The sequence below is a fragment of the Oenanthe melanoleuca genome, chromosome 6 (assembly GCF_029582105.1).
Source record: "Oenanthe melanoleuca isolate GR-GAL-2019-014 chromosome 6, OMel1.0, whole genome shotgun sequence".
In the NCBI taxonomy this organism is placed as follows: Eukaryota; Metazoa; Chordata; class Aves; order Passeriformes; family Muscicapidae; genus Oenanthe; species Oenanthe melanoleuca.
Window position 1 is genome coordinate 16594430 of NC_079340.1, and position 60948 is coordinate 16655377.

A 60948-nucleotide genomic window follows, 5' to 3' on the forward strand; every position below is an offset into this window, starting at 1 on the left:
GACAGGAACCGCATCAACGCAGGACTCTCTTGCATTTGCTCCACAAAAGTGAAAGTGTTTTCCAGTAAGGTCTTCCCAAGAACTTCTTGCACGAGAAGTACAACAGAGATTTCACAAAAAAAACCATAACCAAGTCTCGGCCAGTTCCATGGGCTAGCCCCAGACCTACCCACGCCAGACCCAGCGGTGCCCGGCGGCTCCCGGAGGAAGGCGGCCCGCGGGCCAGCGGGGCTGTGCCCGCTCCTGCCGCGGGCATCCGGACGTGCCGGGCCGCCGGCGCTCCGGCTGGCTTCCCCTCGCCTTCCTCCCGCCGCGGCCGGCGGCCAGGCCGAGCGGCAGCGAGCGCCGAGTGGTGCCCGCGGGTTTAGAAGCGGCGGGGGGAGCAGCAGCCGGGGCCGGGCGGCGGGGCAGCGGAAGCCCTAATTAGAAGCGGGGCCGCGGGCAGGCAGGCCTCCATTCAGAGGGCGGACAAAGGGAGGGTCTGTGGAGCAGAACCGGCCGGCGCTGAAAGGAGCGCGGCAGGGCCCCGCGGCGCCCCTTGCCCGCCGGGGCAGCAGCGCAGCGCCCCGGCCGGAGCGCCGCCTGAGCCGGGCCCGCAGCACCGCGGCCCGCACGGCCCAGGGCAGCCCGGCCTGCGGAGGAGAACGGGCAGCGCCGGCCCCCAGGTCACCTCACAGCCCCGCCGCCAGACGAGCGCCTTTCCACTCCAGCAGCGCCCCTGAATGCGCTAATTAGCCCCCCGAGCCCGGTGCTGGGAAAGGCCACAGCGCTCATATGACCGCCACGAGGGGCCTCGGGGAGCGTCCCCGTGCCCCGCTTCTCCCCGCAGGTGGGACATGGCGGAGGAGGCCGGGGCTGGCTGCAGGTGCCAGCCCGTGGCACCCCTGTGTGAGGGCTCCCCTGTGTGAGGGCTCCCCTGTGTGAGGGCACCCCTGTGTGAGGGCTCCCCTGTGTGAGGGCACATCTGTGTGAGGGAACCTCTGTGTGAGGGCTCCCCTGTGTGAGGGCACCCCTGTGTGAGGGCTCCCCTGTGTGAGGGCTCCCCTGCGTGAGGGAACCCCTGTGTGAGGGCTCCCCTGTGTGAGGGCACCCCTGTGTGAGGGCTCCCCTGTGTGAGGGCTCCCCTGCGTGAGGGAACCCCTGTGTGAGGGCACCCCTGTGTGAGGGAACCTCTGTGTGAGGGCTCCCCTGTGTGAGGGCTCCCCTGCGTGAGGGAACCCCTGTGTGAGGGCACCCCTGTGTGAGGGCTCCCCTGTGTGAGGGCACCCCTGTGTGAGGGCACCCCTGTGTGAGGGCTCCCCTGTGTGAGGGCTCCCCTGTGTGAGGGAACCTCTGTGTGAGGGCTCCCCTGGAGCAGCGCTCAGAGAAGGGACTGGCCTAGGAGGTGGAGGGGCTGTCAAGGTGATGCTCTGAAATGTTGGCAGAAATGAACAAGAGGCCCAGAACTTGTCTAAGAGCAGCAGAACATCACAATTAATTCAGGGCTCTTTCCAAAACAAAGGGTTTCTATGGATTTCAACGTGTTTGCACAATAGTGGACAGAAAGAGCAGTGAAGTGTCATCTCAAGAGCCCCCTCCCTATCTGTTGCCTCTTTGCCTTCCCTTCCCACACATTTAGCACATCTTCAGCACTGTCTCCTCTTCAGATGCTTTCTTGCTACAAATTCATTTTTTTATTTATTTTTACCATGCCACATGTGTATTATTACCATGCCACACCTGCTTTGCTTTCTACAGGCTTCACAAGGCTCCACTGTGAGGCCCCACTTGGGGATATGCAGCACAGGGAAGCTCATGGCTGTGGGAGACCAGGTACAGCAGCCACACATTAGGAAGCTGCTGCTGGCAAAGGGAAGAGTCCACCCTAGCTGTGCCCTCTTTTCCCTGGACTTGAACAACATCCAGCTCAAGCCTCAGCAGAGGCCACTCTACCACATATGCAAAAGCAATTTCTATAAAAAGAGGGAGGAAGGCCACAGCTCTATGAGACCTTAGTGACAGTGGTAGGATTATGGAAAAGGAAGGGGAGAAGGAGGTCACACATGAAGACCAAGGCAGGTGGCTGTGTCATGAATTCTTCCCCATCCCTGTCCCACTTGACTTCCCACACAAGCCCAAAGGTGGTGGCCAGCAGCTTTGTCCTCCCATGGTCTCCATCATGAACCAGCTGGGACAGAGGGCATCTCAGTGCACACCTGCACTTCTGCATGATGCTTTCTCTTTCCCTTCACTTTTGGGATCTGCACCCTAGCAGACCCCAAGATCTCTCACATCCTTACAGTGCACTGGTCTCACTCAGCCAACACATACCAGTCAAACCAGGCTGACATACAGCCTTTTGTCCTGATGGCAACACAGAACAAGCCAAATCACCTGATGTAGCTAGGTGTGCTATCAAGTTCAAGGATTCATCAGCTCCAAGACCCTCCCTCACAGTGCTCACAGCCCTCGCACAGCAGTGTGAGTGCCCCTCCCTGGATCTTCAAGCACCCCAAAAACCTGGCAGTCAAAGCCTTTCACACATGCTTCTAAGGAAAAAGCAGTATAGTATAGAGGAGCAAACAGCAAGCAGCAAACCAAGGCCATGGATTAACCAACACATCTTTGATTTTCCTTCTTCCCCTCCCCTTTTTTCTCTATCCAGCTCCCAAGGGTAAGAGCTTCCAGCTGGGGCTGCTTTCTCACCTGCACCCCCCCACATACACCTCCCAAGACCCAGAGACCTGCACTGCATCCCAGGACCCTGAGAACAACTGCAAAGAGCCAGGAGGCCTCACACAGAAACCCAACAACCCTAGCGAGAATGTAATTGCCTCCAAAGCCAGCAGTGCAGGCAGAGAAGCTGCCTTCAGTACAGCCTTTCCACAATCACACGCGTCACCCAGGTGCACAACATCTTTTGCAAGGGCCCAAGGGACTCAACAGCTCTGTAAGGCCCTAAGAGAAGGGAAATTGCTATCAGAGACTCCTGTCGACTACATAGCCCACCAAGGAGGCTGCTGGCTTCTACAGGCCATCCCCCATCTGTTGGAATAGCAGGAAGTTTAACGGTAGCAATAAAAAATAAAAAATGCTGGAGTCCAACTGGTGACTGAAGTCTGGTGCCAGGCTCTGCTGCAGAGACATCACAGCTGCTTACGGTGCCTGCTCAGAAAGAGGTGCTCATTAAACATTTGCCTTAGGTTTGTTTTCTCTGTTTGCTAAAAGCAAACATTCACAACAAATATCTATGACAGAGGGCTGCAAATCAAAAGTTTGATTTAATAAAAACAAATATTACCAGCCATCTGACTCTAGGCTCTTCTTCCTTTGGCTTCTACTCTTAGATTTTAGGAGTTGTTTTGAAAAGCTTAAGGCCACAGGAACTATCACTGATTTTTATTTTCTCATTGAGAACTCTACATTTTCAACTAAGAAATCAGGCTTTAGAGAAGGCCCCAAGTAACTAATACTGGCAAAAGGGGTTTCATATCACAGAACTTCCTCACAATGTAGAAAGGACTTTTCCAAGATGTGTATTTTTGGTGGGCTTCCTGCTTTTTTTCCCAGCTATGGAGATGCTCTCAATAGCTGCAGATAACTTCCATGCATGAGCCATGAAAACTGGCAGGTCAAAGCTGAGGAGTTGGTCAACAAACTGGACAGCTAAAACACAGAAAGCTCATCAATGCATGGCCAGCACCAAGCCAGTCTCACCCAGCACTCTGGAACCTGGGGGGAAGCTGGTCTCCTTGTGGAGCACACTGTGAGGCACTGACATGAATCGATCCGTAAGCCGCCCCTGATATTCTCCACTTCTGATTGCTACATTTTTTGTGACAAATTGATAAACTGCATCTCCACTCAGTTAAAGATTTGATCTCGCTCTCTTAATCCGCTATCAATAAGATATTAATCGTGCACCCGACCCGTTCTGTTCCCCGTCTGCCTGCAAATCCAATAATCATTTCAGAATTCACAGCCGAGTGGGGCACTCCCTTCAAACAATTAATTATAGGGGAGTCTCATTTATTTTCCCTGTAACTCTCTTCCCCCCTACCCCTCCCCTGCCCGCCTGTCTGTCTCCTTCTTTCCCCCTCCCTCCTTCCCCAGCTGAAATTCAGCTCAGCAGAGACAGGAGGTGGGAGTGCAGTTTAGACTGGGAGCTGAAGAGGTTCTGCTGAAGTCCCTTCCATTTGCTGCTCCACACAACAGATTAAACCTCATATTTCTCTGAAGATGCAGGCCGAATTCACTCCAAAGCTAAAAACCTGAATAGTCCCCACTGATGCATAGTCCCTCTAACACCTCTAGCATTTGCTCTGCCAGTGACTTGGGATTTCCACCTCTGGCCAGCCAGAACAGGATTTATTCATGCCCAGAGCTGTGTGCCTCAGGGCAGCTCAGGTAAGGGACAGTTGGATGAGAAGTCTGTGTGTGGGCCATGAGAATGGATGAACTGATGACAACTGCACTTTATCCACATACTCCACTGACATTTTTTAATAGCCTGTACTGCTATGTGAGTGCTTCTTGATTTGCACTTTAGAGATTTAGTTTCTGTCCCTGGTCCAGAGGAGAACCAAGCTTCCTGGCCAGCTGTGCTCTCAGGCAAGGTCTCACTGCACTATTCCTTCCCTGCCCAGCCTCTTCTTGCACTGCATTTCAACAGTCAGCCCATTTCAGATGATGCTGTTAGGGAAATTAGTCTGTGCAATAATTTCTAGCCATAGCATTCATATGAAAGCCAGACACACAAACTAAAGTAGTTTGTGTCCCAAATTTGCTACCACAAGTGCTGGAGACCAAGAACATAGCCCATGGGGAGGCAAAAGGATGCAAAGAGCCATAGAACATGCAAAGTCTTTCATTGTCTGTGCTACAAATACCAAGGCAAAAGCATAAATTAAAGTGTCCCTCACTGTCAGAGGACTCACTCCTGAGGTGCATCTTTTGCTTCATCCTCTTTGTCACCCTTCCCTTTTACCTCAAACCCCACAGGAGACAGGGGCACAATGACCAGAGATGGGAAGGGCTGGGAGAGAGGAGCTGTCACCAGCAATAGCTGCTGTAAGCATTGGCAGGAAGGCCAGAGGAAAGAGCGTCTCTGCTCCTGTGTGGGGACAGGAGCAGGGCTCTGACAAGCTCTTTAAGCTCCCCAGGCTCCAGAAAATGCTGTGCAAAGTGTTTTAGCAACAAAAGTCTTGAGAAGAACAAACACTCTAATCCCTTAATGAGCCGGCTGATCCCCCATCTTGGCTCTGGCTACTCTAAAGAGCCACACGCTCCCCTCCTCCCTGGCCCCCAGCCCCCTTTGGAGCAACCCGCTGTGGCCGCCTCAGAACCGATTCAAGGTGCTCTTCGGGATCCAATCCAATTACCCTGTGTCCTGCTGAGCGGCCCCACAGACAGACTGGCTCTTTCAGGGCAGAGTCTTATGGCCTGTTAATCCTTCCCTCATTAAAAGACCTTGTTCCTCCCTACTCAGAGATGAAAAAAAAAAAAAGCCACAAAAAACTCCTCAACCCCACACTGGGAAAAGTTTACGCAAGAGAGCCCCAAAGCGGGGCATGAAAGCTGGGCTGCGGCCTCTGCCCGCTCGCAGGGGTCACCTCTGCGCAGCGCAGGAGTGTCCCTGCCTCCCACTGCCCTCAGACCTGCCTCACCCATGATGAGCACCGACGGCCCTCACACTGCTCCTGCACTCTGCCTTTATGGGCTTCTCTTTAATGGCCTGTCATTAAGGCAGGAGGAAGCTGGGTGGGAGGGTTCCCATAAAACCAAGGCCTCAGCTAATGAACGCAGCACCTGAGGGGAAAGGACGCAGGAGCGGCGGTTGTTGGTCACACAGGGCTGAGCTGGCTCTCCACGGCCTTGCAAGGACAAGGTTCCCTCCTCTGTGGGAGAGGAAATGTCAGAGCAGCCCCCTCTGCCATCCACCCACATGCAGGATGAACCAAGATCTCCGTCCCAGAGGGTGGCCATTCCCACACCTGGGAGTTCTCAACACTTAGCTGGAGGGATGAGTCAGAGGTCAGTCAGCTGCAACCAGCTCCTAACAAACGCGTAATGCTGCTGTGGTTTTCCACCTCTCCTGCTTCCTTCTGTTGGAAGCTGCAGTCACAAACCCCAGCGCTTCCCCTCCACCTGTGCATGCTGTCTGACCAGCTCAGGTTCAAATCCACCAGTCATACAGCAGTCATACCACTGCTACTGGTACCTGTTGCAGTGTGTTTCTTGTTAATGGTATGTTCTGTTACTGCCCAAGCTAATGGTTTAGACCAAAATGATACCCGCCCACCCACCTTGTCAATCTGTCCTAAACTACCTGTCAATCCTGCTTTGTGCCAGCCTCCTGCTTCGAATTCCTCTTTGGAAATCCCCTAAAATTGGACATCATCTCATTAGTCTATGTGACCCAGTTTTCCCCCCTACCTCTCTCATTGGACAGTGCCTTTGTAAACCCTACCCTTTATCCCTCCTCAGAATTTTTCCAATTTGCTAAGAATTCATACCTCCCCCTTGAACCTCCTCCATATTTAAGTTTCTGCACCTTCATCATTTTTGTCTTTTGCCCTGCAGATTCCCCAAAGTAATAAATCCTTTTTATGCTATGCAAAAGACCTTGCTCTCCTCCTTGCCTCCTTGGAACGCCATCTGACAGCCAAAAGGCCATGGAGCCATAGCTCGAGCCACATCTAAGGCCTCCTGTTCCCCGAGTGTGACCCACTCTAGGCACGGGGCCGTAGTGCCAAAGTGAGTGCAGCTCTGGCTGGTGCATCTTGGCACCCACTGTTTGGGGCCCCAGTGAACAAACCCCATGGATGAACTGTGGATTTTAATCCAAAAAAGCTCTGGCCATTGCATCAAGTGGCAGTACTCATTAGCCCATCAATAGAGTATAATGAAGAGTAGGATCACTCCTCTTCTGAGGAAGATCCATGTATGTATAAGCCAGGCACTCCCTGCAGCAGGTATCTACAACTCAACCTAGTACACATGGCAAAAATGAAGTATGGTATTGCTAAGAAAATACTTCATAGTCATGTTTTCCAAAATAAATTATAGTTCTGATTGTTACTGTCTGGTAGGCTGAATTTATACAGCACACCACAGTGCAGAATTTCAGTCCCAGATCCCAGGAGTGTTAAAAACATTGCTAAAGATAGAGACAAACCTATCAAGTTTGGGTGGAAGATAATAACAAAACCAGAGTTAGGTGGCACGATAGGATAACAGCAAGGACTTCTCCCTAAAGATAAGAAAATAAAAAAGAAGCAGAATAAAATTAAGGAAGAAACTCTCTGGCAATGAATCTCACTAGGAATCTTCACTATTTAAAGTCCTGAAAACATTGCACTGAGGAAAAGGGCTACAGAGGTGCCAGAAGAGCCTGAGCAGATATTGTGGTACAACACAGAGCTTGGAGAATCACAGTTTTATTCTTAGTCCTGATACCAACCTGTAGTACAGCCTCACCACATTAAATTCGGCACATGTTCAGATAATGCTCCCATCTCTCCAACTGCCAACATACAGAAGTCACTTGCCAAATTTAGCAGAGCCAGTCAGGCTTTCAGTTGGAGGTAACCTAAGCATCATGATTTCTGGGCTCAGGAGAATGTTAATTCCACAAAAGTCTTCTCAAAATTGAGGCAGGCTCACAATTCATGTGAAAGCTGCTACAGAGGTGGTCAGCCTCCCTCCAGAGCTGCAAAAGTTCCTGGCAGTCATAACATGTATGAAAAGGAGCCACAAGAATGAAGCAATTAAGATTTGTGAATGGCTCATCCCAGCTTGGGCTAAGCCAGGAACTGGTGAGTCAGGCTCTGCTCTGGCTATGCACTCTAAGGAGCAACATATCTGTGATGGTGTGACACGATGGGGCTCAGGACTACAGTGACTGAGAAGGATTTCAGTGAAAACAAAAGGCATTATTAGGTCTTCATAAAATTTCATTGTTGCAGGAAATTGCAGCATAGACTTATTAAGCATTTTTTCAAAGTAGGTGTCTGATTTTTTTTTTTCTTATAAGACAGTAGAGAGAAGTGAACATATTAAGCAGAAAGAGACTTTTTTCAGTGAGGTTGTGACTTGAGTTAAGTTTTTAGGAGAAAGAATTAAAAATAAAATTCTAATTTCTGACAACTTTTTTCCCTTCTCAGAAAAAAAAAAAAAAAAAATCCTTACCAGTCTGTCACAGGCCCCAGGGAGGTGAACTGCATGATCTAATTGGGCATTATCTCAGTGTTCTCAAATTTCTCTCTTGTCACACAGTCTGCTTTTTGACCTATGCCAAGAGAAACAACGTTGGCATGCATCCTTTTTGGCTTTGACAGAGCCTTTTTCTGCTCAGCTCTCTTCCACAAATTCTTTCTAGTTATGCCATCTCATCTATTCACTTTGCTCTTGCACATTTAACACCGTAATTACAGCACACAAGATTAGAAATCCGACTCACCTTTTCCCACCTAGGGTTTTTTTCTTCTCGTTCTTTGTATTCCTTTCGAAGGACCAATGAAACCCACTTGTTCACTTCACATTTTTTGTTAATGGTCAGGTTCATTTTTTATTCTTTCTTATTGAACCCAGCCATCTGCAGAGAACTACTTTACTCAAGAACTTGGTCTCTGCTCACCGGTTGACTGCCATCAGGTGATAATTCCTCCCCATCTGTTGTTTGAAATTATTTTCTAAATCATTTCTGTGAATGATTCCAACTATCTTGGTCAGCTTTGACTGGATGGAGTGGTTACACACTCCATTTCTTTCCCCATGAGTCTTCAGTCCCTTTTAAGTCAGGTCTTGGGTGACAGTCCTGGAATTTTTAGAACAAAGCAATTTTCCATTAGATCCCACTAAATTTTACTTAAAAGTGCCTTGTTTCACAAATTCTCTGATTAGCAAACCTGTCTACTAGAGCACCATCAAAAACAACATACCTAAGAGAGAAATCTCAAGGAAATTTAAGTTTTTTTGTTGGATGGCACACTAACTGAAAATGCATTCTGTGTGAAGATTTACTTCATTACAGGCTGAGTTCAGCAGTGCTGCTGCAAACGCAGACTTGGTCCTCTGACACCACACAGAATGCTGAGAGCTTTGGACTCAGTCCAGCAAAATATTTAAGCACACGAGCAGCTTAAGAAATTAAGTGCATGGTTAAATATCTAGCTAGATCAGGGCCAAAACATTTGGCATCTCATAGGATTGCTCCATAAAAATGTTCTTAATTTTAAAAAAGCGCATGTTTCATCAAAAATATATTAGGAATTACCAACTTCCTTTTTAGATGCAATTTAACATGGTTATCTAACATAATATCATGCCTTTAACTCTTTTCTCTGGAGACAGTTATTTAGAGGAAGGGTTCTTCTTATGTCACTCAACTACAACACAAAGCTAATTTCTTGCCAAGGTGTTGCCTGGGAATCCCCCCTGCAGTTGTGACCAGTCTCAGCACATTCCAGCAAAGAAGGGAAGGTGGTCTGAAGGACGCAGATATGGAAAGAGTCATCATTTACTAGGGATATGTTCCAAAACAGTGTTTGGATCAGGACATCAAGGGGCTGGCCCAGATGTGGAGGTCAGATACAAGTGTATGAGCCAGACTTGCTCTCTCTTTGTCAAGCAATTACTTGCACTGTGTTTAGCACAGACTGTGAGATAGAGATCAGAGCCCTGTGTGCTACCTACCAGCATGAACGAAGAGTTACTGTCCCGTAGACCTTCTGTCCCAATAACCACAGCGAAAACTGGGAGGGGAAACTGCGCTTTGCCAACAGGCAGGGCAAAAAGCTTTCCTGTCTCTCCTTGCAGAGGCAGTTTCAGGGGCTAATACTGGAGAAGACTAAAGACATAGGCAAGATCACTTACTTCACGCTTCAAATACCACCTCACAAGTTTAATGGAGCTGATATGTGGTCCACCACATTTTCTTCTGCCCACTATCCCTGTACCTAAGCACTGGGGACACTGGAAGCCCATGGGGGCAGGAACTTGCATCAGTATCTTCCAGAAGAGACAGGTCAAGAGGAAGTCAAGTCAAGCTAGATGGCCCTTTACTGATCCTCCCTCTTAAGGCCATAAATAGCTCTATCCTCTGTGACCCTCGGCCTCCCACAGCCCTTCCCCACCTCTGCCCCCTCCCCAGCACAGGCTGCTCCTTGCCCTCTGCAGATCATTGTCTCCCTGTTAATTGCTCTGTCTAGGAGGAACAGGTCAGCAGCTTCAGGTGAGAGCCAGAGAGAGCTGTTAATAAGTAAATGATGAAAAAAAAAAGTTACAGAATGATCTTGTTTCTTTCCAGGACTTGCCTTGCAGTTTGGCAACCACAACTGTCCTGTTGCAAAAGCGCTCTTTTTATCTCTCCTTGACCCAAAACTCTGACAGTAACGTTAAGCACAAACATGTGATCCAAAATGAGTGTGTGTTTGTGTGTTTGCATGGGTCTTGCCAGTTTAGAGGCTGCCCTGATGGCCCCACTGTATCTCTCTGTGTTACTAAACAAAACAAAGCAGGAAACAATATGCCCTCAGCTCATTCCTACTGTTTAACTACAGGCTCCCTGGCTGGGGCTGATTCTGTCTCTCAGACAGTGCATGGCGACAGCCTGTGACACCAACCAGCCCCACTAAGGCAGCACAGACAAAATCTCCAGCACCATCCAGCATGCCATGAACCTCTGGACACTGTTCATTGCCACACCTCGGGCCCCATCGTGCTCTAATGCTCCTGAGATGCAGCGTGGCAGGCACTTTGCTGTGGTGCCCTCTCTCAGCATGAGCCATGCAGTGCCACACAGGAGCCGTGGTACTGCAGAACCAGCAGTCCCAGCCATTGCTGCAGTGTTTAAGTGTTACACAATACATGGAACTCATAGGAAACCTCTCAAAACCAAGTACAACATGAGAGATGAAGATGTGGAGTGCACACAAGCCACCAGCTACATCTGAGAGGAGACATTGCAGGAAGAAACTTCTGATGTTAGGAGAGCTGAGAACAGACTTGTTCCCAGCCCTAGAATCAAGCATCAACAAGGGGGCCTAAATTTCCCCTGGAAACACTACCTTGGGCTTCTGCCATCTGGCTTTTGGGCATGCTGTGGCTCCTGCCCCTGTCCATGGCACAGTCTTTCCTGTTGTTGTCCCTTCCCAGGAGGAGGTGCTGTAGGGTGGTGGCCACACTCCTCCACTCTCCACCTTTGTGAGCCTAACTCTGTGGGGTCTCATATTCCTTTGAAACCTGAGTTGTGTTGATAGATATATTTGCTGGGTGCCTCCCGTCTCTCCTGGGCTCAGGCTGCCCTGTCTGGAGGTTCTGTGAGGGAGAGGGGTCTGGAGTTTAAGAGCGTTATTGTTACCAGAGGAAGGAATTTTTGGTCCTATAAATCAGAGGCAGGCAGGAGTAGGGCCGGCATACTTGGGCTGTGTGAGCAAACTTCATTTCCTGGGAGACTGGCCTTCAATCACCCTCTGTCATACTCCACTGATCAGAGGTGGACATGAGAGGAGTTCATTAAGGTGGAAGAAAAATAATATAATAGGTCCTCCCCATGCATGCACTATTCCCGACCCCTGGGGGTGGCAAGACATCCCTTCCTTGTGCTAAGATCCAAAACACATACACACACAGAGCCACTCACCCTGAATATGCTGGTATTCCTCTGCCTAAGCAAATTTCCTTCTAAAAATGGACACCTCGAACACAGACCGAGGGGGGTTTTTTTCTGGCTACTTTTCAGATGAACTCAGTTCCACTGTCTGTTGACTCGCTTTGTAATTCTTGGCTGCACTCTGTCGGAGAAGAATCAGGTCCAGCACTTGAGGCAAAAGGAATCGACAATTTTCCGAGCAAAACAGAACACTCAAAGCTCTCCTTGTTGATTTTGTTTCCTGGCTTTCTGAATGGATTTTTTTTTTTTTTTTAAGGAGATTATCTCTTCAGTTTCTCTTTACCATCCTTCAGCACTACTGGTTTTGATTGGAATTAGGAAAAGGTGCAAGAATGTTAAGTAGGCAAAAATTAGAAAAATAAATACATTTAATGAAAAGGCAAAATATTTTGAGTTAAGGATGTGAAAAATCTCTAAGAGGAAAATTGTTTACAAAAAGTTTTGTATTTTCAAGAAAAATTTGTGACCCATCCTGCTGTATGGAAACACAGAAAAGAGCTCTAGTAAGGCCCAAGAGACTGAACTGGTATCTAACATGGACTGGTGCAGTGGTGATGGATGTAAAAGCCTTTCAGATTTCTGAGCTTGGCTGGGTTGGTGCTTGTCACAGAAAGCATAACTGAAAGAAAGACATCATTTATTGCTTTGACCACTTTTAAAACACTTCCTAGCAATCCATATGTTTATAAGATACAAATACAAACCAGAGCTTGGGCCACAGGATTCAGGAAACTGATACAAGATAAATAATACTAATTTGGAGGTGCTGTCCAAGTACAGCTTCAGGCTAGTGGACAGCTGGTGCTCTCACCTCCTGTGTGACAGAGGCACACATTGGTTTAGGGAGCTCCTTGCAAGCAGGTTTAATCGATGCCTCATTATGCTGCTGGACTCAGCTCCTGGAGAAATTTGTTGTTTTGTCTAGGCAGACAAGGGAGCCCAGGCACTGCCATCCTTGGTTCCAGTGTCTTGCCTCTTGGTTTGGAGGGGTTTGTGTGAACTGGTGCTGGGAACAGAGGACTCTGGAATATAAAGGGTGCACTGTGGAGCAGGAGCCTCTGCTCATGACCATGACTTCATATGGCAGTGCCCCACATTCCTCACTTTAAAACACTTCTGCTATTGAATTTGGGCACATCCCAGCAGAGGTGGCCAACTGCAGCAGGAGCACTCCTTCAGTCTTTGCTGGTTAGGGAAAGCCCAGAGACCTGCATTTTCTGGGGAAAAGTTGGAAGGGTGGTGAGCTTGCAGGGGCTGAGGGATATACTGATTCAGTGCATCCACTGTGAAGATCATACCAAGAAAATTCTTCTTCCTTGTGATCTCTTATGGTCTCCAGGAAGGTAGCAAGGTACATCCACAAGCAGGTGAGCAATCCTGAGCAGTAGCTGACTGCTCCTGGTTGGAGAAGTAGCTTTTACATTGGTGGGTATAAAATGAGTCATTCCTGGTTAATATCCAGAGGCTGAAGCTGGATGGTGAGGAAAAACAGGTAGCATTTAATCATCCCAGAAAATGTTGGAGGATATTCTCAGAAGATTTCTTGTAGGGACAGTTGCTGCATAGAAAACATAGAACTGTCTGGTACTAACATCTCCTCTGGAGAGAGAGATCAGACATTTCAGTGGCATTTGATGAATAGTCACTGAAGGATTTTGCAGGCCTCCCAGATGAAAAAAGGTTGCTGGAAAACAGGACTATGGGATGGCTTTTCCACCCTGGTTGTTCATCACCAGAAAAGCTGCTTGCAAACCTGCCTTTTTATTTACTGCATGAAATCTTTCTAAATGGGCTTTTTACACTAATATCTAAAAGGAAGGTTGTGCAGTTGTTAATGGATATATGCCTCTGTTGGCTTTGAAGCTGCTCAGCATATCTGCATTACAGAAAAGTTCACTGTGTTTGTTGAGAAGTGTCAGATATATTAACTCTCAGCTCTGCCAGACTGGAAAGCAAAGGGGATAGAACAACTGAGCTGAAAATCTAAGACCATCACTGTAGCAGAGAGGAGAGAACAATATGCAATATTGATAATGCACTGGCTGGAGATATGCAAGAGTACTGTTAGAACAAAGTATATGACAGAGGTGTACCCTGTACCCAAACACAGCTATATGCCCCAGCCCACTCCCACTACATCAGAGCTCTCTTTGGGTCATTAGTGCTTGTTTTAATTTATTTCGCCAATTTTATCGCTGGAAACACACAGTGATTTACAACCTTTCCTGAGTGCACAGATTAATAAGTCTTCTTCTCACTTCCCCTAGAGACAATTAGCACATAGCCATGATAGGAAATGACTGTGAGGAACAAACAGGCAATATTCTGTGAGAGCTAGACATTAGGCTGAATTCTGCTTGCACACAAGGTCACTTGAAAGCCACTGCCCATGCTTTCCTCACCTGGAGAGAAAAACCACCTCCATCACTGAGCAGAGCACACAACAAAACGGACTGAACCAGCTCTGGGACACGTCTGATCACAGGGTGCAGTCTGAATGCAATCCTCTGGAGAGCTGGCCAGGAGGAGGCAGAGACCCCAGCCTCCTGTGTGTTATGCCACTGATTTTGTGTGTGCCCTTGAATCCTCTTCTGCTGCCTTTTTGGAGTTGACTCCGCTTTAGGTGGAGGTGAGTCCAGACACCTCCAAGGGTCTCTTCCAATCTGAGCTGTTTTGTGACTGTGACACTCTGCTCTTAACACAACAGGACCCCATATTGTAACTCAGCCTGGGAAGGAGTCACAGGAGCTGCCCTTAAGGCTACAGACTTGAATTCCAGCTTCAGAAGGCTTTACTATTACATGAAACATAAGCAACAGATTGAAAAAAATACTAAAAAAAAAGTGATAATCTTCCTCTTTTCTTTCAGGTTTGTCTGTTGCTTTCTTTCCCAAGCCATCACTCTCTCACTTCCAGGCATCTCCCTCCCTGCAAGCACTCTTGCAGACTTGGATTTTAAAACAAGAACCAAGAATCCAAACTCATTCTTTCAAAATCAAAGACAGACAAATATGTCAATAAAAATATGCTGACAGTCTTCTCACAGTTTTTTTTTTTTTTTTAGTTTACCAAAACTCCTTTCCTCCAGTTCTGATAAGTCAACAATACTTTTATTCTTCAAAAGATAAAAAGGTCAAGATTCTGAGACTGAATATTCAAGAAAATTTTATCCAAAATTTTAGCAAACTTGCAGTCCTTTTTATCTCCACAGGTAATTTTTAAGTAATCCTTTCTACATATGTTCTGATGAAGATGAATATGGTAAACCCCACTTTACAAGCAGGAAAACTGAGTCAGATACAGATAAAACCAAATACGGTGCTTCTGCCTACTTGGGGAATCCTCTTTTTTAGAGACCCATAATTATCTACACAGTGTGCTCTGATCAATTTGTATAGCTGGGGCTGTAAAGGTGCTGTTAATAACCCAACACTTCCACTGCTCTGCTGACCCACACTCATTACCTCGCTAAAGGGAATCCCATAGGAAGCTGACAGATCTTTCAAGTGCCCTGGGGCACCATGTAGGTGGTGCAGAGCTGTGAACACAGGAGTCACCAGAGGTGACAGAGGAGTGTGTCCATCACTGTCCCTCAGCAAAGCCCTTGTCTGCATCTGCTTGCTCTCATGCTTTCTTCCTGAGCAGCTCAGTCGTGGTTCTCCTCCGAAACCCCATCTCTGAGCATCTCAGACTAAACCAGGAAGGTTTGGGAGAGATTCCTGTGGCATTCCAGCAACTCTTTGGAGTTTGCTGGTCTTCTCTGTCTCCTTTTCCTTTCCTATGCCCTAGTTAACATGGCCACTGCCCATTAGCACTGTGTGCTCACTGCCTCCCCAGCAGCTGCAGCTCACAGGTCTTGTGGGGCATATCCCCACAGCAGTTGTATGACCTCTTGAATAGCACTGCTGTGATTTTGGTCCCCCATTCAGGTTCCAGTGACAGCATTGTCCTGCAGATTATCCATGGCTTCCATGGAGCTCACTGCCATGACAGAGCTCATATGGAGGTCTGTAAGGACAGTTTCTAGTGCTTACAGCATCACTGAGGAGTTCATTTTGAGCCTGTCCTCTCCTGGGAGTGTCTCATCTCATCTCCTGGCTCAGGTTGCCCAGGGTTGCTCCCACCCTTGGTCTCCACAGATCCCCTTTCCCTTCCCAGAGCAGCAGTAAGGCTGAGGCAGCAGCAGGACTACAGTGTGTTTCTGCAGAAGATGATGGGTCGGAGAAGCCAAGGGGAGCGACTTTTAGGGTGTATCAGTGCTGACTGTGTTGCCTTTCCCTCCTCTCTGAACCCAGCCCTGCTGATAGACATTAGTGGGTGGGAGGCTAGCTCACTCCAAAGAGCCTTTGACATAAAGGGAGTTTTCACCCCACCTCTTCATCAATCAAAACTTAAACTTATTTGTGCTTATATGCTACTTCTTAAGTAGAGAAAATAAAAACTGGGTTTAGGAGAGTGCAAATATTTAACAATAAAAAAACCACATTAATTTACCCTTTTTCATTTCTACAGAAGGATCCTTAATGGAGTCACATGACTCTTATTCTAAGTGATAAACCACAGGTCATAAAGCACCACTTTATCACTCTGCACAAGCAGTATAAATAACAGCTATTACCCAACCTCACTCCATCTGATAAGCTCAGAGATTTTCTAATATACATTTCTGATTTTTTTAAATAATATTCATGATCATTTCCTCTTGAGCGTTATGAGTCTCTGGCTATGTGGCCCTTGAAACCAGGGCCTGCAAGCCCTTGTACCATCTCCCTGATTTATGGCCGTGTTGGTCGGGACTGACGCCCTAATGAAATCTGTGACACCGCATTAATGGGGCTGTTTGTTACCACCAGAGTTCAGCAGCTGGCTGTAGTCTCAGCGCTGTGCTCAGGATGGTACACGCCGAGTCCATAAAACCCACCCAGTGGGCAGCAAAGCTGCCCTGCCGCACGCAGCGTGGCACCAGGCGGTGAAACCTGCAGGCTGCAGGTACAGGGTCACACTCCAGCCACACGAGCACACGCAGGGTGTGACGAGCTGGGTGCTCCCCGGCCCACGGCTGCACACAGACACACGGCTCTCAAGCGTGTAATTAATACCAGCCCCGGTGCGCAGCCACTGACTTGCACCAGCCGCTGTGCCCCAGCAGATTACCCACTAACAAGGGCGTGCGAATGGAGTGTATCCACGGAGTGTATCCACACATCCCTTGTGCCTGCAGCAGCCCCGCAGCCTCAGCGCCAGTGTGGGCAAAGGAACGCTGCCCACACCTCTCCAGCATCCTGCCCAGGGCTGCCTTCCTCTGGCCGCAGAGCAGAGGCACCAAACGCCCGCCTGCAACGTGTGTGTGATTCCACAACACTTCCCAGGGTGATCTACTTCCATCGACTGAGACATCTAAGTCAAACAGCCACCCAGCTCTCATCAACTCCCATGGCAGTTTGGAGGATGATTCATGTCCTCAGCTCAGAAAAACTGAGCCAGCATGTATGCAACAAAGATCTTGTGTATCCATAATACACACAATGCACAATAAAACATACCTGCAAGACAGTTATTTTAATACCAATATGCCCTATATAGAGATACATTATCATGAACTCAATCTTGGACCTACCACGGCAAGCAGAGAGAACTCCAGTTTTTGTAAGCAGGGAGTGCTGGTACCTCTCCTTGGGCTAAGTAATTACCTTAAAGTTTTTACCATAGGTACATGCTTGAGTATCTAGATCTAATATAGACTGAGTGAAGCAGTTCCTTTTTGTTGCAATCAGCTACCATCAGCATATGCATTCTCTTGAGTTTTATTTGCTCCTGTTCATCTTTGTTTCATTTTTCCTTTTTTTAAAATACTGTAGGAAACAAATGCAAAGATTTATGTTCATGCAGTGCAGACTCCTATGCAACAGGAAATAAAAATTCCAAAAGTGAATATTTAGCCTTAATTCTGCCCTGGGGTAAAACTTTGTCAGCTGCTATAACATATATTACCCATCAAATAATTCAACACAGCACACATTTTCCTCCACCTTAGGTACATACAAGGAAGAGTCTTAGTTCCTGTGTGCTTTATTTTACAATTTTAAATGCAGGACTATTCATTGAACTGAAAGCCTTCTTCAGAAACATTTTGATGTGAAAAGTGGCAATGTTATGGAATATATTGTTCTGCCTTTAATATGCAATGTCTTTTTTCAGGATTGCTTTTGTAGTATTTTTAATAGTCAGAATGACTTAACAAGAAATCAGGGGTTTGACAAATTCACATCTTCTGGAATTATTAAATAATTATAAATAATAAAGCATTGAGCTTAAAAATGACAATTTAAAATCAGTAATATTGATATGGCTGAGTTTCATTTATCCTGGAAAGGAAACAGCTTTGACAAGATCATATTTTTTAATAAAACGAGTGTGATATTTTTCTATCAAGTCTCTTTAATTCCAGTATCATAAAAATGTGGTATATCTTTATTGATAGACTTTAGCTGTGCATTCTCTTCTCTACAGCATATATATGTTAATGATTTTCTCAGCTCTGACATACAATATGTTTAACCAGACGATTTTTCCTTTCAGTCAGAGTTACTTCTCTGAGCAGTAATTTAGTGGGCAGTTCTCAAATGACAACTCTGAGAAATACACACACCATGTCTTGTTAAAAGTGTATTTTAATGATGTCTTGCTTGACCATGTTTCTTTTTTGTAGAATTGTAAATAATTCCTACTCTTCTTGTGATCTGTACTGGAGAGAGACAAGACTGGAGGAGACCAGCAATGCAATCAGGTCCAGTGCATTTGCCATCACTTTGCAGCAGGTGTTTAGTCTGAAAGAAAACACAATTCCCTCCCAATGCCACAAACCTCAGAATAACTCGAGCCTGCTTGTGCTAAAAAGACACATACACACACACAAAAACCCAAAACCAGAACCCAGAGCCCTTGAAGAAAGTAATAACACATCACAGGAAAACAGCAGAAGGTACCTGGAGCCAGAGCATCACCCACTGCTGGGAGCCGCATGGGCAAGGGAGTGTGGTACGTGAACAGGCACAGCTGATCTCAGCACATTGCAAATGTAACTCTAGTCAGGCAGTAGATGTGCTCTCTTTAATGATATTACTGAACAGATTACATAAATGAGTGAGAATTTATGTACAGAATTTGCATGTGTTTGCAACTGAGCTGAAACTTATAAATACATTTCTGTATTTACACGCACAAGTAAATTAATATTGATTTCCAACCAGCAAGCACCACCAAAATGGCATTCAAGTGCATGTTTCCAGGTGCAGAGTATTTAGCTGGAGAGCAAAGCAAGCAAGTTTGCAACGAGAACAGGATGCAGTTCTGGAAAGAATGACTTGCACTGTTTGTGTTGCAGCGGTGCTGGAGGTTGCAGGCACCCTGGGGATCTCCTGGGCTGAGCACTCTGCAATCCTGCTGCAAAAGAGCTTTTCCCCAGCATGTGCTAGTGAGACAAGTGCCTCCATTTAGCAACAAGGGTCTAATTCCCAGGTGGGTGCTCATTCCCTGCCCAGAGAGCTTTATTGGGTGTGCAGCTCAACTCTCTGTACCATTAGAGGTTTACAAGCCATTGACACGAGCTAGCTCAGGGACATTGTGGCTATTCCATGTACCAAGTCTGCTTCTGCATTGCTTCATTTTCAAACTCCTGCATAGTCACCATCTGCACACCCCTGCTCCCCAGCTTCTCACTCCCCAAGCTCTAACACATCCATGCATTCTCCAAAGAAGGCTCTCCCTGACTGCCCACATCCTGGAGCCTGTCCCCACTCCTACCCAGCCCCCTACCTTTCCTAGAGCAGGGCCACCACCCTGGGCAGACATGCAAGGCACCATTCATCACTGTCCTCCTGCTCTGCACCCAGTCCAAAGTGAGAATTTTGGGACAGGGCTGTAGAGGGCAGGGGGAAGAGTAGCTGTTGGGGCTATGTGAGTCAAGTCTAAACCCTTCTCTTCAACAGCAAAGGCCATTACTTTACCAAAGATTGGATTTTTAGCCAAGGTATTACAATCACATCTCTCTGGATTTGCTTTTGTTTTTTCCTTCTCCTTTCCACGAAACTCCTCCTTGATGTTTGGTGCATTTTTCTTGGGTATGCTTTGTTGTTTTTGGGTTATTTTGTTGCTATTGTTGCTTGCAGCCACCAGAGAGTTCCCTTCCTCTGGTTAATGGCTCATTAACTAGCTCTCTCCATGCAGGAGTAGGGCCTGGGAAGTGCTGAATTCTGGAAAATCCTCACCAGCAAGGAGCCATTTGCCAGCAACAAAACCCCCTTTTCAGAGGGGGCCCTGTGCCATGGGGCAGCAAGGGGAGACAGTCTGTGGATAGGAGGGATAGGGACTGAGCCCACAGGAGTGTGGGGCACAGGCATTGTTGCTGTTTCCTGAAAAAAGACACTGGCTCTTGGGAAGAGGGGGGAGAGAAGACAGGAGCTGGATTGTTAGAGGATTCAATGAGCTGTGCCCAATGTATTCGAAAGGTGCTTAAGACAGCCAAAGCTCCTCACCAAACATGCACTGCTGTGAGCAGCACAGCAGTGCCCAGGGGCTGCAGAGAGGCAGCCCAGCTCCCCTCCCCTCGCACAGCACACCCCAGAACCAGCACTGTCCCCTCTGCCCCACACCACCACAGCATGGCCGAGGGCCAGAGCTTCCCCCCATGCTCACCTGCACTTCTGACTACCCCGGAAGAGGTGCTCACCTCAAACCCTTCCCTCCCTCCCACCTGCACCCTTCCAGATGGAAAATGTTTGCAGCTTTAGGTTGTTCCCAATCAAGCAACCCAATGGCTAGGCCAGAGAAGAGGTACAGGATTTTCCATAGATATAAAAAGATAATTCAAAGTCTTGGGATTGACAGTGAAACCTGCTTTCTGATACCTTTGTGTCCTGATTCCTTTGTCCTCCCTCCATCACCACTACAATAACCTCAGAGGACAAATTCTCCTCCAGTGCCTCCCATTGCCCCAGAAGAACCCTCAGCCTGTGTGCTGTCACTGGCTCCAAGCCAGTGCTCTTTGGTCACTGGGCATGGAGGGGTGGCTGGCAGCAGAGAAGGCTGGTGCTGGTACCTGTGTGAACCTTGCTTCTTTACTCCATCATTAATTTGAACACATTTTGTAGGCATAGAATAGTTTAGTGGTCTCTGTCCCTGTGTCAAGTATGGCTGACATTGACAGGTAGGTTAAACATTATGGAGAGGATGGGGACAAATGACAGACAGTGCAATTGCCTCTGCTGGGCTACCTGAGCTTAAACTTAAAAAAGGTGATAGTTTCATTTCATCAGTGTCAAAAAGTACCCTCACCTGCAGCTGCAGAACAAAGCACAGCTCAGGCTCATGAACATAAGCAATCAGTTTGTCACACTTTAATCAGGTAGCTCCCATCAGCAAAATTGCAGAAATCGCTTTTCTTGGAGATCTTGTGGCTCAGCTTCACTGCAAAGATGAATTTTCTTCACCCACAAGGGCTGGCACCTCTGGGCCTTCTGAAATACTCTGGGACAATTAAAATTGAACCTATTCCCTCAGTTGCTCAGCTTGCCAAGCGAGGTCCACAGGCACAGCAGAGATGTGCAGATCTTGATGTCACATGTGCAGTGACTGTGGCACTGCTTATGACCTAGCCCTGTGGCCATAGTCCCAGCAAGGCCAGTCACCTTGTTACAGGGCATTTCTGGGCTGTGTGGTACCAGCTCACCTACAGATTACCATACCTGATAAAAGCAACAGTTCCTCACCGTGCATTTTTCATACATCTCCAGTTCATCACCAATGAAGTAGTGATGATTACCTCCATTTTAAAGGCAGGGAAACTGAGGTATTGCATGATGCATGACACAGTGTCTCCCAACAGACTGGTGGCAGGGCCCAAAGAGACACCCAAGTTCCCTAAATTTCAGCACAGTGTGAAGGACTGGACTATCATGTGGACAGTACTCACTGTGTGATGCCCACACTGGTCTCAGGGGAAGTTTTGTAAGACCAGCTTTACACCCAGGGTGGTCTAGGACTTGAGGGTGGCAGGGCAGAAAGGAGACATTCCCTGACAAGCTTTTGCCTCAGAGAAAGACTTGAAAAAGTTCAGCTGAAGGTCCTAGTGAAAAGGACGCCTGCAGGGCCACCCGCACCGCTCTCCAGTTGCTCCCAAGCAGCGAATTCATCTGGCTGAAGTTCTGGGGAAAGTGAAAAAAAAGTACATATGAGGAGACAGAAGCTAGCCCCATCGACCACTCAGACTGTTTGACATTAAAAAGTGCTGACAGCAGAGAGGGAGGAAAGGAATGGACGAAGGGACACTTTCATCTCATGACAGTCTCCTGCCAGCCCCAGCCACTGCGTCTCCCTCTCGCCCCCCCTTCTGGCCCCTTGCTGTCCTAGGCATTTTATTAAAGAGGGTCACAGCCCGCACTACAGTCCCTCCCACAGCCCTGGCAAAATGCAAACACTCGCCCGTCCCCATGACCCCCACCCTCCCAGATCTCTGTCTCCTTCACTCCTTCCCCCCACTCGAGAACTGAGATCCCCACCCCACTTCAACCTTGGCGTTTCATAGCCAAACATCAAGGCTAAGGGCTCCAGGGAGGAGGAAGGTCTCCCCCATTTTTTTTTTTTTCACTCTTAGATTAACTATCTCATTTAGTTGAAAGAAAAGTCCAAAAATTGAGCTTTCCCTTGGCAATTTATGAGGCTAGAGAAGTAATTTATGGCTTGATACAACTTGATTTTGTTCCTTCTTTACACATACGCACACATACACAGATAAACACACACATACATACACTTAAGGAGACAGTAAGCTGAATTTATCACATTAAGTACCTGCCTACTAAAAGGACAGGACTGGGCATAATTTACAAGGCAGGATAGGGAGGGGTTCACATGTGGGGGGAAACATTTAGAAGAGTTAATGTTTGAAAGTTGGTCTTTGAAGGTAGGAGGCTCCTCTAGACAGAAAAAGAAAACCTAACTAATTAAAAGTGATGTATCAGTTTCAGAAGAAGAATGTGCTGGGAATGAAACTGTGCATGGGCAAAAACAACAGTCAGCCAGGTTAGCCATGACAGTGTAGATACCCCCAGGGAGAAGGCCACGATTTCAGCATCAGGCAGCAGGGTCTGAGATCTAACTGGGGCAGCAGCCAAAGCCCCTGCCCAAGTGGCTGGTCTGGTGCAGGACACAGCTTAGGTGCAGAAGCAAATGTGGGTCATCTGTAGGGTTTGAATCATGGCCATGGCATGCCAGCAATGCGACCCACTGTGCTCTGCCTGGAGGAGGAGGGAGGGGACCTGGGGGCACAGATGTGCTGCCGGCTGTTCAGTAGCAGTCAGGCACTGTGGATGGCCAAGGGAGAGGACTTGCCTGCCCCAGAATGCTGACCAACAGCACAGGCAACAAAAAGGAAAGAGGGTGCAGAGGGGACAGTGACTGGTCCGAGGCCAGTGCAGAACCACTGCAGTCACCTCCCCAGTCAGCCCTTCAGCCTCGCTGTGTCTCACTCAGTCACTTCAGGCAGGAGCATCCTGGCTTCATCTCTGCATTTTCCAGTACAGTGTCCTCCTCCCACTCAGGGATACCCATGGGGGCTCCCCTTGCACCTTCCCCAGTTCTGAAACCTCTGTAAGTGATGTCTGTGGGGGAGGTCCCTCCAGACACTATCCAGGAAGTGTAAGTCTGAGTGACTAAGTATGCTGAGATGAGAAACACAAGGCATCTCAACTGATGCTCGATTCTCTTTTGTGCACATGAACTTCCCTAACTTCACAGCACATCTCCATCTTCTATACAGGAATCCAGTGACTTGGACCTGGGTCACAATGAAATTAAATCTGTCAGCCAATTCCAGGTGAGCCCCCTTCAGCCAGACAGTTCTTTTGCTCCAGGGACCTGTACCTGATGTGGTTGGGCACTGACTTTAACCCTTCTTCCACTGCCTTTGTACAGGACTGCACAAATTATTTCATCTGAGTCCTAGAATTCTATTGCTCTTACAAGCCTCAAATCCTTTAAATTATTAGGAGGAGAGGTAAGTATGGGTGTGGAGGAAAGGGGCAAAAAAAAAAAAAAAGAAAAAAGAAAGAGAAAGAGAGAGAATGATAAATGTGATGAAATGCCCCTTACCAAAATGATGCAGATTCTTTCCAAAATGATGTGCCTTGATGAAAACTGGTCAAGCTGCAAGTGCCCTTTTAAAGTGCTGGGTCTGTGCGTCAGGCAGAGGCACACCAGACAATAAACAGCCCCTGCTTGTCAGTCCACACAGCAAATTCCTGGGAGCCCCAGAAAAAAAGCCCCAGAAGGTGATTTGTATGTAAACACAGAACACCCACTCCCTTTGGTAGGGAAGGTGTTCTTTGTCTTACAGCTTTCCCTGTAGACATCAGCTTGTTTACAAATCTTACAGCAACCCACAGCCGTGGCATTAAACAGGTGAAGAGAATAACGCTTTTTTCTTATTGATCTCGGGTCGGTTTCATTTGTAAGCAAAAGGGCAGCTGTCAATAGGCTGCATGATCTAAGGCACCAATCCAGAGAAATCTTAAGCACGTGAGCGCCAGGGAGCAAGGATGGGATTCAGGGTTGTTGAATTGGGGCCAGCAGCCTAAACCAGGCTTTATTTCATGTTGCATCATAATTCTATTGTGTGAATGAGAAGGAAGCATTAATAAATGGGAGGATGGAAGGGGAAGAAGAAGAAACATGTCTTTTCTTGTCCAATAATGTTAGCAGTATATTCATAAAACCAAAACATGACTAATCTTCACTCCTCTGTGCCTCTCAGGGAGCCCTGTCTATGTTGTCTGTTTTGTTTAGATTGTGCACTCTTCATGACAGAGATTATCTGTATTTTGTGTCTCGTAAAGCACTGGGCACTTTTATATAATAGTAATAATCTATAAAATGCACAAATAAAAATATCAGAGCAAGCAAATGATGTAGCAGAATTGTTTCTGCCTAAAAGGAGCAGCAAAATTCCAGTTAAAAATACCCATGTCTACCCTGATAATAAAATGTATGTGTGTGATTGTGCATGCACATGCAGATATATACACAGTAGGAAGAAAGAGTCAAGGAAGGAATAAGTTCATCAAATCTGTAAGTATGTGGCACCTCAGCATCATGCAAGCTACCCTGGGTGCAATCAAAGCCTTCCTTTGCTCCAAGGGGTCAGTGGAAGTGTGCAGGATATTAAGAGTGACAAGCCATCAGGACTGCACTACCAGACCAGCAGGGAAGGAAAACTGAAGCAGGGTGTCAGTTTGAATTGTCCTTATCCCTGTTCAGGAAGCAGTATCAGGCAAGGCAAAGTAGTGGCACAAGAAAGGAGATTGGGACATCTGGGGACTAATCCCCCATCCCCCAGGAATTTTGTACCCACTCAGGACCTGGAACTAACTGACTTCTGCATCACTCCCAGCCCTCCTTTGTCATCCTGAGAAGGGAGTGACTGCTGCCAGGGTGCTCAGCGTGGAAGAGCAGGGGGCAGATGCATCCCTGTGCCCAGGGAAGGGTGTAGGGCAGTGGGAGGAACTCTAGAGTGCAGTGGGAGTGTGCAGCACTGGGCAGCACCAGGGATGGAGGGGAGGAAGGGAGGGTGGGGAGGGGAAGGCCTATAATCCCCTTGGTAAATCCATGCCTGAACTATAAAAGGATAATCCATGTGCAACCCTGGCCCCACTTATAGGATTTAGCTCTTAGTGTAGAATACTAATATTTGGCTGTTTGTTTACCCCTGTGAACTAATTTGGCAGATTCTTATGATTCTCACAGGGAGAATTTATTTCGATTTTGATATTACTCAAAGCCTTGGGTCCTGGAGTCATAGGATTATATGCAAAGCTCTGAGCAGACTTTTTTAATCCTTTTTCTTAAGAAATAACTATTTGTTGTGGATGCAGCAAAAAGCTTGAAAGCTGGCCTGCTGTTCCACAACACAATGGCATCAGAAAAGAAGCCACTTGCTAATTCCCTTTTTTTTTTTTTTTTTTTTTTTTTCCTTAACATGGTGATTTTTAAGCCAGTTTAGCAACTGTGAAAGGTGAATGGGGATCAAGCCCATGATTTTTGAAGAGTCGGCACGGTCGAGCCGGGCTCTGCTTGTAGATTCACACTGGCTTGGTGAGCTTCAGTGTCTGCCTTCCTGCTCCTAACCCATGGCACTGCCCTGCCAGAGCAGCATCACAGAAATTACATCCCTGAGCTAAATATAATGTGCAGAGTTTGGGGAAGAAGGAAGCACAGGAAGAAAAAAGAGTATGTGTTAGGATCAGGAATTCAGCCTTAAATTAAAAAGTAACTTTCTAACATTGGACAATGCAGAGAATGGCTTAAAAATGTGATGCATGCATCCCCTTAACACAGAAAGCCAGTACAAGAATCCCAACTATGTTATTTTTATAATCTTGCTGGTTTGAGGGCTTGCTCTGTGATTTTTGAACAGTTAAAATTGTTAATAGTAGAAGAGAAGTGTCCTTTCTTTAAATAAAAAAAAACAGCTTTTGTGGTAAAGTGTAAAGAAACAGAAGGAAAACAACCATTTTCTCTAAATATATTTGTGGCTGTTCCTCTCCCACTCACTGTCCTGAAAGAAATTAAAAGCTGCAAATGTAATCACAGCTAGGAGCAAGGCAAAACTACATATGTGCTGAAGATTTGACTCCTGATTTATGAAAATATTTATTTTTAATTCTGTGCTCAAAATAATTTCTTCTGAGAAGATTTAAGCACATGCCTGAAGTGGAGTAACTGCAGAGGGAGTCACCAAATCAGGGTCTTGAGGAGAAAGCTGACAATAAACCCAAAATTTATTATAAGAAAAAAAATCTCTCCCTCAGTAAAAACAGAAGCAATGCCTAAAAACCCCAAACCTTCATATATCAGGCAAACAAGACAGGCAGATGACAATTTTATCAGGCAGTGGAAATGAGGAAAAAATAATTCAAATTATTCATGCATTTTGAAACTTTGCTGGACTGGGAAGAGAGGGCGAAATCTTGGTGAAGAGATCAGAAACACAAGCAAAATTTGTGCCTAGCAGTGTAAGCTGGAAACACACAGGTCCTAGAAGTCCAACAGCAGAAAGTTTTTAGAGGATGTATGTGAATCATTGGTAGGTGCCTGATTTTCCTCCTCAGACCCTGCTGTGTCTGGGTCTCTTGCACGAGCTCAGCTCCTGGGGCTGCCTCTTTCCCAGAGCCAACTGCAGAACAAACTCCTGTTGGGCTGAGCTCCCCAGCTCAGAGAGGGGATGCTGGGCACTCCACAACCCCTCCTGTAAATCCCACCAATGCCCTGAAAATCTGCATGTCCTGCCTAAAATTCTGATTTGTTGTCATTTTACCCTCACTCAGATGCTGATGGCCAGTTCTATCTCTGGTTATAGCTGTTAATAATTAGTCTATAATTATAGATGTTGAGAAAATATCTTTTAGATGAGTGATATTTTCCCAAATTTGTCCCAAAGATAATGTGAAGGGAAATAATGTGTTCATTACACATTGAGACAAAGAGAAGGGAAGGTTTGGCTGTCTGATTTTCTAGTGGTTTAGATTCATTCCTGTGTCCTCCTCTTTCTATCTTAGTTTGTATTCTGGTAACAGGATAGAGGAACCCCAAACATTACCCAATGTAATGTTTGGGGTGCTTCTATTATTATATTTCTATCCTGAAATTATTAACCCAATTTCCTCCCCCAAAACTAGGGGAAAAATGCACTACACCAAGGATCCAAAGGGAACCATTTGTAAAAAGATCAAGAGGTGATTTGCTTCCCATATATAAATTTCTTCCTAGGGAAGAAATACCAGGTACTAAAAAACTCTTTAATCTGCCAGAGAAATCTGTTACAAGAGCCAATAGATAAATGCTGAAGCCAGACAAGTCCAATTAAAAATGAAGTACTGGACCTTTTAAAATTTTGTTTCACTTTGTCTGAGGAAGTTAGGGTGATTAACCGTCAGAGCAGCGGTTACGGGAAGCACTGGAGTTTCCCTTTCCCAACATCTTCAGCTCAAGACTCACATTTTCTCAGGAAGAAAGTTACTGTGTTCAATAGAGGGGTAGCAGGGGGACAATCTCTGCTCTGTGCTGTGCAGGCAATCCAGTCAAATCATTGGAAAATGTTTTGTGAGCTTAAACTGATTTAACAATTAGCACCTCTCAGCCTATTCTTAAGCAGGAGGCTTCTTTGTAAAAAATTCGGGAAGGGGGAATAAAAATCCTCAGCAATTGAATATTTATTTTTTTTTATTACAGAAAAGGAAAAAAAAGGTGAAAAATTTGTAGAAGCAGAGGGATCTGGAGCAAAAAGGATGTCAGGATCCGGAGCAGAGCAAAGCAGAGGGCTCACTGCTGGTCAGGGCTGGTGAGGCTCTCCCCCAGCCTTTGGGGAAGGAGCTGCTCAGGCTCCATGGAGAATCCTGCCTTGCTGATTTCCAGCTGAGCAGCTTTCCACACTCAATGGCCGTCCCTGCTGCTTTCATGCAGGGATGTACTCTAGCTCGGAAGAGAGCGGTTCTGTTTAGATAGCCCCCAATCCTAGCTTTACCTCATCCCTTCCAGCAGAGTCACTGTAATTAAGATTTGTTAAGGTTTGGAAGAAATCTCATTAATCAGATAAGATCTGAACTTTATTTTCTTTTTAAAGACCCAATTTGATCTCTCTTGCTTGTGGTAATTGCTCTCCTCTTCTGACATGGAAATTCATTTTCCAGGCACATAAAACACAATAGATTTCCATTGTCAACAGCAGCAACCCCAGGAGACTTGAAAATATTCCTCCAAAGGCTAAAAAGAGTATTGGGAGCAAATCCAGACACAGGCAGGGAGAGGAAGCATGAGACAGGGCGCTGTCAGAGAGATATGGGGTGGAAGAAAACGGTTTGTATGGCCCAAAAATGAGGAGGGATACACCAGGCAGGAGGGGCAGCAGGACCCCACCGTGACCCTCAGTCAGTCAGGTTGAGCTGGCAGGTCCTACCAAGGGACCCTGCACAGAGGAGAAAAGTTGTTGCCACTCCTGGTTCCCGACCTGGGTTGGTAAAAGCATCTTTCTCCTGAGTTTATCAGAAACCAGTACTTCAAAGAGCGATCAGAAAAACCTCCTGGATGGCTGACATTTCACATGAGGCAGCACCAGGATAAATGACACAGTGTGAAATATACTCCACCACATCAAATCCTATCCATCAACTGGTTTCTAAATGTGAGGTATAGAACAGGAACTCCTCAGGAACCTCTGAATCACAGGGTGGATTCCTTCCCTGCCACCTACTCCCCTGCTCCCCAACTTCTCTTAGCCTCCACCGTGCTTTGGAGGGCTCTTCCTTGCCATCCAGGCCAAGCCCAGGCAGCCAGGTGCTGCTGCCAGGCTGGAAGATGTATGGATACCACCCTGAGCAGGGCTGGGTGCATGTGTAGCACTTCTCACCCAAGACAGGACAGGGGCAGCCCACTGCCAAATCCTCCAGCCAGGGCACAGCATGTCAGCCCAGTGTGGCCACCAAAACTGGCATCACCATCTTCCCCCTGCCCAGGGCCCTGCACCCTGCACCCCTTTGTCATGCTGTCCCACCCAGCCCATGTCCTGCTGCTTGCACCACCCTATCCCTGAGTTTGACCTGGACCAGGAGGGACTGAGCCCCAGCTGCTCCATGAGCCCAGTGGCCACAAGCAGCCTCCCTTGTCCTGAACTGTCACAGCGAGAATAAAGCTGAGCCACAGTTTTCCAGCACTTTCAGGGGGCCACACAATCCTGCAGCAGTTCCTGTCACAGCTCAGTCTGGCCACCTTCTGGAGATGCTGAAACTTTGGTGGAGCAGACAGAGACAGAATCCACTACCAGGCACATTGTGGGCTCCCAGAAATGGGCAGTCCCAGGCAGCTGGCCCACAAGGCTGGCTGTGAGTGACCAGGATGGCCAAAGCAGGAGAGTCCCCTGCACTGCTGGCCACGTGGAGGCAGAGGCTGGGCAGGGTGAGTGCATGCTGAGGTGCTAATAGAGACCTAGGGCAAGCATCCCAGCCCTGCCTGCCTCTCATTCTCTTTGCAGAGAGAATCTGCAAACATATTAATCTCATCTCACACACAAACCCTCCGTCCTGATCCCAGAATCCATATATTAGGAGATTTACATAAATTACCAGCTATCAATAGGGCACATGAGGTGCAGGGGCTGAGAGCCAGCACCCTTGCCAAGAATACAGTACAAGAGGATTGGAAAGACGGGAAAGGGAGGGGGCTGCAGAGGAGGGCTGGGAGCACAGACCTGGTGAGCAGAGGTCTGGAATGGCAGTGTCTGGCTGTGTTCCCTGGGTCTCTGAGTCACTCTGCAGCCACTGTATGGCTTGGCTGCAGTGGTAGGTACATAACTAGCAGGGGAAAAGGTATGAGCTCTTCACAGCACTGTTTGCTTTATTCGGGGCTTTGCATTTGCAGCCCAGGTCAGAGCTCACCTTAGCCACTGGCATCCCCAAGTCTCAGGAGCATTGGGGAACCAGAGATGTGTGGCTCTGCTGGGAAATTCAGCAGATGTTTGACTCCTTTCCACCTGAGACGCGTTTTCCTGAGAGGCTGGGAGAGGAGGAAGGCATAAGTTCAGTCACTGACCAGACCAATCGGCCAGAATCAGGATGCTCTCCACTTTAGGTGCACTGAAAATGGCATTAAGGTTTCTCTGAGCCGTGAGAAATACAGGTGGTGCTTGGTGAGGATCGTGAGAGCCACGTACAGAGCCCTGGCATGCAGCTGCAGAAAAAAAACCACCAAAACACACTCCCTTCCAATATGTTTCCTGGGACAGACCTCCTCTGCAAAGGGGGTGATGAACAAGAAATGCTCCAGCTGACACCGGAGCAAGGACACAGCCGTGTAATGCTGTGCATTTCTAAATCCATCCCCTTGGCATCTGTCTGGGGCACAGCCCCGTTCCCATGACCCGAAGTCAGACCGTGGGCAAGCCTGGAGCGAGCCCTGGTCCCAGGAGGGGAGGAGATGGTCCATCCTTCCCTAGGCAGGCAGTGCCTGCCCTCCTCCGCGCATCCCCTGAGCGTCCCGGGCGGCGGTGCCGGAGCCCTGGCTGTGAAGAGCCCCGGGCCGGTCCCTTTTGTCAGCAGCCGCTTCTCCCGCAGAGTTCTGCTGCCCTCGTGGGCCCAGAGCGCTCACTGCAGCCCCGCACCGCGCCTTGCTGCGGAGAGACGGCACAGGCTGCTCCGGCCGGGCCGGCAGCCACAGCGGGGCGAGAAGGGGAAAAAGGCAGCAGGCAGCCCCCGAGCTGGGTCTGGAGCCATGAGGGAAGTGGGGCTGGGAGCACTGAGAGCCCCAGGACCCAGCCCCAGCCCTGCTGGTGTTGTAAAAAAGGGCGCAGAACAAGAACCCCCTGCACCAGAAACTGATCACAGGAGTTAGAGCATCCCCTCTTCGGAAGGGGCATCACGGGTCATCTGTCCCTCCACCTTTCCTGCAGACATCACAGCTGAGGCCAGGGTGTCCACAGCTTTCCATAGCCCTGAATACAGAGAGCTACTGGAAGCTTCTTCCAAGCTGAGGTGAGGTACACCCCAGTGTTATTTCCAGTGCAGAGAAAGGTAGAAAAGTAGCTAGTGGGGCAAAGAAACAAAGTAATGCAAGCCATGGAAAACAGGTCTGGATTTGATTTATCTGCTAGAGAATCGGATTAAACAGGGGAGAATTTTTCTTTTGTTTTATGATTATAAGGGGGGGGGGTGAAATAAGGAAAATGGGAGTAGCCAAAATTAGAGTTCACATACACAAGATCTCCTGGCAGTGTGACTAGAGCACACACAGTCCTTAGCAGGTTTGGTTTGTGTTGTTATATGACTACATATGTGGCACAATGAAAATATGACTTGCACCATATGCCTGTACTTGTACAGCATGTAGCACAGCAGACAGCATCCTTCCTAATGCCAGTGTTCAGGCACCTGCTGGCACGTACATCCCCAGAAACTCTAGGTGTGGTCGAGAAGAAACAAGCCCAACTCAGGTCTAGCAGATAGGTTCCAAACTCAGGCTGAAACGGGATTCAGATTGATGTCTGGTGTATCTGACACAAGGACTCTGTGCCAGGGAGAAGATTTTCATAGGAAAAATGCTCCTAAAGTATCTCAATTAAGAATTAGGATTTTGACCCTCCTGATAGCTCAGCCTAAAGCCCCTCATTTCAGGTCAGAACTGGTTTTTGACACTGCTGACAGGCCAGCCTGAAGCCGAGAGCATCCCCGCCGGGCGGCTCGCACTGCGCGGTGCCCGCGGCAGCCCCGGGAGCTCTCGGCGCACGGAGCGCGGGCTCCTCGCCGTGGCTGTGCCGCGACAGCACACGGCAGCACAGGGCAGAACAGGGCAGCACACGGCAGCACAGGGCAGCACACGGCAGCACACGGCAGCACAGGGCAGAACAGGGCAGCACACGGCAGCACAGGGCAGAACAGGGCAGCACACGGCAGCACGGGGCAGCACGGGACAGCACAGGGCAGCACACGGCAGCACACGGCAGAACAGGGCTCCCCACGGCAGCACACGGCAGCACGGGGCAGCACGGGGCAGCACACGGCAGCACACGGCAGCACAGACCAGCACAGACCAGCACAGACCAGCACACGGCAGCACAGACCAGCACACGGCAGCACAGGGCAGCACAGACCAGCACAGACCAGCACACGGCAGCACAGGGCAGCACAGACCAGCACAGACCAGCACAGACCAGCACAGGGCAGCACAGACCAGCACAGGGCAGCACAGGGCAGAACAGACCAGCACAGGGCAGCACAGACCAGCACAGGGCAGCACAGACCAGCACACGGCAGCACACGGCAGCACAGGGCAGCACACGGCAGCACAGGGCAGACAGCACTGTCCAGAGACAGGTTTTTCATTGCTGTCCCCCTCCAATTACCTCAGACACCTTCATCAACACCATTGTCCCCGAATTTGGTTACAGCCCAGACACTTCAAAACCCGGTCCCTTTGGGTCTGAGCTCTCCTCTTTCAGAGGCATAGGAGGGCTCTCTATTTGTTCACTAACCGAGTGTTTGTCTGCCTTAAAGCACTTGGAAAGCCACTGTCAGATCCTAGGGCTTTAATTTTTCACGACATCCTTTCACTGTAACTCTCAATCAGGGCCATAACATGGGAATTTGGCTGCCCACTCCTGCTTTTTTGTCGTCCCAGTGTGAGTGGGCATTTGCAGCACCAGGTAGGTATGCTTTGTCCAGTGCCTGGAAAGGGCTGGGCAGCTTTTGTCTGCTAGTGCCTTGGGTGTAAGACCAGTATTTGACAGAACCTTTCCAGGACAGCAGCCAATAAACCAGTCACAACAATTCAGTCTCTTGGATGTGGATGGTAACCCCAGCATCAGCAGACATCAGCATCAGCTCTGTCGTGCTGGGAAGGAGTGAAAGAGTCTGACAGCTGTAGAGCAGCTGCCAGAGGTGACAGCAATGCCTTGGCCACTGCACCAAGAGAGAGCTCATCACAGCTGCTCCTGAGGAGCGACGTCCTCCCTTGCAGACCTGGAGAGTCACTTTGGGAAAGGCAGGTTGTCATCACAGCATCAGAGACTGCAGGTGTGGAAAAGGCAGCAGCTGGCCTGGTGGCAAATTCTTCTGCAGGACAGGCCAAACAGCAAGGTGTGGCTGCTGCTCAGCAAGGGCAGCTGCAGCCCAAATAAACCAAAAATCAGCACAGCAGCTGGAGCAGCACCCAGAGGTCAAAGGCAGCTTGAGTATTGGGGGCCAGGGGAGTGTGACCCTTTCCATTCAAGCTTCAGATGCTGACAGAGAAAGAAAAGAACCTACAGTAAATACAGACAAATTTCAGTCAAAAATGGGATTCAGTGATGGGTTTTATACGAGGTGGTAGGAGCCTTTCACCTCTAGAGCAAATTCTTCAGATCCACAGTAGATTTTCTGTCCCAGTGCCTTCAAACCCTGACAGGAGGCCCTTTGGGAAGGAGGGGTTTAGACAAAAGAAGCAAGGAGAATTCCCTCAGTTACCCACCAGCTTACACCAAGTGACTGAACAGCTGCTTTTTGACTTCAAATCTCTTTCTGGCTGTGCTTGAGCTGCACAGCTCTTTCAGGTGTGACAGGCAGACCTGCCTCAAGTACCATAGCCTCCATGTGGGTGGGGACAATGGGACAAGTGACTCAGGTGGTTTCATAATCTGTCACAGAAATAGCCAGCACATGCACTCTATCAGCCCTACCATCTCTAGTTTGCCTATTGAGCATCAAGCCACCTGCTATAGCAAGCAAATAAAGTTTGCTGAGGAGCATTTTTCTGTTCTTGACCTGTGTAAAGGGCACTACCATCAGATGCCTGTCTCTGAGAAGTGTCGGAGTCACAGTGGAGGTGACTGTACCTACTCAAAGAGAAGAGTCTTCTGGTTCAGCAGCTAATTACAAAATCTCTCACACAATTGCTCATGGACTTTCTCCCTTCCTGGGGTCATAAAACAGAAGGGAGATCCATGTGTCATCCTCAAATCCTTCACCATGCTTCACTGGGTGACAGTAGCTGTACCATAATCCCTGGGCACAGAAGCAGCTGCCAGTGCAGGTAGGACCTTCAGGGCCAGGGCAGATACCAGTTGTCCACTGGGAACCATAAAGCCCTCCCTCCCTCCTTTAGTATTCCTGAGAAGCACCTCCTGCTTTTAAGCAGCTCAGCAAAGACTCTCCCAACTAAGCCCACGTTTTTCCAGCAATTCCCTGGGGAAACTGGTACACATCAGCTCACAAGTGCAGACCCATGTTCTTATGGGTCCTGGCCCAGCCTGTAATTCATTAGCTCATGCTGAAGGGCAGTTCTGTGACTGAGAGCTCACCTAGAAGCGCCCTCTGATGCCAGAGACCTCTATCAAGGCCAAGGCATGCCTCAGGCAAACACACCATAGTAAATACTTCCAAGAAAATCTAGTCATCACACATTTACTTCCATCTGCACTTGAATCCCCTCAACTCTGGACCATAGCTCTTTTCCTTTCATCCAGAAGCTTCAGGCCTGATCTGACCCTAGCTCTAGGGCAGGATGCATGAAATTACCTCTGATGCATCTGAAATCTAGGGAACTTGAAGCAAACACAAACCAGAGTGGGGAGCTTTGAGTAGCCCACAGGTCTCGAGGATGAGTTTTCATCTAGCGCCATGCATGCAAGGTTCACAAGAGGATTTATGGATGGACAGAGAAGAGGGCGGAGAGCAGCAGGGATTGATGATACCAGTGTACCCAGAATGGAAGAATCTTACTCTTTAGTCCTGCCCTTCCCCGTGAAAATTGGACATTACATCTCTGCCCAAAACCCAGCAGACATGATCCTCTCTCTCAGCTGGCAGGAGGTAAGAGTTGCTGCTCTCAACAGAAAGCTGAGGTAGGTAAGTAGGGAGGGACGTAAGGCAGGTGTTTCTCTGGACACCACAGGTACATACATGATCTCTACCTCCAGATCTATGTGCAGAGTGATGACATCAAAGCAGCAAAGGACAGGGATTAGTAACCCCTTCTTTCATCTGAGGGAGGGAGACTCAAACCCACTGGGTTTAGTGCTGCAGGGGCATGGAAATACCCAGAGAAAATAGGAAGATGGCAACAAGCTACAGTCCATAAGTATTAAAGCAGAGTAGGACAGGAAGGGAGCTAGTTCAACCAAATGCAGAGCCTTTGAAAAGGGACAAGTCTTGAGAAGAACTTCACATTCAAAACTGACCACAGCAGAGAGCTTTGTGAGTTTTCTGGACAATCCTTGGAGGGCTGGCTTCATCTGGTTGTTATAAAGACAGGAGAATTCTGTAGGTAAATGTAGCTGTACTCAGTAGTGTTAGACATGCCTCATCAGCTTGATTTCCTAGTTGTATGACTTCCCTATGGTACTTATGTATCAGAAAGCGCAAGAATGCTTATAGAGATGTAAACACTGCAGCTGCCTAAACCAGCAGGTGACACAAGGCAAGAAATACAAGCTTTCTTTCTAATATACCACATTTTAAAAACATATACTGAAAATAAACTTTATTTAATAACAATTAATTAAAAACTTCTCCCACCATTATTTTCACTAATTTTATTCAGAGTTGAATATGCAAGTGAGGCAGTCATGTTGTCTTACCAAAGTCCAGCCCTAGGCAGTCTGCTAGATGAGCCCAAGGACACCATCACATGCCTGCCTGTAATCTCACCAAAGTTATACTTTGTTAATGATCCAGGTACTTGTGTCTCCATTTCCAGGATCAAATACAAGAAAAGGCATGTTCTCATGGTTGTATATGAGCCAGTCTGAAAATTAAAGATCCTGTGCAGAGATCTGAAGAGAACCTACTGCTCTACTCGCATCAGCTTTGGGCCTCACTTTGTTCCTTGAATTCCTATAAAGCAGCCACTTACAGCCAAGAAACACTGGTTTTTATTTCACTTGGGAAGATCTTATTAAAGATCTTATAAACAGATTAGTTTGAAAAGATTTCTCCCCAGAGAGGATTGGAATCAGCCAGGCTTTGCTGGGCCAAGACCCTTGGTTTTCCTAGTTGGTTTCCCTCTTTACTCCTTCAGAAGCTGCTATTAACATAACATTAACAGTTCTCCCATTAACTGCTGTGCAGTTTTGTCTCCCAGATCCAGAACCTCAGGCAGTCAGTAGAGCCACCAAAGTTATATTCCTCCTAGTATTCAAGCTACTTTCCTGTTTCCTTTGGGAAAGGTACAGGTGACACTGGCAAGGTTCTTTTCTCTCCCTACTCACAGGTAACTTTTCCGATCAGAAAATGGGGAATCAGCGCATAGCAACAGAAGAAAAACACCTTTCTGGTACTCATGTCACTCAGGAAAAATTAATTTTTCACATGCTGGCATGTTCCCTGTAAGTGGTGGGATCAAAGCAAGAAGTTTGGAGACAGACACCTTGCTCAGGCAGTAAGTCCCATGGTTTTGGATGTGGAAGATCCAAGTGCAGTTCCAGTAGGCGGCAGAGCTCCCTGGCAAGGTGCAAAATAGTTGTGCTGAGGAAGGATTTGGACTGCTGTGTTTTCTGCAGTAGCTGGAAAGGTGCTATCCTGAGCAGCATAAGCAGATGGAGCCTGAAGGCACAGGAGATGAACAAGACCCAGCTCTCCCTTTCTGGGAGGCCAAGGCAGTCACTGACCTGCAGTGCCTTCGCAGCTCCCAACCTGAGCCAGGCCTGATCCACCTCACCCATCAGTTCTGCCTCATTGACCACACACAGCCTCTTCCAAATGCTGCTGTAAACAGCAGGCTCTTGGAGGGGGCTGGAAGGTGGCATTGGTAAGGTTCATGAGCCACCTCCTGGCTCTCTCCTCTCCAAGCACAGCCACATTGCCATGTGGAGGAAACCTTTGGCAGCTGTCTTGTGCTGGGAGACAGGGCTTGTTGAGCTTGGCTGAGTAATCCCAGCCACTCCCGTCACTGCAGCTGCATGCATCCTTGTTCTCCCAGCCTAAGGATCGCTGCCTCTCTGAATCACCCCATTAAATTGCTAATATCTTATTGTTCTTTAAGATTTCGAAACTTGCTGCGAAACGTTTACAGATAATTTTTTTTTTGCCTGCAGTCACTGTGCCTAATGCCCAGTCATTGAGTGCCATATGTGTTTATATGCACTGCAATTTTCCACTTGATTACATTTTACCACAAACACTTTCATCCACTCTGCAAAGACAGCAGCAACACATCCATAATGTTCAGAGCAGCCCAGACAGACAGAGCTCAGACACAAATGTCTCCATTGGATGGGCACTGTAAAATGTGAGATTCTTAAAACCAACTGACCCAGTCTCCAATTCTGAAGTCTCCAAGGGCACAAACACCTCAGTCACCCAACAGAATGTGCAAAGTTCACTTCATGCTCCAGCTTTCCCATTAAGCACCAGGTGCTGCTTGTAAGTCTGGAACAGCTACACAACATGGACATGCTTGTCAATAATGAAGGGTATCTCAGATTTTCCAGGAGACAGGGAATGACCCGGAGTGCTACAAGGTTGATTAGCACCTGAACTTGAAAAAAATCCATTGGGACAGCAGTGGCACAGCAAGCAGCACAGACAAGTTCTGAAATTAGATCCTGAACTCTGAAAAGTGGAGGCAAGTTCTCACTCAGCCTTCAAATAACTGGACATAGTCCAGCTTGTCCATTGTGGGGGACTTCAGCTCCTCATGGCTACACCTTACCCTTTGCAACTAGGCAAATCACCTCAAATAGCACAAAGCATCCTGGCCAGGTCAGCCCCTACCTGGGGATAGGGCTCCCCTTAACTCCACCTGGCTCAGGGCCACAGCAGTGCTGGTGCAACCAGGTCACAGTCTTCCAGGAGAGGAGAGGCACATGATCTACACAGCAACACAGGCAACCCCATGTGAGCTCATTCTTTTCACCAGTTCAGCACAATAAGAGCAGAGAATGCTGGCTCAGCTGCAGCAGTGAGCCAAGCCTCAATACTGTGCTGATGTGGCAATGCTGCTTTTGCTTCTACAGTCCTTGCCCTGCAGTATCCCACCCTCTCCACTGCCTGGTGTGGACACTCACTGTGGGGAAGTGGCAAACATCTGCCATGTAATGATCAACAGCTCTCAATCCATTACCATCCACCTGAACCTGCACTGCTGACCAGCTCTGCTGACAGACATAAAGCTAGCTTGGTGAAGAAGCTCTTCATAACTCTGGAGACCAAAGAAAGTGGTCTACAACATCCACAAAAGATTTTACATAGAGAAATAGAATAACCTGATACTTCCCTTACATCCTGTGCTATCTGGGATAACTCTGCCTTCAGATCTATGTGAAGACTGTTTCTTGTCTTATGTCCAAGAAAGAAATGTTACTACATCTTACTGGATGCAAACTGTCCAGGAGCAGGCCATTTTCTACTGCTAATGAACATCTTCCATCCTCTACCAAACTCATGGGAGCAAACATAACCACCCTACACTGGAGAAGAGGCACTAAAGCTGTTAGTGGTCACTAGTCAGGCAGCCCAAAGCCAGTGTTCCTCACCCTGGACCCATGAGCACATGTCTGCAGAAAACGAGGCAGATGAGTGAGCCTAGCTGCCAAGAAGGGCCACCACTGTTCTGCCAAGCACTTACAGCCTCTCTTTCAGCAACACTGATTAGCACCACCAGCACAAAATCAATATTTACTCGAGAGAAATTCTGGTTGAGAGAAACCCAGCAGTGACCTTGGCATGGGGCAGCATGTCTGTCAGAGGGAGCACACACTGCCTGCTGGAAAGTGCCTGTTAACTCCTCTTTTGTTTGAGACTTCCTACCTTCCAGACATCTGATGCAGTCAGCCCTCGAGGGGCAAAGGTGTTTATTCATGATGAGTTCATTGCCCTCTCTTGGGACTCAGGCTGTATCAGTTTTTAGGTCTGGACCTAAATGGCAATGTTTTGAGGAGAAAACAAACGAGGTGTAGAGTGAGATTGTGTTTTTTTTCCTTGGCTGCTTCACTGAACCCATTCAGCTTGCTGCTAAAACTCCCATGCCTTTCAAGGAGGGCAAGAACTCAAGCTCACATGTCAAGTAGTAAGAGGGTGTGAGCTTCCTACACTCAGCTGGGAGCTATCACCTGCCTGGCTGCTCCTCTCAGAGGAGAAGCTGCATTGAGCTTTGGGGTTTGGCCCTGTGTTGCTGCCTCCATCCCATTGCAAGATGTGGCGACTTCAAAGCACAGCTCATTCTATCCACCATGCTCCTTGGTCTAATAAAGAGTTGGAACAGTCTCATGCTAGGGCCTTTTATCTGGGATGAGCCTATTAACTCTCTTCTAGGCTCTCTTCAGGGCTTATTTACTTGTTTAATGCACAAGAGAGGATCCCTTGAGTCACTGTATTCAGTCTCCCGCCTTACAGTACTTCACCACCTTGTCCCAGATCTTTACATCACATTCCATCTGACTTCTAGCACATCACCTACAACGTCTTTCTCTCCTTCACAATCTCTTCTATTTCTATAAATGTTAGTTACAATCCATCACCCTGCACAAAGGGTCCCTAGGCATGCCCAGAGCCCCTAAGCAGAATGGTTATAATAACCTCTCATTCCCACTGTGGAGGATATCAGCTTTCATGCATAAGAAGGAAGAGAATAATTCTATATGTACAACATTCCTCAGTTCCATGCTGATGGGACAGTGGGTACTGTCAAGCTTGATAACAGCAGATGATAAAATTGTTTTGGGAACATCATGCACCTGATGTACCCCATTTTCATCCTAGTTAGTTAACAGGGCATTTGCAAGAGCAGGTACTATGGCCCTAGAGCTTCTCAGGCTGCAGGTGAATGGAAGGCATCCTCATAACAACATGGATGACAAGCCCAGGTGAACCATCACAGAGACTCAGAAGCAACTTCCTTCCTGCACATGACAAAAGGGAGTTTCCCAGGAAGACTTCCACATTCATCTGCAAAATCATCCCCATTCTTTTTCCCTTGATGATCTCAGCCTGCTCTTCTTTCTCCTCTGACAGCTTTTCCCTCCAGCCACTCTGCTGCAGGCTGATATTTTCCTGAGAAGCTAAATTTCTTCTCAATGCCTTTGCACTGAAACCAAGATTTGAAGGGGAGCCTCAGGAGAGGGAGGGAGCAAAGTATGACACGTTCAAGCTATAGTGAAATGACACATTCATCACAGCTAATGGGGACCCACATGGCACCCCAACTGGATGCTGCCCCACTGCCCACTTCCCAGCTGACTCTGCTGGAGTTTCCCCCTGCTCCCTCCCCGTGTTTCTGACGGTGTCACTCCAAGGGAAGTGGCTGATCTGATTGGCGAGAGAACACGAGGGGTGTCAGAGAAGGTGCTCACAGACATTTCTTGGCTGCCTCAAGGAAATAAAGGCCATCGCTGAGCCTGTCAAAATGATTAATCGCTTACAGGGAATGAGGGGGAGGAGGGAGAGGGAGGGAAAAGGAGCGGGAGGAAGGAGAAGAGAAAGACAGATGGGATGGGGAGAGCTATGAACAAATAGCAAAAGCAGGAGACACAGGATTGCCTCTGTGCTGGGGAGGAATTGGAAGCAAGAGGCCCCAGGCTGTGCTTGGAGTGAACTGGTGGCAGATGAATGGGTCCTTCATTCACAGCCCCGAATTCCACTTGGAGATTCCTTCCTCAGGTGTGCACCACTCCCAAACAAAGGCTCAGAGAGCTCTAAGGCCTGCTCCACCAGAGCAGTGTGAGACCTGACAGCCCAGGTAACATGGCCCTGTGACACCTCAGTTCTGCAAATCCCTGCAGTTCCCATGAGCTGACAGACCAGAAGCTTATTACCTCAAATGCCAAGCAAGGCCTTGCCTCTAGCTCCACAGCCTGTAGTGGCTGGCATTTGACCCAAATATCCACCAGCACCAGTAATTCTTTGCTGCCAAAAGGATTTTAACCCAATGAAACACAGATGGTTGGGAGCAGCTTCTGAATGTCAGAGGTCCTGGCAGGGAAACTTGCAGCAGAATCAACCCATTGCCTGTGGTACTAATCTCTTCCACAGAAACTATCCCCTTGGATGCTATTATAACCCCATGTGCCCTCTCTGTGGGCACAGGGACTGTCCTTTTATAGAAGCAAATGATTTGACCTCACCCCTTTAGCTGCTTTCAGCTCAGCTCGAGCCCTCACACAGCTCTCTGCATGAGGCCAGCAGTGCTTAAGCTGCTCAAGGGGCACAGAGCATGCAGCACATCTTGTAACACAGATTACCTACACACAGGAGAACCTTCCTTCCTGGCTTCCCAAGAGGTTAAGTCATATTCAGAGGTACTACCTATCAAGGCATTCAATAGCAAATCCTGACTGTTCAGGAAAAAAAAAAAACAAACAACAAACCCACAGCTGACACTGAGACAAAAGTCACACATGTGTTCCATCCAGTACAGTGACATTTCCTCAGCAAGGGCAATGCCCTGCCATGTCAAAGTCTGGGATTGCTCAGGGTTGCAAGTTTGTGCAGTGAATCCTGACCCCATTACCTACTACACCACAACCTACCTTCCTCCTCTACAAAAAGCATGAGGTGCACTCCTTCAAATGTAAACATGCATTTTAAATGCTGCTGTGAAGGAGAAGCAGCCTTCCTCTTGTGTTTGAGAGGGAATAAAAGTCACCCACTACCTGACATATCTCCCCATCCTAAGCAATGTGATCAGTGATTCTCCTAACTTCTGTCATGATGAGCTCTGGATGAAAAGCCCTGTTAGATTTTGTCCTGAGATCTTTTTTCTCTTTCACCTGAGTTCCTGTGGTGAACACTAGCCACGGGAAGAGGCTGAAAATCCAAGCTGCTGTCATTTGTCTGAGCTCAGAGCCAACTGGGAATGAGACAACATGGCTTTAGCTCTCCCCTTTGTATCTGCTTTGATTTCCAGTCACAGAAAGAATAATCACCCTGATGGAGACCTTCACCTCAAGTAAATGACCCAGCCTTGCAAAGACAGGAGCTGCCACTGAAATCAATGGATCCAGTAAGCTTAAGATGAACCAACCAAATCGTATGCCCTGAAAATGGTCTGTCATGCCCCCTCCCAGGTTAGAGCTGTTGATTTAAGCAAAGGCAATGCTTCTTCATGCAAACTATATCAAAATGTTTAACCTGGCAAGACCATGAATGACAGCTGTAGGAAAAAGAGGTAACATAGTTTTCACATGTATGATAATTTGATCAAGCCCACAAAACTCAAGCATATGCAGATAGTGGATTGTACATGACTGGATGATGAGGTAAGACAGCAAATGACAGACAGAGAAGTCAACACTGCCTTCTTTTCTTTACGTGTCATGCAGTCCATCAGGTTCCTCCTCACTTGTAGAAAATGACGTTATTAGGAAAAGAGCCTGAAACTGCTTTCATGTTGCCTATCCTAAGCTTCCTGCATGCCAGTCAAGGCCCCTGCCTGCTCTCTTCCACACCACAAAGTGCATGCAAGATGTGGAGAAAGGAGACAGAAAATTTAAGATGTTGTTTCTGTGTTTCTTGCTGTCAATTTATGGCCAGGCTGAGATGGAAGCACAAGGTGTCAGCAGGGAAAGGACTGGTCTCCCATACATGTTCTATCCCTTACTAACTAGGTATCTGAGACTCACTGAGCAGGACTGGAAGGATTTGCCATGCTGCCTTCCTCCCCAAGCTTTCCAAGCCAGACAAAAACCCTCTTTGCAGCTCTGTACCTAGGCAGAGATGGCTCTGTGGAGCAACAGGAGCACTTAGTTATGCATCTTGTGGACTTCACTGTGGCTCTAGTGGCTGCCTCCATTGTTTGTGGGATATTCTCCCCCCCTTCCCTCCTTCTAACAAAGATTCTGATTAATGATCGCTCATTCCTAATTGTCAAATTTCTTTTCCTTCATCCTGTGTCTAATCACCAGTGACAGAAGCCATTACGCAAATGAGAGCAGACGACTTCCCACAACTGTTCTCGTTGGTAAAAGCCTTGTAATTTAAAGCTCTGATTTGTAGAGGAAAGCTGCGTTTCCCCAAGGCGTCCGGGCATCTGTTCCACTTGCACTCCAAGAGCCTCCACTTCCGCTCCCTCCCCCCACAATTAGTCCTCTGCTTGCAACAAATATTTGACTTTTCCAGGCAGTAATTAGAACTTACTTTGCATGTGTTTGTCACAGTAACAGCATCTTTCCCTTTCCTTCTAGGCAGCACCAAGGCAGAGAAGTACCCAGGGAAGATGGTGGCTCCAGGGCTTCCAAGGACATTGATGGGAGAGATGCTTTCTGTTCCAAAACAGGAACAGAAGATGAAGACCAGAAGCAAGAGTGCGAGGAAGCTTCTCACACACGAGGCAGAAATGCATTTCTCTAAGTGTAAAAATCTATGAGCAAAGGCAGTATCTCGGCTGCAGTTGCTTCTCTGCTTCCAGGGCTGAGACCATGCATTAACAAAGGCCTGCCAGGAGATTGCTGAGACCCTGAGAGCACTAACCCCATGCTAGGGCTTTAAAGCACAGTTGGCTGTGTTCAAGGTCATTGATATGAGCCCTTGTAAACAAAAGAATTCTCTGCCCAGGCCTGCCCCTCTCTTAAGAGCTGCTTTGATGCCAAGGGTGACCCTTGCCCCCCAGCTGAGTTACACTGCCCCTGCACTGCAGCTGTGTCTGATACCTCCTCAACCCAGGCCTGATCCTCACCTCTTGGCTTGGCCTTGGACCTGATTTATCACTCTAAATTTCCCTAAGCTGAGCATGACCCTGATCAACAAGAGGGTGAACAAGGGGATCAGATCAGTTCAAAAACCCACGCACTTCTCTTTACACGGGGAAGATCCTGCACCTATGATTTACAAGGATTAAGACTTCTCCTCAGAAGAATCCCATTTTTTAAGGAAGAGGGAAATGAGGAGGAAAAAAAAGAAAGAAAGGTCTTAAGAGATCTAAGTTAATAAAAGAAAACAAGAAAAAAAGTACAAGTGAAAAATCTTGGCCTCTGACCTAATTTTCAAACACAGTTCTCATCCCTCAGTTTCCTCTGCTTTTTGCACAGCCTAAACATTTCTAAGCTTTGTGATGCCACCTGTACATTATCCAAGAGCCAAGTGCAGAGCAGAAAGGATCAGACAGGTCGTAGCAGATCACAAAATTCAGTGGAACAGAAGCAAGGGTATTCAGAGATGATCCCAGCAGGGACAGCAGGGAAGGCTGAGCACCTGCAGTCAGACTTCCTGCACTTGGCTTTCCTACTCCCTTCACATTCACCCTGTCCCCTACGGTTGTGAGGAGAGAAGGGTGTGAGGCTACTTGGGGTAGCTCAGGCTGAGGCATCTCTCTCTCCCACCACCCCAACATCCCTCACCAACTATTCAACTCTTCCCTGTTTTACTGCCTCTTAGCCATTTGTTCAGAATTTGTTCAACATTCATTCAACATTTCACCAATGGTTAGATTTCAAGATTGCTGTAGAATTAATATGACCATAAAATAACTTATGTTTACTAGGTGGAGAGGACTCCATCTCCCAAGGCTGCTAACATATAGCACAGGCACACACAGGAAGCTTCCCCCCAAAATCTCCATGACAATTAATCAAGTTCATTAGGCCTGCTTGTGTAGTTTGCTCTGACATCCAGTCAGTGACCAGAGTATGGTGACACCATTCAGGTCAGCAAGGAGGGGAATTTTTCCCTTCCCACTAACACTTCTTATTGACAGGGTACAAGGACACTATCTTACTTCCAGCTTTCCTTTTAGGCTTATGGAAGTAGAATGGAGAAAGTTGTGAAGGCACATAATAATGCAATTGGTATTGCTGTTTTGAAGGCTGTTCTAGAGACCTAGTCTTCAGCAGCAAGGAACACAAGTGGAGTTGTCAGACTGAAAGTTAGCTTTATATGCACATATCCTTCTAGAGCTCTTCTACACAGTCACTCACAAAATAAAAGCCACACCATTCTGTTGTTCAACATTGGTTGTATTTAAGAACTACACTTCAGAAGGTACCATGTGTTTGTCACACCCCACCCCCTGCACACACACCCCTAGCAGAGAACACACAGCTTCCCAATACCATGGCAAGGGGCATTGAAAGCACAAGGTGAAAAGGGAAGGGGAGGGGAGTCAGTCCATCAGTGCATTGTAAATGAGCTTTCACAAAATCAAGTGCAGCAAAACCTGTTCAGACACTTTAAAAGTTAGACCTTTGGCAAATAAAAGGAAAAAAAAAAAGGATCCTAAAAATTCTGTAAGTACCATTCTCTCTCCACATGGGATATGAACTCCCACCCTGAGCTTCAAGAGTTGATGGTGTTTAACAGGCAGTACTGAATACTACCATGTGCTGAATAAATAGCACAGAAATGGGATTCAATTTGAGCATCTTTCAACAAAGGGCATGTGCCCAAGATTCCTGGGAAGGTCTTGCTTTTGGCCAGAAAGAAGCTTCTTCCCCAGTTGTCCGAAGGTTGAGAACATTGATAAGCATCCAGCTGAGTGACCTTCGTCTGGATCTAACCACAGGTCTGGAGAGTCTGCAACATGGCAGTCAGACTACTCAGTGACACTTTCTTGAACAAGGACCCTGTAGCTGCCAATTAAACTTCATTTATTCTGACCAGTAAAGTAGCCAGAAAACTTGCCTCAGGACCTCCTGTATGAGAAGCCTTTCACTTTTGTGAAAGACAAGCCCACTGTAAATGGTGCATGAGCTGTCCCAGGAAAAGATGGGACCTGAGACCAAAGATGGAGCCTTTCTCAAGTAGCCTGTTACACTTTTATCAGAACCCACATCAGAACAAGCCCAGCACAATAGGGAAAACACTGGGAAGTCTCAACAAAACAAATTCTACACTTTCTGGGATGAGACATGTGGGCTATGAAATAGCTTCTCCTACCTCTAGCTCTTGGGACCCCACCACAACCGCATAAAAAATACAAGACCTTTGCACCACCCCCAAACTAGGGACAGCAGTGCAGCACACCTCAGGGAATAAAAAAGCCAGCTTCCACAAGAGCCTAAGGCTTCTGCATGGAAGAGGAGAAGGAGGAAAGCAAAGTGATTTTACAGAGTGATTACTGAGGACTCAAACAGAGGCTTATCTGGTTCCTGTGCTCTGGTCTTGTCACTTCCCAGTCTGCCATATCAAGTCCCAGAACACAAAAAAGATCAAGATAAACTTAATCACATTTAAACAAAAAGCCCTGAACTCTTTCACGTGACTGTACAAGGAAGAGAACCACACACTGGCATGGATTTAACTGATGGACAGGAGCCACACAAAAATCACACAAATATGCGCACCTGTGCGCAGCCACACACACTTGAGTTCTTGCAGTTTCAGTAAAAAGGGCACTTTCCTGTGTTGGTCTGAGAAGCCAGCATCCCTGGTGGGGAGAAGTGAGGCTCTGTACCTATCTGACACTGCTTTTTGACAGCTGAGCTCAGCATCTCTTGGAAATTTAATTTTAAAATGTGGCTTAATCATTCAAGACTTGGAGAGTGCCCTGGCATTTATGCATCTCCCTTCATAATGCTACATCCCCTTTTAACCATACTGCAGCTTCAGAAGAGCAGGAGAAAAACCTTCACTCCCCAGAAAAAGCTGTCAGAAAGGAGATTTATCTAGACTCATACAAGACAGATGTTATTTGAAGAGCATAGGATTTGGTGCTCACATGCAAGATAACTTGGTTCTGACCTCTACCCTGTACTACATCCAAAGTGTAGGTGTCTTAGGTTGAAGTAACTGAATCATTTGTCCAGTTGCTCAACACACAGAGGCCATCTCACATGTTCATTTCCATTAGTACAAAAAGGTTCCAGAGTTGAGCAGGGACAGGTCCTCTAACAACAGAGGACTGTGAAACCTATTTCCCACCTTATATCCACTGCCAGCACCAACAAACAAACCCAGCCAGGAGGTCCAAACCCCATGTGGCTGAGGAAACAATATTGCTCCTGGTTATCCTCCAAGCTCTTCTTCATATGCCTGAAAATCCTGAAGTTACACATCCAAGTGCCAGAAGCCATGCTCCTTGTTGTGGCAAACAGGGCAGAGGGAAGAAAATAAACAAGTTAGTGAGCATGAATCCAGCTTCCAATAAGTGCAGACTCTTTCTTGGGAGGTTCAGTTAGATGAGAGTGGAGGATGAATAGGGTACTAATGGTTTTGCAGTTCCAGTAGCCCCTTTACTGTAGTGGGGCCAGGATAGGCCAGGAAACCCATCAGTCTGTTAAGTGCTGCGTGCAATACTAGCGCTCAGTATCTTCCATTGCTTGTGAACAAAGCAGCTCCAACATCCACCAGGGGCACCAGGCATTAGTCATACCGGCCCTTAATCATCATATTCAACAAGGGACCCACCTGTTCAAAGCAAAAACAGGTCATTAGCCAGGACAGTTACACAGAAATGGCAGTGCAGAGCCTGCTTCCTCTGCATCACAGAGCCCAAGATACACCTAGTCACTTTCAAAGAATTTCCTAGAAAAACACTGGGGTACCCACGAACACACTCTTAAAACACCCTACCAAAACTGCAGGGTCCTCTGTCAACACCTGACTTCAGGTGACACCAAAACACACGATCCAGAGTGGAAACATGCCTGAAATATTTTCACTTCCTATCCAACATCTGAGATGCTATTAAAGGGAGTCAATAGTCATCACAGGTTGCATTTTTCAGGGAAGAGAAGGAACATTCTCACTCACTGAATTCTCTCTGATCCCTGGGGTCAGTAAAAAGGGGGGCTATGACTGATGATTTTGCTAAGGTTTTTTTTTTTTCAGCCAAGACCACTCCCACATCTCAGCACGGCCTTATCACAGAGGGAAGCTCAGAATGCTATGACAGTAAAATAATCTCAGGGAAAGAGGCTAAAGAGGAGTTTCTGCACAGTGGTAAGGATTACAGACCATGAAAACATTTCCACTTTCAAATGATTAGATATTGAAAGGTATACTCTTAGTACCTCAGTCTTTTTAGACTTAGTTCCTCAGGTTTGTTTTCTTTTTTTTTTTAATATACCAGATGGTTAAGTTACAAAGCATTCCAAGATGAGCAAGACACATGTTAAAGATGAAGCACATGATTTAACAGAAGATTTCTGTTATTTAAGAGACTTGGATTCAACAGGTAAAACAGTTCAATTTTTTTTGCAAATAACGGGCATTGCTGCACAGAAGGCTAAGGAGAGTTTGGGAACAACTGTTATGGAAGTTCCCAAAGTCAAAATACCCTTTTTTCCACATACAAGAGCAACTACTTCATTGTTTGTAGTCATCCTTTCCAGAAATATAATTTTAAGAGCTTGCCTTTTTGTTAGCAAATGACCTTCTGAAGGCTGCAGGAAGAACCAGCAAAAGAGCAATCCTGCTTTCTCCCACCCTCACTCTGGCACCTAGAGAGCCAAGGAGCTGTCATCTCAAGTTTTGCATTGTGCCCTAATGATTTCAACAGCAGTGACCACATGGTTCTTTTCCATACCTCTTGTGGATTTCCTAAGGCTTCTCCCAGCATCTTCTCAATGTTCCTCATTATCGCCACTTTCTGATGAGCCTTTAATGGATACTCAATTCTCTTTGGGGTTGGGGCACCCTGAAATATCAAAAATAGCTCATTTGCATGCTTCCTGTATTGGCAGCTTATTCCACCTTCCCCCAGTCACCCAGTTCTTCACACACACAACTCTGAAGAGGAAAAAGTAGCTTCCAGAAGCAAAGGACTCGGTGCCATGAAGTTCTCATATTGACAATACATTTCTACCTGAAAAAAATCCTCTGGGATTGAACTATGCAAGCTGCTCTTGTACTCACCTTGTACCAGAAGTTCACAGTGATGGTAATCCCCCCATTCAGGAGAGACTCAATGTGGTGCCACCTGCATGGAAATCACATAAAAAAAAGAAAAGAAACTATTGCTGTAGCTTATACTGAAATACCTTGGTTGATGACTTCAGACAGTACTAGACAAGCCTTGCTGTAAACCTCCTGCATCAAGACCTCAAAACTTCTGGAAAGCTCTCCTTATTTAAATTTATTTCTCACATGTGTTAGTGTATACACATACAATTAATGTGGTGTCAGAGAGAATCACTATTTCTATCCAACAGACAGGAATTAGAAGCATATTGGCCCAAGATATCACAGAATATACCACAGTTGCTGCAGAAGTAAAAACAAAATACTCTTGGAAGCCAAAGCAACACTAAGTAGAAAACATCTTAAACCTCTGGTTTTTATCACAGTGCAGTCCTGCCATCCTTCTTACCAGTACATAGGTATGTACAGCACATCCCCAGGACCCACCACCGTCTCATAGCCAACCACGTTCCGGAAGTTCGGAAACTTCTCATAGTCAGGATTGTCAAAGTCCACCTAATAGAAGAAAACATTAAGAAACTCAGAAGAACTTCCTGCAATCACAGCCCTCATTATTGGCTCTCAGTGTCAAATCATCCTAGTCTTCCCTACATGGCTTTTATATTCCCATTTGTAACTTAACTTCATTGTGAAGTCCTGCAGTACCCTCCAAGTACCATATAGAAGGAATCTTGCAATTTGTCTGTTAGCAAATCTGTATATGACCAAGGGAACAGAACAGAGAAGATAGTAACTGCAGTCCTATTGTGCTATCAGTAAAGTTTTTATAGCCCTAGCACTTGTGAGCTGGGACCAGACACAAACAGAAAACCACCGGTCCTTCCACCAATGCATTCATCACTTAACAAATCTGAACAGATATTTTGCAAAACCTCAGCAAGTGTTTTGCAGCTTTAACTCCAGTACAGCTTCCTCCCACCTAGCATCTTTACAAATGCCCACTTTTGGCATGGAGTAGAGAACAGATCTGCTACTCTCACCTGGCTTTGTCTGTCGCACGGATGATGCACGGGATAAGGATAGAGGCATTCGAACTGATCAGGAGGAAACAGGATACACCTCTTGTAACCCTTAATCTGAGCAAAGAAGTTCTGTTGCTCGTCATAATGAGCTGGTGTCACGTTCCCTACACAAAAAGATAATCAAGACACTCTCATGTACAGGTATGACATAGAAGCAAGTTATATTTCTTGATAAAGGGAAATATACTCCCACATATTCAGAAACCAAACAAGGAGAATGACAACAGGAATGTTACAAACTGATCACTCTATTAGTCAGCCTTTATTGAGCAGTTGCTACTCCACTTAATTTCCATTCTAAATCCCTACTCAGCAACTTATGCTCTACAGGATTAAGATTTCCAGCTTGTTTCAATGAACAACAGATGCTGAATGTTGATGGGAAGCTTTTTCATAAAACACTTCATTTAAATCACAAGTTGTAGAACAGACTGTCAAAGATTATTAGTCTAGAGAAAAGGAGTTCAATGGTTGGATTTGAAAAAAAGTCCTAGAAGTTTTGCAAGAAAACAAGTAAACAATCTCTTTCACTGGAGCTCCCAACAGCACCTGCTCAAGTCTGATTAACAGTGCTTGACTGTTGCCACTAGATTTTAAATTTAATCAAATCTTTAAATACAGTGGGGTGTTTTGTACCCCTCACAACTGTTTTTCAGCTCTTTGCCAATTCAGATATTACTCTCTTGGTCTGCAAGAATTAAGATGATAGTTAACCCTGTAACTTCATTAAATAGATCATATGCTGCTCTAAAGACATTCCTTTTTTCAGCACATGCTGGTTCAGGACAATGCTTTGGTTAATAATTTGGTTTACCTGTTAATAGGATTTTAGCAATTATATGGCTTGCAAGGAAGTGTTGGTCCACTGATTTTATATTATGTTCTCTCAGCTAGTAAAACAAGTGGAAAAGACGAACTACTGTAGGTTGAGTATGACTTGGTGCAAGGGGGAAAAAACCATCCAAGTTGTGTAATTGAACAATTATAATTGGTTATGTTGGCCACATTGATTATAGGCCCTCCCACTTCACAGAATGGTGTGAATTTCTTGTCCAGTAATTGAGATTACTTTCTAAAAGAATGTCCTTCTTGTCAACAGCCTAGTGGTACCTCTGTCTTCTAAGGCACCTGCCTCTAAGTCAGCCTCTACATAGATTTGGAATTCTATTCTATCTAGATACTTTTTGAATTTACCCATCTTCAAGTCTGTCCTCTAGCCTTTAATGAAAAAAAAAAAAAAAAATCAGGTCTTAATCAAAAGACAATTCCTCCTCATAGTGTACCAGTCCAAATAAGAAAAAAGACTTCACAAAATAATCAGATTTACTCCTGGGCAGATACTGGACATACTCAGAAAAGCCCAGAAGTCCAAAACTGTTCAACTTGCAAACCTTTCTGCATTTTGAATCTGCAGGCTTCGAGCTTTTTGAATCTAGAGCACCTGAAGCATGCAAGCAGTAAACAGATCCCAGGATGTGATTAGCAGTTACTAGAAACACAGTCTCACCAGCACCACACAGAGCTTTTCCATGAGCATATTATATTCAGGCATTCACAGTACATTCCTAGCAAAATATAGACTATTCATTTCCTTGTTCCCTCTTTATAACCCAAGTCAAGGTGTAACAGCAGTCTCCTCCCAACTCACTGCTTTAAACTACCTTCTCTGAAGGAACACACAGAAACTAGGGGAAAAGCCTTTTGAAAGACCTTCTAGAACAGAAATACAGAACTGCTGATGCAATCTTCTCCCTTTCTCCTCCAATCTGAGGAACCTATTTACCTTCCATGCCAATAAGAAGCAAGTTAGAAGTCAGTTGACCCCAGCCACGTTTCCCTTGCTGCTTATTAATCCAGTTCCAGTTGAAGCCAAGGAAATCCACCACAATCTTCCTTCCAACTGTGTCATTCAGTGTTTGCTGTAGATATAGCCTGAATTGTCCAAGAGAGAAAGCAGAAATCAAGTATTAAGCTTTGTCATGAACACAGACACACTCTGTCTCTTCAGAAACAGAGAAGTAGTTCCCAGAGATTCTGTTTTATCAGTACACAGCTTGACCACCTGTGGAAGGAAATAATTTCAAAAGTCCCCAAACTCTGCTGTAAGATTTCCCAGTACGGAAGACAACAGATCTCAGTTCAACTTAAACAATTACAAGGGAAAAACAATTTTAAGGAAAAGCAACCCTCTCACAGGGCAAGAAGAGAAACTCTAAACAGACTGGCCATTAATAAATATGTTCACGTCTAATCCCTAGATGAATGCTGCCCCTCTATTTCACCCACAATATCAGTTACCTCCCCTAGCAGAACTGCATGAGAGAAGAGGGCTCAGGAGAGCCTGTACATTGCAGTATCAGGTTACTTAAAGCTATGTTTATATTTAGACATAGAGGATCAGAGGAATCAAGCAACAATCATTACAGACTGCTGTCTGCAATGTTGGAAGAAAATGCATTTTTAAGAGCAAAGACTGCCTTCTCTCTTGGAAAAAGCCACAGATGACAAATGGGCATGGGTACAGTGTTGCTTGCAATTAAGACAAAATTAAGCATCTGTAAGTTCTTTTAGAGGGCTGTGACTGAAAACACTAGGGGTTTGAGTACAGCTGCTGACAGTTATATTCCATGTCCACTTGAAGCTCCTCTCAGTAACTTACAGCTCTGTTAGTGGCACAGGCCATCACCACCAGTACACAGCACGTGCACAACCCAGCCTTGTATTTCCCAAAGAGCTGCCCTGGGATTCTGTGGGAAAGCCTGAATGCCATAGCCAGTACCTTTTCATGAGACAACAAGCTTCCCTACCAATACAGTCTGCCAAAAAAAAGTGAAGCTTAATTCTTTCTCTACACAAGCTCTGCCTCACACAGAGGAGGAAATAAATAAATAAATTCCCACAGCCAGTGTGAATAGTTTGTTTGGTATGACTTTTCTAACAAGGTAACAAGGCTACTGTCAACTAGAAACCCTGCAGGAAAAGCAGGATTATTAAAATGAAACAAACAAGAAGTCCAAGACACTTTAATCATCAACATCCACTGAAAAGAAACTTAGCTCCTACTTAGGTCTGAAGAAACAGAGAAACCTCCACAATCCACATCACTTACCTCTCAGCACCCCCTTTTTGTTGTATTTCTTTGAGTCTGTCCACAAACTCAGAAAACTTCATTTCTTCCCTACTTGACTTGGGTTTGAAGTTCTTAAAATTGGCCATTTTCTTCTCATCGTAGTACAAAAACTTGTGTGTGCTGGCACTATACACTGAGAAGTCCCCATTGCCAATGTTTTCCTGGAGGTAGTCCAGGTCCCATTTCAGAGCAGGATAAACCAGATTCGTATCTGTCAGCACCACTGGCTCCTGGAGAGAAACAGGAAGTTCATTGATTCAAAGACCTCTTGAACTTAAGAAGGAACACATTTATTACTGCACCCACAAAAACTCCCTTTCAAAATGGGGAATTGGAAAAGGCATTTGAAGTAATCACACACCTTGTTCTGGGGAGAAAACCAAGCCAGACACAATAGGAAGGTTTAAGAAAGTGGTGGCCTGGGGTTGCAGTAAGCTCCTGGTAGCAGTGGGACAGACTGCACTATCTACTCAGCCAATCTCTCTCAGTGAGGTTAAACAAACACCAGCTGGCAACACTTCTGAGCCTGCTTGGTCCTGCCACGTAGCCAGGAGACACAGTAGATTCTGGCTGGTCACTTCCAGCTACCCAACTGTGCAGGGGTAAATGCCAGCAAAAAGATCCCTCTGAATTCAGAAACAAAACTCATCTCTTTTCTCAGAAGACTTAAAATAACCAGCCATACAAATACTGACCGTCTCTTCTACAGCAAAAAAAAAAAACAACCAAAAAGCAAAAAACAAACCATTACAAAAGGATGACAAAGGACATCACCTATCTCCTCACCTACCGGTAGTAAACAACCTAAGCAAGGCAGTGCTGTTGCCAAGCTGTGCATAAACAACTTCCCTTCTTGCAGACTTTCCTTAAAAAACCCAGCTATCAAACCTATCAAAATGAGACTGAGCTGATACAGAACCAATACAAGAGCCACAACTGCAAGGGAAGCTTTACATCTGTGGTCGCTCGCACTTAAAAAACAATCAATATGTGCCCAGAGCTTTACACAACGTTGCCAAAACTTCCATCCCGAAAACAAAGGGCTTAAAACAAACGTTTCCTGCGAATTTCACAACTCAACACTGTAGCACCGAAGAAAAATGTCAACTACAGCAGAGAGGAGCGGGACAGCGGCTAAAATGGAGCCCGCGCGGCACCCTGGACAGACAGGGCCGGCATGAGGAGGTGTCTGCGCCCCGGACACCCCTCACCTCGTTCTCGATGAGCTCCTCGGCGCGGGGGTCGCTGTGGCTGAGCCGCGGGATGGGCCGCGTCTCGAAGGAGTAGCGGCGGAACTGGGAGTCGCTCCAGCCCGGCCCTGCCGCCACCGCCGGGCCCTCCCGGCAGCCTGCGGCCGCCGCCGAAGAGGAGCAGGAGGAAGAGGAAGAGGAGGAAGAAGAAGAAGAGGAGGAGGACGACGAGGCCGCCGCCATCGCCGCCTCCAGCGGAGAGCCCGTACCAAGGAAGCCGGAAGCGGAAGCTGCGCACCCATGGCAACGCCGGAAGCGGAGGGCGAAGGCGGGGGCAGAGAACCATAGAGACGGAGGGACGGGGCGGCGGCGGCGGCAGCGGCAGCGCCCCCGCGCGGGCGGAGGCTGCAGGGGCTCCGCTGCCCTTCGCCCGCTGCCCCTGCCCGAGGCTCTCGGACGGCCCTGGGAGCTGGGAGCACAGGCAGCGGAAGACCCGCTGCAGGAAACAGAAAGAACGGATCGGATCGTCTCAGCAGGCTCGCCGCCGGGCCCCGCCTGCGTTCAGCCGGCAGATCTTCCCCTCAAAGGCGGCGGAGCTGCGGCTCGGCATTTCCACTGCCCTGAGGGAAACAGCGCTGCCCCACTCTGCCCGCGCGAAATGAACGCACTGCGCCTGGAAACGGGCAGGGTAATTAACGCTTGCTACAAAAAAAAAAAAAAAAAAAAAGTAGCACTGCCTGGTGTAACTAACACCCAGCCTGTGCTGGCAGCTACATCATTTCAGCAGGATTTCATGAAGTGTGACTGAAGCTGGAGCTGTTGATTTATTTCCTTATTGTATGTTTATTATGTGAGACAAAGTCTACATTTGGCTTTTGATCTGCAAACAGAGAGAATGATGATCGCTATTTCCCAAGAATGTATGCCAGATTAGGTGTCAGCTCTGGAGAAAATTTTGGTCTCTGGCATGTAGTGGTTTTCATCTTACAGTAGCTGGGATTTGTTCTGCTTGCACAGAACTTTGCCCTCATGAGAATAATGCAATTTCCCTTTGACCTTCCAAAATTTATTAATATACTTGGTTTCTAGGAAAATGAATGCCTTCTCATTTTTTAAATCTACAGCATTTCTGCTGTACCGGTTAACAATTTTTTATGGTGTATTTGCAGATATATTTGGGTGCTTAGGAAACTTGAAACACAGCTGTGGAAAACTCAGACATAGTTTAGAAGATAAATATGCAGCGGTGAGGAGCTGATGTAATAAGTAGCTGATGACAAGCCAAGCCTGCAGTGAGGCCTGAGCCCAAGTCAGTGGGAAGCCAGGTCCCCACTTCCAGTGCTGTCCCCACTCTGCTGTCCCCACAGCGCTGTGGGCTGAGCTGGGACAGGCACCAAATGCTGCTCCATGGAAAACAGCAGCAGCCTCTGCACTGGAAGGCTGGGCTCTGAGTTAATAACCTTATTAGATAACTGAGTAACTTCACTGCATACTCGTTTGTAAGGGAGTTGGCTGAATTAAGATACCATCCCTAAAATTACATCAATAGGCCTTTCTTTGGGATACGTGGAAGGATCCTGTTCTGTATCTGCAACAAAGCCCCTATCTCAGGCATGCTGTATCTCAGATACATATTTGTGGTTTACCACTATCTTCTTTCAATTATTAGGTTCCAAATTAATGTTGTTATTAGAAGGAATAGCTCTAATGACAAATTGTCTGTGATAGTTTTTGAGCTGCAGAGGTTTATAATGTAAATCGTTATAGAGACATTACCCATTATGGCTGATGTGAATAACTGAAGGAAAATGAGTTCAACTACCACAGAGTTTACATAATGAAGTAAACTGCAAAATCCTTTAATGCTCATATTGATTTTATTTACAACAATTCATTGCTTACATTTGAAAAATTATATTGCTAAATTAACATGCCATTTCTGCTGTCCACCTTCCCCGGCTCCATGGAGATAAGACGATTACATTTGGGTATTGACTTTAATAATATTGATACTGATACAAAGAAGGCTATTTGCATAACACCGCCGGGCTCGGCATCGATCCGATTGAGCATCGATCCGGCTGCTCCGCAGGAGGCTCCCCGCGTCTGGAAGGCAGCTCCTGCCATAAATTCCCACTGCCCCGCTTCAGACGATGTCATACAGAGCAGAATATCGCACCGATGCCTTTTCCGTCCATTAACCCCGAGTCGCTATTACAGCACCCGCGGCGATTAATCCCCGCCCCGGCGGGGGCGCTGCGGGCAGCAGCGGCAGCCCCGGGCGGCCCCGCCCCTCTCGGGCCCCGCCCCCAGAGGAGCTGCCCCGCCCCTCCGGCTGCCGCGCCTGCGCGCTGGGGGCGATGGCGGCGGGCGCTCTCCGCGGTGTCCTCTGGCCCCGGGCGGCCGCCGGGCTCAGGGCGGCCCGGGCCGCTGTGGCGGCACCTTCGGGGGCGCGGGCGGGTGAGCGGGGAGGCGGGGGCTGGAGCGAGGGCTCAGCAGTGGGGCCGGGGTGAATGGCGCGGCGGGCCGGTGGTTGCGGGGTCGGGGCGGGAGGACGGCGCGACCTCCCCGGGCTGGCTGTGGCCGCCGGCGGGGCCCGCGCTCACTCTGCCGCGTTGCTGTCCCGCAGCCTCGGAGATGTCCATGGACATGATGCCCGGGCCGTACCCGCGGACTCCGGAGGAGCGGGCAGCCGCTGCCAAGAAGTACAACATGCGGGTGGAGGACTATCAGCCCTACCCCGACGACGGTTTCGGGTGAGCGTGGTTCCGCAGCCGGGAGCGGGCCGGGCCCAGCAGCTCCTGGCTGTGTGGGGAGGTGCTGTAGGCTCGTAGTCCCTGGTGAATGCCTGGCTTCGCTGTACTGTGAGCTTGCAGCTGTGAAGACACTTCAGTACTTTAAAATAGGAAGGAATGGAATGGGTTAGAGGCCTGTGTGAATAAAAAACGAGAGATTTCATGAGAGAAACTTCAAGGCTAAATGGAATGCCACGTCTATAATAAAGGTTTCAGGAGATGTGTAAATGTTGGGGAATACTTTGACATGTGCCAAGATAACTAGGGTTCCATATTTTAGTTAAGCTTGTGTTTTCTTTCCTCTAGTAGAGCCCAATAAGGCCAGTTTGGGTAATGCCATTTGCTACAGTGACTGGTATCAAGGTAATTATTGTTGTGCTAGTTGTTTTAATGCATTTCAAAAATGTATATGCATAAAAGCTATAAAAGCAAAGAAGTATTTAGGTCTGTTTCTTTAGGCCTGTCTTATACTGTCTCCTACAAATTATATCTGAGTACAGGTTTCTTTACGTTTGGTCTTTTGTATGTTTCTCATAGGTATGGTGACTATCCCATGCTCCCTGACAAGTCTCAATACGAGAGAGACCCCTGGTACCAGTGGGACCAGCCAGACATGAGGCATAACTGGGGAGAGCCGGTAGGAACACCAGTCCCACTTCTCAAGTTACTCACCAGTGGTCCTGTTACTAAATTCTAATATGCACCTCTTATTAGTGCTTTCTGTTGAATCCTTTGTGTAATTTCATCACCAGTGTAGGTGTGTGTATCCTGTGCAAGCAGGGACAGTCAGTTCAAAGCAAAGTTAAGCTATGGCCATCTGTCAAACTACTGTCAAAGTGTTGAGGACAGTTAACTAATTACATACAAGAAGGGAGACTTTAGAAACTTAACTTTCCCTTCAGGAGTAGTTTCATTTGCTCAGACTCAGTACGAGAGCCTGGTTCAGAATTGTTTAGCAGAGAAGCCACCATTTGAATAAAGTCCTTTTAGTGCAATGGAAGTAGCTACTGTTGCTTTGTTACTTTAGGGCTTTTTTGAGGTAGACTAGAAATAAGGATTTATCTCTAAAGGAAGTTTGCAACATGTCCTTAAGATAAATGTGGGTAGGTCATCTATGTTAACTTGAAAATCTATGCTCCTCAAATTCCTGAAAGGAATAGTTCTTTTCTTAGTGCATGGACTTTTTGTGAATGACTGCAATTATTGAGGTTGGTAATTGACTAATGGTCTCTTTACTAAAAGCAAGAGTTCATCTAAGTATGTGTGCTTAATATATCATAGTAAAACCATGTTAGAGCATTTTAACGTGTACCACAGCAAAGTGCATGTTGTAATGACTATAAAAGCAGATGTTGAAAAAAAACCCCATGTAGATTCTGTGTTGTAGTGCTTGCTGCAGGAAGGCTAGTGTACAAGCCCTTGCACGTGGTGTTGGCAGTCAGGAGTGTAGAGTACTATACTGGTGTATTCCAGGTGTCAGCAGATGCCTCTGTTTGGCAGCTTTGATTTCTGCTCATTCTGGCTCTGGGTTTGACAGGATATGGCTCTGGGAGAACTACAGCTGGGAATCTGGAAGCAGTACTTGAGCTGCAAATTAATGAGTTCTCTGCATTTGTTAATGTGAAAGGAGTCTATGTGCAGAACATGCTTGAGACTTCCCTATTTATACTTCACGCATTAGCTTGCTACCAGCCTTGCTCTTGTCCTGGAGTAACAGCTGCAGGTCCTCTCCTGCTTTTGAGAAACCAGCTAGTTGCTTCTTTGTTTGAAATAGCACTACTTCTGTTTGGGTATGTGACTTCCATCAATGAGGGTTCCAATTTATACCATGCCTTTCCAATGGGCCTGGGGAGCAAAGCTGAGGTGGAATGATTATGCATAGAAATAAAAACTACTGCTGTCTTATATTTAAGCATATTGTGTGGTATAAGCATAGAATGAAATGTAGAGTCTTTTGAGTTTTACTGTAAGCAACAATGTGTTGTGACTGTAGGTAAACATGTACCTCCTCTGTGGCTTTATCTCTGCATTTAAGGTGGAGATGAAACAGCTTCTGGCAGTTTTGTGAATGCTGTAATATGCCTCTTCCCTTGAGAAAAGCAGCTTGACCACTGTTGGTAAATGTGCAATTGTTTTCCTTTGTTCTTTAGATGCACTGGCACTTTGACATGTACACTCGGAACCGGGCTGATACATCCCCCACTGTCGTTCCCTGGCACACCATGAGCAAACATTTCTTCCTCTTTCTGGGCACAATGCTGGTCATGTTTGTTCTTGGAGCGATCTATCCATCCTACATGCCTGTGGTGAGTGAAACCTGAGGGTAAAGGGAGGAAAAGTAGGTGTATTGTTATTGCCAATGCCCATGAGAATGGTATTACTGAAGATGATGATGGGTGTGAATGCAAAACTGCTACTGGCAGTGGATGGGCCAAGGGATGTCCTGTGGCCTCATGTAGCCTTCTCTTGACTGGGCTGGCTCAGCTCACAGATCAGCTGGCTGCTCTGGCTCAGCTTCATAGTGAGCACTCCCTGCTCACGGGGAACTAATTTGAACTATGTCCTTCCCTGAGTGTGCATTTAATCAAGTGAGATACTTTAACTCTTCTCTTGTCTTGTGTTGTTAATTATATCTCATGAGTTGTATCATTTGGGAAATGTGCTCTTGAAAAATGTGTCTGATGACATGAGAAGCTTTTGCAATATATTATCCACCTGCTGTGAGATAAACTGTTGATTAAGATTAAAAGCAAGACCATCTTGATGTTTCTGTTCAACAAACAATTTGTGCAAGGAACCCACTATTACTGAATTTATTCTTCTCATACTCTGATATTCTAGTTGAAACACTTAAGAAATAGAAATCTAGGTCATAAATTACAAGCCTTCATTTGGGTGGGGTGGGATGGGATGAGACATTTTACTCTTTCCCCTTAATTTGCTGTATGAATGTGGTGAATTTGTCACTCTTTGTCTCTCTTTGTAGGGGCCGAAGCAGTATCCCTTCAATGACCTGTATCTGGAGAAAGGAGGAGACCCCAATAAAAAGCCACCACCGGTGATACACTATGAAATCTGAAAGTTGTTCAAGTGCTCCATTTCTGTCAGTTCTGCTGGGGAAGAAATCTTCTCTAGTTTTCACTGGCATATGTTAACACTTGTTCTTCAATGTTCAGCTGCTAACTGCAGTGAAATATAACAATGACACCTACTGTGCTAGTTGTCTTCTGTTGGTTTGAGAAGGCTGAATTATATCTAATGAAATGAAGTGACCTTTGCCATTTTTCTAAATGGGATATTATCTGTGGGGCCAAGTTATGAGTGCAGACCTAGGACTGCTGGTCATTTATGTATTTTGTGCACAAACACTCCTCACCTGTGCCTGTTTATGTAGGAAATACTGCATGTAACCAAGGCATTTGGCATTCCCTGCTGGGAGTTGGAGTGTCACTATATACTGTAAAATGACAGGAAGAAACAGTGCCAGCCTTTGGGTGTCTTGTGCTGTGTCTGCCCTTACTGGGAGTTGACTTTGATCTCTTCTAGGTCTAGATGCCCTCTCAAGTGAAATTTGCACAACCAGTAGGAAGCACTGGTGAGGCACAGAGCCTCACTCTAAGAGTTTTCAGGTGAAATGAAGGTGATCAGAGCAGTAATAGGAGCCCTGCCTTGGTGTATGTGATAGTGTAGCACTTGCACTGAGGCCAGGCTAGGCCCATCCGCTCATTGTGCAGCGTTCAGTGCTGTTTGCTGCTGCCTGCTCTGAGGACTTCCAACCCCAGGTATGAATGGTAGCTGAG

At 46.9% G+C, this 60948-nt stretch overlaps 2 protein-coding genes across 2 annotated transcripts; one reads left to right on the plus strand and one right to left on the minus strand.

Annotated features, from left to right (window-relative positions):
• Window positions 1–46735: 46735 nt before the first annotated feature.
• Window positions 46736–55035, minus strand: HIF1AN (hypoxia inducible factor 1 subunit alpha inhibitor). Its single transcript, XM_056494331.1, has 8 exons — window positions 54375–55035; window positions 53143–53393; window positions 51817–51965; window positions 49992–50137; window positions 49400–49506; window positions 48946–49009; window positions 48617–48727; window positions 46736–47496 (listed from the first exon to the last, which is right to left on the minus strand). Exons 1-8 carry the CDS (start codon window positions 54594–54596, stop codon window positions 47452–47454), a joined length of 1095 nt encoding a protein of 364 aa, XP_056350306.1. The 5' UTR covers window positions 54597–55035; the 3' UTR covers window positions 46736–47451.
• Window positions 55036–56663: 1628 nt separating this feature from the next.
• Window positions 56664–60360, plus strand: NDUFB8 (NADH:ubiquinone oxidoreductase subunit B8). Its single transcript, XM_056494332.1, has 5 exons — window positions 56664–56813; window positions 56983–57109; window positions 57686–57785; window positions 59299–59454; window positions 60135–60360. The coding sequence occupies exons 1-5, from the start codon at window positions 56714–56716 to the stop codon at window positions 60225–60227; spliced, it is 576 nt and encodes a 191-aa protein (XP_056350307.1). The 5' UTR covers window positions 56664–56713; the 3' UTR covers window positions 60228–60360.
• Window positions 60361–60948: the final 588 nt, after the last annotated feature.

Excerpts from the sequence above, each read along its gene's own strand:
- HIF1AN (XM_056494331.1), bottom strand. The coding sequence starts at position 54,596 with ATGGCGGCGGCCTCGTCGTCCTCCTCCTCTTCTTCTTCTTCCTCCTCT. Across the intron at positions 51,966-53,142 it reads CAAAAAGGGGGTGCTGAGAG|GCTATATCTACAGCAAACAC; the intron begins GTAAGTGATGTG and ends TGGACAATTCAG. Across the intron at positions 47,497-48,616 it reads CCTTAGGAAATCCACAAGAG|GTGGGTCCCTTGTTGAATAT; the intron begins GTATGGAAAAGA and ends TGCTTTGAACAG.
- NDUFB8 (XM_056494332.1), top strand. The coding sequence starts at position 56,714 with ATGGCGGCGGGCGCTCTCCGCGGTGTCCTCTGGCCCCGGGCGGCCGCC. Across the intron at positions 56,814-56,982 it reads ACCTTCGGGGGCGCGGGCGG|CCTCGGAGATGTCCATGGAC; the intron begins GTGAGCGGGGAG and ends GCTGTCCCGCAG. Across the intron at positions 57,786-59,298 it reads GGCATAACTGGGGAGAGCCG|ATGCACTGGCACTTTGACAT; the intron begins GTAGGAACACCA and ends TTTGTTCTTTAG.